This window comes from Rosa rugosa, chromosome 5, assembly GCF_958449725.1.
Source record: "Rosa rugosa chromosome 5, drRosRugo1.1, whole genome shotgun sequence".
In the NCBI taxonomy this organism is placed as follows: domain Eukaryota; kingdom Viridiplantae; phylum Streptophyta; class Magnoliopsida; order Rosales; family Rosaceae; genus Rosa; species Rosa rugosa.
The window spans coordinates 22,697,901-22,764,409 of NC_084824.1; the positions used below are offsets into that span (position 1 = coordinate 22,697,901).

Genomic DNA, 66,509 nt, shown 5'->3' on the forward strand with positions numbered 1-66,509 from the left:
GTGTACAACTTAGTATGGAAAAGTCCACCTAATTGCAATTCTCTTTAATTAAATTCGATCTTTGTACAAAACCTTTACTACTTTGATTCAAGTTTACACAAAACGAAAAGTCGATTTCATGTTCTTAAACCTAGCACCAATTATATCGAAACCCTAAGTGTTTGCAACCACATAAGATTAAAATACAAAAGTTATCCATAATGCAAATTTAATTAAACAAACCCACATAAGCAACTCTCGAATCACAATATATGAATTTGAAAATTCTCAATTAATCATAAAATTCCAGAAATTAACAATTGTTCAAACATATATGTCAACTAAGGCAAAACCAACGAAATACAAAGCAAAGGTTACAAAGTAGAGGTCGAATTACACCGTGGATGGAAGATGAAGATGGGTGAATAACGTTGAATCCTTTGAGACTCGAAAGCAAGCTTCAAAGGTGGAGGATGGATGATGATGCTCACGGCTTGGTTCTTCTCTTCCTTGGCCTTGCTTGAACTTCGTGGCTTGCCCTAGAGGATGTTGGAAAGGAAAATGGAAAGGAAATGGAGAGACAAAGAAGATGGAATGGATGAAGGAATGTCGTTAGAGTGAGAGGAGAAGGTGTTTATATAGGGAAGAAAAAGAAGAGTGAAATGATAAATGGAAGAAAAATAATGAAAGTGGTTTGTAAAATATGGAAAAGATGGAGTAATGATGAAATGAAAGCAAGGCATGAAGGTGCAGAAGTATGGAAGTGATGATGATCTATTGGAGCAGAAAAATATATCCAAGGAAAAAGAGAAAAGCATCTAGCTTTCTTCATGTGGGTAGGAAACTTGAACATGTGGTGTTGAGCTGTTTTTAGATCAGTTTCTGCCCCTTTATTCCTTCAATTATTTCTCCAACAGGACTTCAGATTTGGCTCGTGACTTCTTCATATGAAATGATCTACCATGAGTGTAGATCATTTTGGTAAAATTTCAGAATTTATTTCCATGCCTTTGGGCCAGAATCTCTGCTGGACTCCTTACGGGTCCAGTTTTCCAGTTTTGCTTCTGCAGGAAATTGGGCTGACTGTTTGAAGGCCTTCCACTCAAAAATAGCTCTGGCACTCTTCATAAGAAATGATCCTTAGGATGTCTAGAATGGATCTGGAAAGTTTCAGCTCATTTAGAGTTCATTTGTTCAGGCGGCCGCTCCTTCTTCCTTGCTTGGCTTGGTTTCTCCTAGCCGGAGTAGGAAAATGTGTAAAATTGACATTTTAGTACATTTCCATTTTTCTCCACCATTTATAGGTAAGTGTGGACCTAATGCTCATTTCACCATCATTTACTCCAATGTACCTAAGAAAATAGAAATTGAGTTAAAAATCGATTCGTTAAGGAATTAACTAAGCAAAATGTGAGGAATTAACTATTAAAATACCACTTTAAAATGCTCCTATCATTCTGCTATTAACACGTCTTCGTCATCATCCCTGGGACGAAACGGATCCCTTTTAGGGCCAAGACTACGGACGACCATGTGAGTGCATCTTTGACTTTATCAAAATGCCTAAGCATCTATTGACGCGGTATACAAAACCGTGTTCTCCCAAGGTCCTTCCTCTCAAACTCGGATTTCAGGTGTTCAGCGGTTTTCCTTAACTCACAAGGGTTCCAATTATGTTTATCAACATAAACCGCGACAATTGCAAATCCGGAACTTGTCATGGAAACGCGTGGGCATAGTTCATCATATCCCTTCCCAATCAAGTAGTCACTTTAGTGAGCGTTTCAACCTCGTTGCAAACGTGCTCCGTGGTCTAGAGCCACTTGACTTGGGTAAATGAAGTTCACAAGAACCTTCATTATATTCTGTATCTAGATCCCCACAAAGATACGTACGTAGTGACCACATTTGTAAGCTGCATTTTCAGTTATTTGGAAACTACCAAACTGACAAGGTAGTGGAGTGCAATGACATCCATTACGAGAGAATATGTCTTCTCGTATTCGATTCCAGGGCGTTGTGAGAAACCTTGCGCCATAAGGTGAGATTACCATCTCTTTTTCTCGTCACGCTATCTAACGAAGACCTATTAATGTCAACAAGTTTTATGTTAGGAGGTGTTGGCATCTCAGACCCGAAATCTTTCATCTTCGTTAGTGAATCCAATTCAACCTGGATCGCATCTTTCAATTTAGGCCAATTTTCTCTACGTTGGCATTCTTCAACGGAGTAAGGTTCGATGTCATTGGTCTCAATAATTCCACGTCCTCATGTACACTAGTGTAGTTCGTAGAGATCTCTATATTCTCAGGAATTGGTTCTAACATTGAGGCGTCCCCCAACGATGTCTCTTGGACATAACCACAATCCAAAATATTCTCATGAGACGGATTTTGAGTATCAATGATCAATGGATCAAGTTGTGCCAAACTCGCTCTCTTCTTAGGGCGAGAATCCATCGAACCTATAGGTCTCCTACGCTCTCTAGCGGAACCCATGGCCTATGACGCCATTATGCCACCTTGTGGCGTCACCATCCCACCATCCATGGTGGTGGTGCCATACCCATCTTCTCTGGGTGGCACCATGTCCTCTTATGGGGACATCAATCCTTGAAAGCATGTTTGCAGCAGGTATATGTGATCTCGTCACTTTTAGGGGATCAAGATGAGACATAGTGGGGACAGACCACGACAATTCCTGTCGTTCCTGTTGAACATTGACGTTCTAATATCCCTCTAACGATGGGAAGACTGTCTCATCAAAGTGACAATTCGCAAGTCCAGCGAAATAGAGATCGCCTATCAAGGGTTCTACGTAGCGGACTTATAGTTGGAGGCCTATGTCCAACACAAATATATATATGCATTCGTTGCAATGACTCATGTTGATGCGCTGTGGCGGCGCAATTGGCACATAAACCGCACACTCAAATATGCATAAGTACGAGATATTAGACTCGAACCCAGTCACTAGCTGTAACGCAAATAAACGTTGAGTGACTGCTATGAGTCGTAGACGAATTAACATAACTGCATGCGATATTGCATAACCCAAGCGAAAATATTGGTGCGCATTACCAAAGTCCGGGCTACCATCGTAGTCTTTTAATGGTGGCTTTTCCGCCAGACCAATTGGGTGTGTACATGGGAATATGATACTTGATATCAATACCCAATGATATGCAATAGTCATCGAAAATTTTCGATGTAAACTCTCTAGCATTATCAAGTCAAATTGACTGAATGGGATGATCTGGGTAGTGAGCCCGTAGCCATATGTTATGTGCTAGGAGTGTAGTATAAGCAGCATTACGAGTGGATAATGGCACAACACGTGACCAGCGTGTTTGCGTATCAACCAACGCCATAAAACATCTATACGGTCCTCAAGTTGGTTGATCCAATCCGCAGAATTCTCTTAGATTCTTTGTAAGAATGAAATTATTTCCTCAATCTCCTTTGCATAGGATGGTCTCAATCCTAAAGAACAGGCTTTACATAACGAAACATGGGCCTTATAATCAACCAATGAAGGTTTTGGTTAAGCCACAATGTCAAAATGGACTTGAGAAGTAGAGAGATGAGTTTATGGCGTCAATGCCATGTATTTGCCGCAGGGGGTAGGCGGCGCCGGCCATGTGTGGCCGGTCTTGCACAATCATGGCGCCATGAGGCGCATGTGCAGCTCCTCGAACCAATTCTTGGTTCTTACTTTTCTTCGTTCTAAAAATGGATGTCCGTGTGAAGTCTTTTAATACACGGATCATCATGTCACGACTTAGGTGTCCCAAACGGTCATGCCAAAGCCTATATGTGTCAGAATCCCATACGTCGTCTCTCATGACATTGTTGGATTCAATAACTCGAATAGTGGTTGCATACAACCCACTAGAGCGACACGTAAGTTTCTCTAATACTCGTTTATGTCCGTAGTCATTAGAGGTGATGCAAAGGAACTCTTGTCCATTCTCACAATGTGTTTCCACATGAAAACCATTGGCTCTTATATCTTTCAAATAAAGTTCGAATTAAGGTATGTCCAAGACATTAAGTAAAAGAATCGACACTTTATTAATAGCCAATGATTATATCAAAGTTTCTTAACCAAAGTCTAATCCAAAAATAAAAGTCAAACTTAGATAGATTGTAGTCACTCAATCCGTTCGGTGACTCCAATCAAATATGACCAGGAAAGTAGGAAGAGATGTCGGTGGAGCGAGGCTCTCTTAAGTACCACTAATCTCAATTACTTTCCTAGACATCATACTTAATTAGGTGAGCCAAGTGAGAAAGAGTTAAAACAAAATGTCATTTATTGATTTAAGGCATAATTGTCATTACATATTTCTTGGAAAATAAAAGACTATTCGAAATAAAAATCTGCGGCATTTTGTCTTCATCGCCAGATTTAAAGTCTTTTTGAACTCGATGTCTTGATCACCATGACGCGGCTACCTTCTTAGGTACATTGCAAATTCGGGTCCATTGATCAGACGTTCCATATCAGAAATAGACACCATAAAAAGGATTCTCCCTTGATTGAGGCGCATTGGCGCAATTTGCATGGTTCCTAGGACCAGTGGCGTTGGAAAGTGATGACCATGGCCAACGTTGGCTCCATGGTTTCCAACCCTTCTTCCCTCAAAATCATGGCTCTTACGGTCGCGTGATTGTCGCCTTGGGCGATTACCTTCTCGAGCATTTCGATCGTATGGATCATGACGTCGATGACAACTTTCTCTAGCCATGGGACGATGCTCTTGATGGCCATCTTGAGGCCTATCAATATCTTTGTTCATAGCTTCAATAAGCTGTTGAAAACTTGTGATCCGTCTTGCATTTATATATGTCCGAAATAAATCACAGGATCTCATAGCATAGACAGGGAAGGTATTGAGGGTTTTCTCAATCAATTGTTCTTCTATGATCGTCTTGCCATAGAAGTGCATCATTGCTCTGATGCAGAGGGCTTCCGAATAAAATTGCATGACTATGTCAAATTCAGAGAAGCGAAGATCTTTCCATGCATTCTGCTTCTGTATTCGGAAGGATGGAGTCACGAACATTGCCATATCGTTCGCGAAGCGCTTGCCAAAGCTTTATAGCGCTATCCTCATTTATGAACTCAAACTGGAGATCACTATCCATGTGACGTTTCATGAAGGCAAGTGCCCTGGAAATATCTTTCTCAGTTTGAGGGTCTGGAGCTGTTTCTATAGGACAAAGCTCTTGGATTGTATGCAATAAGTCACGGGCAATAAGGTGGAGCTCAACATCCTGAGCCCACGTTAGGTATCTTTTGTCTGCATAATCCAATGAAACAAAATCGAGTATGTTCGAGTTTGATATCCTGAAAAAGGGGTGAAACAAGAACGAATTAGTTTCGGATCTAAACTTCCACGAAAACTAACAATAATAAGATTTCCAAGCTATGCTACCAAGAAATCGATTTCCAAGAATCTCTTTTGGATTAGACCAAACAATGATGTTTTTAATATGGTCACAATTTGATGCTTTATGGACGCTCTTAGTCCAAGCATTATGAACACTCTTAGTTCATACAAACGCTCTTAGTTCGTTTAATTATGAACACTCTTAGTTCATACGAACACTCTTAGTTCGTTAAGCGCGAATCCCCACAATTCCGCTTTGTTAAATACTCAAAACCATTTGGCAACATATATTCCAATATTCTGCAGAAAATAAAAGAATTTAAAATACATGAAAGCAGGAACTTTGATCGTAAAAGCTTACTCGGTAATTTGAAGCTTTGCTTCACGATTCTTTATACACGTGCGTGTTGATGCAGGCGTGTAGCTAAATTAGGATTGCCAGAATCTGATCGGAAATTGGCAATTGGTGGGCTGCCCTTCTCCCTTCTTTTTTTCTTTCTTTCCTTTTCTGGGCACGTGGTCATGAGCCTGTTTTTTTTCTTTCTTCTTTTCTTCTTCTGGGTCCACTCCTTCTCCCTCCTTCTTCTACGTTCAGGTCTGCTAGAGGGTGCGGGGATGAGTGGGCTGCTACGTCGTCGCCGATGTGGGTGCTGCGACAATGGAGAGACCAGATGGGTGCTGCCACGGTGGACTGACGAGGACGCGGTGGAGGAAAGCGAACTGGAGAGGGAGGCCGATCGTGGAGGATTTAGTGGCCGGAAGAAGGACTGGGCTGCGCTGTAGGTCAGGGCGGATGGGGCGCAGCAGTGCGCTGGGATCGATCGGCAGGATCGGGGTCAGGCTGAGGGGAGCTGGCTGAGAAGATGGCCTGGAGAAGACGGCGCCGATCCTTGGGGCTGGACGAGGCCGGTCTGTGCGGCCGGAAGAGAAGAATTTTTTTTAATTTTTAATTTTTTTTGTTTAGGGCGGCAGAAGAGAAAGAACAATTTTTTTTTTCTTCTAGGGTTTGGTTTTTTTCTTTTCGAAGCTAGGGCTAGAGACTCGTGCTGATAACGTGTTGCAGGAGAATTGTAATTGTGTTTATTATTGATAATAGGAGCCCTTTATATAGGGAGTTACAAGGTACACAATAGGTAATAGAATCTGAATACAATTGAATACCGAGAACACTTTCCTATTACAACTCTAAACCCTAGTTTGTAGAGGCACACATTATGTCGACATCCTTCAACATTTTTGGCTTTTTTCTAAGAAAAGTTTTATGATCAAAAGAGAATATATTCCAGAATTTTGAGCTTTAGTTACGGTTAACATAGTGTGGGTTCCAGACCTTAATTATTGTAAAGCTCCTGCTTTTTAGCTAAGGAAAATGCTTAAGACACCGAATATTTATACCAAAATTGATTACCAAATGATGTGACACACACCACCTCATCAATATCATTCTAGAAAATTCAATGACATGGATTTATTTCTTTTCAATTTCAAAACACAATGTTTTTGAGAAAATATTATTTTTGTATATATCAAAACCCTAATGTTTTACAAAAATCAAAACAATTCCAAATCCAGTACTGTAACAGAGAAATTGTGATGGAGGTATCCAAGTTTTCGTCTCAGGGGCCGACACTTTCGTTTTTCCTTGGGGAGAAGCAACAATTATCTCTCTTGAAGAATTTATAGTTCTTGGTTGATGTTCAGCTCTTAGAAAACCTGCAATAAGTTGGCTTATTAATGAACTTTGGAGGAAACAGAGGAAGAGATGGAGAAGAAGAGGACAGAGATGTGACTTACAACCAAGGCGAAGAAAGCTTGGCATCTAAATCAGTGAAGCATTTCATGGAGAAAAATATAGCATTCTTTTTAGCACTCCTCAATGGCACCAGAAATGGGATCTTGAACACTATTCAACAATTGGGATCAGCAAACAATCAGAGATCAGTTAAACCAGATCGAAGGACGACAACTCTGTGAGTCTCGATGTCCCTAAGAAAGGAACCTGGTAGCACTTGTATTATATAAGTAAAGCATTACATTAGTGTCGGACTACTGCTGCAACTTGCTTTACAACTCATCTGCCTCTCTCATGTAATTTCTCTTGCTCTATTGGTCTAGACTCAGTCTCACATATTTCAAAACCTTTTGATCTTTCACAAAACTCAAAAGTAATTCATCCATGAAAATAACAAATAAACTTGCTGTATTTAGGAAAGAAGGTTGAGAGTTTTCCATGTTGTTATTCTTAAATCATAATCTTATGAAGAGAAACAAAACCAATACACTAATCATGGATCAATCTGCTTGTTTCATAAAACTCAAACATCAAAGATCCATTTATAATCTTTCATGCGGCTCTCATTATTATTCATTGCTTTTGTTCTAATATTTTGATCTAGACATCAAGGTTGCAGAGAGCCAGAACGCCAGAACAACTGCATCTATTTCTAATCTAGATTAATTTGGTATTTTGTTTAATTGTGATTTTTATCAATATATAAGTTTTTTTTACTTCCTGAAAAACATGAAATTTATTTTATATCCAACAAGGAAATCCATGTCAACAGAAATTTTTAAAAAACTGATGATATGGCATGTGCCATGTCATTTGGTAAGTAATTTTGGTACAAAGTTTTGGGATCCCTAGCACTGCTCTTTATGAAAGCTTATATTTAATTTCACAAAATTTTTGGAATTCAATAAAATTTTTATGAAAGCTCATATTCAATCCGGTTAAATTCTATGTCTCTTGCATTCGCTCTCGCGAACCCAAGCCGCGCCGTCACCAGTGTCAAGCACGTTGCGCACAATCTCAGTCGCGCTTCTACTGTTCGTGATCACCCAAAACGATCGCGTGTGTTGACCTATCTTTTCTGGTGCATTCTTGATGTGTACAAATCTGCCATGGCAGATCTCTTTTGGCTTTCTATTGGCTGGCGTGGGCAGCCACAAAGAGGGCGGCTGAAGGGTGGCCTTCGGGTTCTATATGGTGGATCTCGGAAGGACTGGTCGAGATGGATAGCGGCACTTGTTTGGATTGTGAGATCATTGGCGGCCATTGGCTGGTTTCTTCTTTGGTGGGTGGCCTTGACGCGGTCGTCATCGGGGATCTATCTATTCTGGTCTTGGTCCCTTGAATTCTGGGTTTGGCCGCTCGAACTCCGGGCTGTGATGCTGATGGTGGTGCTTCAGGGAGGCTGAAGGTGCATGAAGTGGTGGTCAGTCGGGGCACAGGCGACGACTGCTTTCAACGGCAATAGGTTGTAGCATAAGGGTGCCTGAGTTTGGGTGTCCATATCAGATCACCCTTTCAAGATTTTGGGCTGCTTCTGGGCCCAATTCGGCCTTCTGTTGGGCCAGACCTCTCCATGGGTTTGGATTTGGGACCCAGGTGGTTTTGGGCCTGAGTTTATGTTCTTTTATGCTATTTTTATATTTCGGGTCTGCTGATTTTAATTTAGGTGGATTGAGCCTTTCTAGATTCTATAAAAAATCTCGGTATAGTTACGCTGTGAGTACCACAATTGCGTGCATTGGCGAGCAGTGTCCCTTATGCTGGGTCGAGTCTAGTTTTGTTTCGTCTGCTAATCTTTTGTATACCAGGATCGCAAGTTTTGATTGCTGCGTCTTCAATTCTCAAGATCATGACAATGGTTCCGTTGTTGGTAATTATCTTGTGGATGATGAAGATTTACCTTCAAAATTTGTTAGTGTTTCAAAAAAAAGTTTCAGAACTAAGCTTTATTGTACAAGAACAAGTGGTTGATGTAGTATTCTTCTAGTTTGTTCTACTTTAGTTTTAAGACCTAGACATTTCTGGCCTTTGTATGCTCCCCATTGGGATGCCCTCTTAAGCGATTTCAATCGCTAATCAATGAACTTTTCTTTTCAAAGAAAAAATCCGGTTAAATTCTGAGTGCCAAAAGAATTGTTAACAGTTTGATTAAATATCTGGAGCACAAAAAAGAACATTTGTTTGGGCCTCATATAATGATAATTTGAATTTTATTTGCAGAAATCACATAAATTGTTTTTGAGTTAATTACAGTTTACCCCCTGAGGTTTGGGGGTGTCATCATTTCACCCCCTCTACTTTTAATTTTGACTTTTTACCCCCTAAACTTTCCAATTTCAATCAGCCGTGTTCAATTTCTCCTATTCCGTTCAAATTGGACATTAAGTCTGACCCTTGAGGCCTAAAATAGTCATTTCAACATAAAAAAATAAAAAAAAAATAAAAATATAATAAATTTTTTTTTTTTTCTGTTTTTTTGTTTTGTTTTGTTTTTTTTTTTTTTTTTTTTTCTGTTTCTTCGCTTTTTTTTTTAAAGAGTATTTTTTTTTTTTTTTTGTCTTCAACCTATACACCACAAGTTATAAAGGTTTATAAAATGATTAATTTCAGTTTACTTACCTGAACTTTTACCCATTCTTCATTTTAGTCCCTAAACTTCCAATTTGATCAAGACTACCCCTGAACTCTCAATTTCCATCACCCATGTCCAACTTTCCTAACGCCGTCCAAAAATTCTGTTTACTGCTGACGTGGGGCGAGTCAGCAAGCAAATTTTTAAGCCGTCGGACCCACAGAGAGGGCTAAAATAGACAATTTGCATTTATTTTTTTTAACAAATCAGCTGCGTTTTTGTAAAGCCTCGATCATTTTGGTGAACAACTTCAAACCTCTCACAGATAGGGAAATCGGGAAATCTTTATAACTCCAACAAACAACACAACTCAATCAATTCATGAGCTTATGACTCGAAACAACAACTCATTCAACTCGGCCATGAGTCCAACTCAGACTCTTGACTCACCTGCAATGCACAAGAACCTGCACATTGACGCCCTTCTCTTTCCCATGCCTGTTCATCGAAATCTCTCACAGATGAAGGAGCACCACTATGCCGCCAATTGGAAACTCCTTCTACTACTCCTCATCCTCGGCTCCGCAACCCCAAATTCCACCAATTCAAAGCTACATCACACACACAGTAAGACCCAGATTCCACAAACCAAGCTAGCATTTCAAAGATCCAAAAAAACGAAATCACTAACCACAAAACCACACACTCACAATTCACTCACCCTCAGAATTCTCGAAGCTTCAGAGAGCAGCAGATGATGAATTGCTGGCATGGTGCGAGCAGGCCACCAACGAAGCCAGACAATCTGCCACCGTCTACCGTAGCGGCTCTGCCATTAACGAAGATCTCATCCTTAAAACTGCTCCCACTCCTCCTCCTCAGCCAGCCACCTGAAGCCTCGAACTCCCGGGTCGTCGAGCTCCAATACATTGTCATCTGATCCGAACCGGTTGACCCTTCAAATCAGCCCATCCAGAGCGAAATTGACCCGGTCGACTTGCTCCATCATCTCCTCGATCTCTTGTGCCTCCATCAACGTCGCTGTCGCCAGCACCGCCGCGGCTTTTGCGAGTCTTCTTGGCCTTCTTCGATCTCCGAACATCGGCGTTTTGCGAATTGGGCCTCTTCAACGAATAGGGCTCTAAATCAAACTGTTGCGACCACTGCGAGGACGAGTCTTGTGATGAAGAGAAATTGAAATTGAAATTGAATTGTGGGTGTCTTGGGAGAGAGAATTCTAAACGGGTCGATGCTGAGATCGTCATCGTCGCTGTCGTGAAATCATAAGAATGAGCAGAGCCCAGATGAGATAGATATGAGGTAGAATTTGATAACCAAATCAAATTTGAGGCTTTTGTGAAGAAATTAGAAGAACCCAGATAAGGAATTAGGTAGATTTCACTACCTAAATCAGAGTTTGAGGTTCTTCTGAGGAAACCCAGATGAAATTTTGTGCTTGGAGTTTTTGTGGTTTCTTCTTATTGAAATTGGCTTGTCTGAGTTTGGGATCGGAGGGGAGGGAGAGGGAGGGAGAGAGAGAGAGAGAGAGGGCGATGGAAACAAAGCTCTTTTTTTTTTTTTTTTTTACGAGGATGTAAACAAAGTGGAAAATTTTGACAAGGGTATTATAGGAATTTAACCATATGTCTCTTGCCACGTCATCAATTGACGGATAATTTGGATGGAGTGTGAAGGATTGGGCACGGTTGATTAAAATTGAGAGTTCAGGGGTAGTCTTGATCAAATTGGAAGTTTAGGGACTAAAATGAAGAATGGGTAAAAGTTCAGGTAGGTAAACTGAAACTAATCCTTTATAAAAACAAAAAAATTACTCTAGGTGGTTGAAAGCTGCTCGCTGGTCTACGATATTTGTGATATATCTCCGATAAAATGAAGAATTTAGGATATATCCCTAATAAAGTGAAAAAATATCTGTAAAAAATAATTTTACACTTTATCTGTAAATAAATATCTGTAAAAAATGATTTTACACAGATATTTCTTCACTTTATTGGGGATGTACAAATATTTCTTCACTTTATTGGGGATATATCCTAAAATTCTTCAATTTATTGGAGATATATCACAAATATGTAGACCAAAAATGATTTTACACAGATATTTCTTCACTTTATTGGGGATATACAGATATTTATTTACAGATAAAGTGTAAAATTATTTTTTACAAATATTTCTTCACTTTATTAGGGATATATCCTAAAATTCTTCACTTTATCGGAGATATATCACAAATATCGTAGACCAACGAGCGGCTTTCACCCACCTAGAGTATTTTTTTTGTTTTTATAAACCTATTATAACTTGTGGTGTATAGGTTGAAGACCAAAAAAATAAAAAAAATACACTTTAAAAAAAAAAAAAAAAGGAGCTTCTATTCATACCTCCAAAGTTGGCATTTGGACCTCCTAACTTAATAGACCTCCAACTTACTTTTATAGATAATTAATTTGCTATCTAGACCTCCCTAATTTTCCCACAACGCCCATCATCCAATACAATCAATAAAAACTTCTTCTATTACGTTCTATTCATACCTCCAAAATCAGTAGTCGAACCTCATTCAATTTTTGAAGATTTCACAATCCTATTTTACCCTTCATACAATTAAGCAGTTTGTAGTCAATGCAGTATTTTTCATTAAATCAATTGAATATAGAAGCACGTTGGTATACTGATATCTGAGATGTTTAGATATTACTCCCAATTCTCAAAATTTTTAATTAAATTGAGTTTTTGGATACAAAGTTTTCATCACTTAATTATGATTTACGTACAGTCGGTACAGATGCCCGTACTGAAAGTAGTCATGGTGTTCCAAAGCCGGTCCAACATAATGCTCCTTAGCTTGGAGAGAGACACATATTTACTAATTGCTTCGAGTTGGAAAAAAAGCGCACGCAGCAATATAATAGGCAATGCACAGCTTAGAATTTTGCGAATTGCCTCATCGAAACATACTGTTTGTAAATGTAAGAGACTTTTTTTTTTTTGTCTGTGAGCTGTGACCTATTGGTTATCTAGGATAACCGATATCGTGGATGTCACAGTTTCAAACCTCACTGACATGGGAGGGGTGGGGTGGGGTTATAAAAAATTATATAAAAAAAAGTTTTATTTTTTTTCCCTCTTTTGTGTCCTTATTGGTAATTTGGCATGAGTTGACAAAGTCAACTATAATTTGGAAAAAGAGAGAGGTACGAATACCAATTTTGGAGGTATGAATAGAAGCTAAAAAAAAAAAACTAAAAAACAGAAAGAAAAAAAAAATTTATTTTTTTATTTTTTATGTTGAAATGACCATTTTAGCCCTCAAAGGTCAGACTAAACGTCCAATTTGGACGGAATAGGAGAAATTGGACACGGCTGATTGAAATTGGAGAGTTTAGAGGGTAAAAAGTCAAAATTAAAAGTAGAATGGGTGAAATGATGACACCCCCAAACCTCAGGGGGATAAACTGTAATTAACCCATTGTTTTTTTATGTGACCCGTACACGACGGTTGACATGATTCATGAAAATACATACTAGTAGAAACCGACATATGAAACTCCATGTTTTTTTTTTTTTTTTATGACACTGTTTGATACCCCTAATGTTCAAATCCTTGTATTGGGTGATGCATTGAATATACAGACTTGATGCCACAACTGTCGAACAAACTGTATCATCAGATATGATCTGGTCCGATTTAGAATAGAAGGTAAAAAATGGGATGATACTGAGAGCGAAACTAAACCCGGGATTTGAAGTTCAATGTATAATGATCATATACCTTCCTAACAGATATTTCGTTTAGCTCCAGCAATATAAAAACAATAAATGTAGAAATCACAGGTGAGAGGCAGACAATTATGCCATCACAAACATCCATTGATGGCTATTTCTACTCATTCACACCCGCAATGTAGAGTCCTGAACCACAGAGACTTCAGGCTTTCAATATCTGAGCTGTGGGTGCCCCATTCTTGTGCCCCATTCAGAAGAATGACTCACAAGCTAAGATGAAATGAAATTCTCGGACAGCAAATAGAATAACCCTGCTCAAGAAATAGTTTTTTGTAGACTAAGAGTATCAGAAAGAGAAACCAACATCTATTTTTTTCTTTTACTGTCAAACACTCGAAACCTACCTTCAATTTTTCTCCATAGCCCTTCGTCAAAAATGAAGCTTATTTACAGCCAGTGTAAGAGTACATGGGGAAATATCCCAAGCCAACACAATTCAGCCACTTGCCCATTATTAATGAACTCTTCAAGTTTTTGGCTTCTTCGGCGTGCCTGAACTTTCAGTTTCATCTTTGCGCTTTATCCCCAGAAAATGTTCGACCTGTTAAATTAACAGAAAGTTAATTCTATTTATTAAAAATGAAAAGTCCCGCGAAACAGATTTCTTAAGAGAGAATGAAGCACAGGACATAACTGCATATAAAACGTTTCAGGATGATTAGAAGATGAAAATGCTAGATATAGCCTGAACTAATATGCTCAAGCTCTCAGAAAGTAAAGTTTCTATATTCATCTCCAAACACTGTTGAAAGGGTTATCTATACATATATTATCATGAAATTATGGCAAAGAAATGTGACAGTGGACTCACCTTTCTGTCACCAAGCATAGGCGTCAAGCCCCCTGGGAGATCCTTCTCCACAGTAGCAAAACCACTTCTGGGATCGCTAGTTTGCCTGACAACATGAGAATAAATGAGGGAGATAAGACAGTATATAGTTGAGAATATGTCAGATAAAGTGTACAAAATGTAAGATAAAGTGTACAAAAGTTATGAAAGGAAAGCCTATAGCACACCTCATGTTTCTTCATTCCATTTTAAATCAAGACATTTGAAAGTCTTAAATACATTTGATATTATTATCAGTATTAATAATTTATTATTTTTATAAAAACTAACATTTCAATTATCATTCACTTTTATCATTCACTTTTTATTATAAAATTTTCCACCATCATCAGTATACAATTTGGCTAACAGTGACCCTGCAAATGATATCCAAATCAAGTTAAGCAATGCTGTAGAGAACTGCACGTCAAAGTCAGTAACTCAGTATATGTTCTGCAGCCTTTAACAATAATTATATCCGAAGTAAAAATATAGAACCATCAGAATTCAGAACCCATAGACTATTCCATATGTTGTCAAGTGAGAATGCAAATATACCATGCAATGCCCTTACGCACCCCTCCCCTTATTACCTTCAGTCATCATAAAAAGGTCCATAACAGTAGCTCCAAACGTCAAATGAAACAGTTAAAAGAAATAAATTGAATAATGCATACCCTGGTTTAACATGGCCGCTGAGAACAAGATAGGGTGTCTGTAACCGAGCTTGAGTTTCCCTCATCCTCTCCACAGACAGGGATGGTGTATCTGAACTCTTCATCTGCTTCAACTTGAGTTCTTCGTGGTATTGCTTCATGCGCTTTTCTTGCTTCATTTTTCCAGGCCCCTTCCCATGAAATTTATGTGAAAGTACCCGAAAGGCCTCCTTTGGTGTCAACTGGTGAAAAGAAGGAAAGGAATCAGCAGAGCCGAGATAATACAAGATGAGTGATGAGGCAAACATATATATATATATATATATATATATATATATATATATATATATATATATATATATTATTTTGTGCCCCACAGCTTTAAGAAAATAAACTGTGAAACCTAAAACTTCACTCTGAAATAGCACAGGAAAATTTAATTGACCATGGCTAATATAAGTCGCTGATAAAGCATAAAAAATTATTATGAGACCCATAAACACCCCAAACCCACTTTACAGACCCTGACTCGAAACTCAGGGCCTCTTGCTATACATTCCTACAAAGCTTTCGAAGAATCTACACTTCCAGCCAAAATTTAGCCCATGGAACAAACATAGAACACATACAATCTGACTCTGGGTACAATTATGACCACATGCACTTACAGTGTAACAATGTTAAATGATGTAAACATGGCAATATTGTATAAGGAATCAGACACGAGTACTTACAGTTCGACCAAATTCGTCAGTTCTCTCAATGTGAATATCCTTTTCCTGATAGACTTTAGGAGGACGCATCTCCTTTTGATGGCCTGACGAACGAGTATCCTTTTGTTCATCCTTTCTCCGACGCACTGTATGGGTCTCCTTTGGCTCCTCGTCATCATCTACGATGCCTAAAAGTTTGCTTTTCTTCTTGTCCATGTTCCTACCACCCCATTCAATACCTTCTTTGAGATTACCTCGCTCTTTAAGCAGTTTTAGCACACCTGATAAACCTTTCCCAACTGCAACTTCATGGATAGTTTCATCTGGAACTATTTCCTCATTATCATCAGCAGCAGATTGTGCTTTGTTCTCTTCAATTTCATTAACTTCAGTCCATCCACTAGGCTCGCCCATTTCTACGTCTACAGAAGCTTTTGGTTCTTCATCTTCTTGCATAAACACATCTTCACTTTCAGGCTTGTGGGATTCTGAACAGAAAAGAGAACGTGTCATTTTTTAAACTACACATGCCTCCAAGACCTTGACAAACCTCAACAAACTAAACATGCAGTTGTGATCTAGCAGCAAGATATCTAGAATTTACAAGGGTTTAAAAGGCATAATTATAGCTTGCAGAAGATCCACGCACTAGTTGTACGTGAAAGAGAAAGTACAGAAAAGTAAATATCAAATTGGCATGCGAAAAACAGCAAAAGCAACATGACAGCCCTCCATGGGAAAATGGTGACCACTAATCCTGAATCAAGTGAAACAGGAAAATGGCCACCAGCTAACAACAAGATACTAGTAATAGTAACACATCATGCCTAAACTGGTAGGGAGGACTCACACGCACAGCCAACTGAGTAACTAACTCACATTAGTCTAAGGAAGCTCATAAAACAAAACAATAACATCAAAAGAATATACCTTCTTCAAGCTGTAGGCCCAAGACAAATTCTTCCATCTCTGTGAACACAACCTTGTTTTCCTGTGACTGTCCAGTTGACGAGAATTGATCATCTGCAGTTGTGCTGCTTGCAGCTGCTGTGGCAAGGCGAGCAATTGCCTTCGGACCGGAGACTTTCTCCTCCTGTTTCTTTTGTAGAGCTATTTTCCTTGATCTCTCCAAGGCTTTATCAATTTCATCATAATCATCAGCAAAGTAAGGAGTTTCATCTTCCTCTGCCTTAACAGATTGAGTGTCCTGTCGCAATGCTTTAGATGCCTCATTTGCTTTAGCTTTAGCTAACTGGTATGCACTATTTCTCTTCTCAGCTTCTAATCTTTCTTGCTCCTCTCTAGTGGCCTGCCTCTTTCCATCCTTCCTGGAACCGAGGTCCGCAGCACCCAGCCCTGCAGATACGGCTTCTGCTTCAAGGGCATCTAGATCTAGCTTCTCCTTCTTCCTGAAGGTTTTCTTTTTCTTGGGCTTTTTAAATTGCAGCATTTCTTCATTTGTATAGTAGTCAGATGTGATCTTTCCAGACATGTTGAGATCTTCAGAGCAGTTTTTCGTGGAACCACCCTGTAGCCTCATACGTAGCTAGCAAAAATAAATACCATTATGATTATTCGTTTGGCTATAAGATCACATAATAAACATTAAAAGTATAACTCCTGCAAATTGGAGTATAAAACTAAACAAACCCATGCACCAAGGAAACAAAAAGCAATGAAAGAAACGCTTGGGAGAATACCATCTAAATCACTTAACAAAGTGCTCTTTAATCATAATCTAATTTGGCACTCGTATTAGCATGAGAAATAAAATTATACCTCTTCAAGTTTCTTCTCTGCTTCACCAGTAAAGCGTCCTCCTGCATCTAGTGTTAGCCCCTGAAAAGAAACATAAATTCACATATTACAACCAATTGCAGTGCCAAACAACCAACATTTCAACATAAGTGTATATGATGGGGAGTGAACACGCCCACGGGAGGGGGGGAGGCCTTTTTTACAAACCACACCCCCCTCCATGCACATGTCGATAGTAAAAATACTCACAGAAGGGGAGTGGTTTGTAAAACAGGGAAGCCAATTTCAATCCCTTATATGAAAATGAATGAGTGAAAACTCGGCTGCAGAAACTAAAAAAGTGGGGGAAACAAACAAGAAATACTGACCTCATCTGCAGCAGGATCATCATATTGTGGAAGAATTTTCTTCTCTAAAGTAGGATCATCGTTAAACCTGATATACACAATAATACATACAAACAATTAATAAACCCCAGAGCATGGTAATAAGATATTTGAGCAAATGCGGTAGTAGATTAATTCAGCATAGACAATGTCACACAGTAAATAAGTTGCCATCTGCATATTTATGTAAGAATTGCAGGATACGGCCAACATACTTATCAGCATAAATCCCTGTTTTTTTCTTCGCTGCCTTGTAAGCGTCATCTCGCTGCTTCTGCTCACCAAGTTCCACATTCTCAAGCATATCAACATCTGTTACATTAAAACGAAGACCTCTAATAAATAAAAACATGTGATGCTTATAAGTGGCACCCTGCCCTTAAAATACAAAGTGATGCCAGGCTACTTTACCTTCATTAATGTCACCATCAGCTAGAATGTTCTGATCCTTGAGTGTTAAAACAACTGCGCCACCGTCCATCACTTTATCAATGCCATGAAGAACTTTAACCCCAGCTAGATTATCTGCAAACACATATTGAGCAACTTGAGAAATCAAGAAACCCAAAATAAACTTGAAGATCATAACAATTATTCAGCGTCCAAGACATCATTGAATGTCAATTACTCAGCGTCTAGTTCCCTACTTTGGGTTTCAAGGATGGTATTTTGTGAGTTTTGGCCTCTTTAAGTAACTCGATAGAGGTAGACTTGATTATGATAAAAAAAAAAAAAAAGTTCTCTTAAAGCCTCTATTGCTGTCTTCCTCTTTTATTCTCCTCTTCTTACGCCCTAATTTGCCTTCTCTTTAAATCTCCACCTAATTCTTTAAATTCATTCTAGTACTACATCAATATACTACCAACATTGGGTCCCACAACTTGAACTAATGGTTAGACACACGCACAAGTACTTAAATATGAAGTAATTCCATATGGCTGGTGATCAGACATGCAAATAAATAATAAATAAAAAACAAAACACTGTAAGACTACATTCTACATGTTCATTATGTCTTCAATATAGCCCTGCATGTATGCTCAAACATTATAAAACGCTAAAGGACTGTTAACCAATCAGCCTTCAATCAACTAGCTGCTATTAAGCAAATTTAAAGTATCTTTAAGTAAGAAGGAATCTTACGAGTCATATCCTGAGCTGCCTCCTCATCTTCACTTTCTTCTTCGGCAACATTGTCCTGAGAAAATGCACAATATGAATGGTAATCTTAAAATCAACAGACTTTTGAAACATAATGATGTAAAGAAAACAGTATCCAATTAACCTGTTCCTCAAAGATCTTTGAAAGCTGCAAAGCTTTCTCTTTTTCAGCATTCCTTTTCTCTTCGAGCTTACGACTCCTATTAACCCAAGCTAAAACCTCAGGAATGTCTTCAGTTTTCTTCTTTAACCTCTCTTCCTTTGTTCTGAACAAAAAGCAAAACCGAAAGAAAAAGTCATGTAATGCATCCATTGTCCTGAAAAGAGATGTTCCATACAGCTATGTATACACAAGAACATTAGGTAATAACATCCACCTTTAACATGCATTTGTTGGGTGTTCAAACCCAATAAAAAAATTATATTCAGCTAAATTAAAAATAAAAGACACTAATCCAGACAAAGATTAGAAGAATGAACAACTATAGTTGCATCAACCACAGGCCAATTTGCAACTAGAATACCAACATGATATTTTCAATCAAAAATTATAAGATGGCATCATGTAAAGTTACATTTCCCAGTAAAAGAATGCTCAAATGCTGCAATTATCTTTCTCCTCAACTAAAGTAAATCTTAAACTATCCAAATTATGCAATTCATTTGAAAACAAGAAACCAACTGGAAAACAATGGATAGCTATATGAAAAGTGTTACACAACTAGTGCATCTTTTTTCTTCATAATTTACCTTTCAACGACTTCATGTAAGGCATATTATTAATATACTATTTCAACTACAAGTTCAGAGTGTCCGTAGATTCAGTTTAGACAACATGATATAAAATCCCACATTTCAGATTAGCAGAACCAAAGACAGATTATATATATTTCTTTAGTGTCTCACAAAGAACATAAGGTAATAAATATGGAAATCAATAAGATACATGTACTTACTTCAGGATGCGTTCCTCAAGCTCGGATGCTGATAGATGTGCTCCACCTGACAAACCCTCGGCATTTTGTTCATAAGCAGCATTATGGGACATCTTACCTTGCTTAATAATGTCCTTATCCCTGTTATCGTCATCATTAAGCTTAGCACTCTCATCCCTTTCCCCAATCTTGCTCGACTCATAAGCATCCACGCTTCTCCTGCTCTGTCTATCTCTTGATTTCTCCTTATCTTGATCTGCCTCCCTCTCCTTTTCCCTATATTTATCTTTCCCCTTCTCCCTATCTGTATCCTTCAAGCTTTCCCTCCCCTTCTCTCGATCTTTATGCTTTTCTCTCTCCTTTTCTCTTTCTTTTTCTTTAGCCCTGTCTCTTTCCCTTTCCTTTTCCCTATCCCTAATCTTCTCTTTCGCCCTCTCTTTGTCTCGTCCTTTATCAACATCCTTCTCTCCCTCTCTATCCTTCCCTCGATCCTTTCTGTCTTTCCCCCTCTCATGCTCCTTCTCTCGATCATAATCTCTCTCCCTCACCTTGTTATCTCTACTCCTATCCTTATATCGCTCATCCCTATCATCCTTCCTCCTTTCCTTAGACACACGATCCTTTTCCAAATCTTTAGATTCTTTCTCTCTTTCCTTGACAACATCATCACCACCACTTCTCCTCGACCTATCCCGGTCTTTACTTCTACTATCCTTCTCTTCCCCTCGGCTACTCTTCTTCCTATCCTTGCTCCTATGCCTGCTCCCATTCTCTTCTAAATCATCAGAATTCCCATCCTCCCGCTGCTCTCTCACCGGAGAGTCAACCCGATCATATCTCTCCTCACGCTGTTCATACCTCTCCACATCCATTCGGAACACACCAAACTACAAAACTCCAACCCTGAAATTAACATACAGTAAAACAAATCAAACCAAAATATACAGCATTAACTTCCCCAACCACAAGTTTGCCCCCATCAACACTAAAAATTTCCGTCAATCACTTTGCATAACATCAAATTGTGTCTGCTTTACTTAAATTATCGAGGAGAACAAACCAGAAATAGATCATATATAACACGCATTGAAGGATTGAAAAACCCTAATCAGCTATGAACACAAAGAAAAATCAAACAAGAAACTGACAGGGTGATACATACCTCACGTAAGGTTTCGGTGTCACTGTAAGCGATGCTTCAATACGATTGTTGCAGGTCCGACCCGACTGGAATTGGTTTGGTTTGGGGATTGATTCAGGGACGAAGAAAGCAAGAAGAAGAAGAAGAAGAAGAAGAAGAGGAGAGTGTAGAGCTAGATTTCGGAGGTAAATTGAGTGCCCTAATTTGGGAACGAAACGAATTGAGAATAGATGATGAGGGGAAGAAATAGTTTGGTTTTGGGTTCGAAAACGGGCAAGTACGACGAATAGTTTTTTTTTTTTTTTTTGAAACAGCGACGATGAGTTAAACAAAGAAGGTTTTGGGGTTCTGCCAGTTTTTCACTTTTTAACCAAGCCTCTACCCTTCTACTCATTTTTCTTTTTCTTTTTTCTTTTTTACGTTGGTTTTACTTTTTTCTTGGACTCTTTTTTTTTTTATCACATCAACAACTAGTCTTTTTATGAGTCGAACTCATAACCTCCCACTTACAAATGGGAGACTTATGCCACTAGACCAAATGGTACTGAGCTTTCTTGGACTCTTTTTAATCGAGAGCTCACGGTCATATTATAGCAGATTAAAAAATAATAATACAAATAAATATGGGGAAATTACTGGTCACTCCCTCAACTTTTGGGGCGTCGACAGTTCAGTCCCTCATATCATAATTTTAACAAATAACTCCCTGAACATTCAAATTTCACACAATTTAGTCCAAAATCACCATTTTACCCCTCACTTCCTTTTTTTTTTTTTAATTCTTCTCTCTTTGTTTTTTTTTTGGTTATTTTTTCTGCTTCTCTCTCTCTCTCTCTGTCTCTCTCTCGGCAACCATCTTACCAAAATGCATTCCAGCATGCCCCTCATGATACCTCACCAATGTACCCATCAACCTAATGCATTCCTTTCGAACAGCACTCTTTTGTTCCAAATCTGTATCTAAAATACATGACAGAAATGGATGGGTTCAAGCACTCCGCAATTTTCTCAAGCTCCTCGACACCTATTTGGGAAGTATCCCAATCAACAACCACCTTTTGTTTGAGCTCGAAAACCACCTGTTGCACAGTGAGTCTCCCATTTCCTCTCCCCTTAGCATGCGTCTTCATCTTGATCATCGAATCCTTACTCAATAGCCCCAAATTCCACCTATTCCCTCCACAATCAAGAACCCCACTTCCTAACTATAGGAATCAAATCACTAAAATCCTGCAAAATTGAAAGCAAAACAAGATTAATTTCAACAACCCAAACCAACATTATTGATTCCCACACCATAATGAACCTAACATAACCTATACTAAATAAAGATCAAAACTTTCTTTCTCTAACTCTATAGAAACTTGCCCAGATGAACAGGAAGCTTCAGCGTGGTGGAATCAGAGCGAAGTATGGGAGCTTCGTCCTGTTCTTCCGCCATTTTCTCAAGCTCCATGACTGAAAGGGTGTCGAAATCGAGCTCGGCAGCGGCTAATCGGATCACGGGGACTCCGGCCTGGCTAATCGGCTAATCGCATCCTCTGAATCTTCCGGTGCAGTCAATCTGAGCCCAGAGAGAGAGAGAGAGACCTAATGTTCAACAATGAGTCTAGTCGAAGAAGAGGATGCGGGGCGATGATGAGGCTTTCTAATTTGTTTGAAGATTCCGACGATGAAGGGCAATGGTGGCTGCCTGGCTACAGAGCAGGCAAGCAAGATCGGAGTCATCCTATGCTCGACTGGGTCACAAACGGCCCCGTGATTGGTTTGAGTTGGTGTGGCAAGATCGGGCGGTAGCTTCGCTGGGATCTTCTGGCATCAAGTTGGCAGCGGAACGACGAGGGAGGCTTAGGCGAGTTGGCGAGAGAGAGAGAGAGAGAGAGAGAGAGAGGAAAAACGGCATTGTCTTTCTGAGCTGAGAAGGGGGGGGAGAAGCAGAAAAAATAACCACAAAAAAAAAAGAGAGAGAAGAATTTAAAAAAAAAAAAAAAAAAAAGGAAGTGAGGGGTAAAATTGTTATTTTGGACTAAATTATGTGAAATTTGAATGTTCAGGGAGTTATTTGTTAAAATTATGATACGAGGGACTGAACTGTCGACGCCCCAAAAGTTGAGGGAGTGACCAGTAATTTCCCCAATAAATATTGACAAAAAAAAAATTAATTGGATTGCTGTAATGCAAACTGCGTGACCTATCAAAAGAAGCATTGAAAATTGAGTTGGAATTTATTTCAAATGATTCTACTGATTTCAACCTAATGACTCACTATGGGGTTTATCGTTGTCTATCGAGTCCTTCACTTGGATTTAATACCAACCATTCTTGATCAACCTTCAAGGCAAATGTCATGTATCACCATTTGGGTAAGTTGACTCATTTATAGTATTCTCACTCTGTCAAAATTACCGCGCGACTAGCTTGAACACCATAGGGTCATCAGTCGATACACACTAACTGCTCTCTTGACCATTTTTCCTGTCTTGCATGTAGTGATATTAGACTAGGTTAAGGTGGCTCCTGGCATTGAGTCGTCAAGTCAAGTCGAATTGTGATCGGTACAACCAACCTGATTAGACCCTTTACATTGGTTCGGTCTGAGGTTCGATACCGTGAGTGACGCTCGATCTTTCTTCCTAGCGTGGTTTCTGGTTTGTTTCTACACTTACCGGGTTGCATTAACTTACTCAGCGGTAGAGATCCAACTTTGCTCATGATGGGATGTCTATACCAAGCCATCCGGACATGATAGTAATATCAGGTGATTTATTCCCTCCAATGTAACATAACAAATTAAAACAGTTTACTTGCTTACTTGTAGATCAAAACGCTAATTATTAATAAAATTCTTTTTTAGACTCTAAGGGGTAAATATGTACGTCCTACTATATTTGAGGCACGAAGATAAAGACATCACCAACTTCACATATTCTTCGCTCATCGACGAAGTGAAATTGCTTTAGTAAGTAATCATTTTGGATGGGTCATTATGTGTAGCTTTACTTATTTGGTGGTGTGGGAGTAGTTGTGAGAAATGATCGGTTTGGGTCAATTTATTGCAGCCATGGCTAGGCCCTTCAATGCTACTCAATATGCATTGCATATGGAGGCAAAGGTTGTCCGAGCAGGCTTGTTAATTGCTATTCACCAAGGTTGGGCAGGGATTGAGGTGGAGAGTGATTGTACATTTGCATTACACTGATCGAGGTCATCACAAGTGGTGAGGATGACCACTCTTCAATTGATCGGAATGTGGAGGATTATAAGAGGTATGGTAATAGCTTTTCTTTTTGGAGAGTGAAATTCATACTCCCTATTTTACAATCCAGACTTAATGTTTTTTTTAGTAACTTAATCTTTGTCTTCAGTGACTTAAGTTTTATTTTTATAAATCCTTCAACCAAAAAAAGAAAGGAGTGTAGATTGTAAAATAGGGAGTGTGAATTTCACTCCCCTTCTTTTTTTAATATTCAACATGTCTTTTTTTTTTTTTAAAAAAAAAAAACCCCACCCCATTCCCACCCTTGATGGGGCTCGAACTCCTGACCTCTTGAAAATACAAGGACAGAATATGATTTTCTGGAAAACGAGGATTGCAGCGCACTGATCAATCCTTACTGGGCAGCAGAAACCAAAATAACAAACTAAACACCAGATTTTGGTTACGCAGTGAAATCCTCAAGTATGAGATTAAAAACACTGCGGGGCTCTTACTCTTGAGAACCCAAAATAAAGATCATCATATTGAAAAGGATATGTTCTTTTACAAACTTTGAATAGCACTAGCTCGGCTATAAGATTCACACAAAATCTAATACAAAGTTTGTCTTCCTTTTAGAACTCATTCACTTGAACGATCTTCAAATCTTGTTCTTCTTTCTTCACAGTCTCCCTACTGATCTCGAGAGAGTATTATGCATATGAAACTATGATCACAAACACTTATACATGGACCAAGTGTTTTGACTCTTTGTGAAGACACAAACTCAAACAAACATGCAAGACTCTATCAAAATTCTTGCCTCTATGGATGTGTGTGCAGACCGTGTATATTTTCTGCTCATATAATAGACCTGCGGCAACTACTCAAAGATGATGCAAAGATTCTACCCTAATTACCAATTAATTTGGAAAGAAACTTCCCATATATGAACTCCAACAAATCTTGAGGGAAATCAATTAGGAATAGACAAGTCCTAAAAACCCTAGGGCATCAACACCACGATTTTAATACTCAGAAAAATCTTTTAAAGACATAAATACAAAAAACCTAAAACCTACTTTCCAAAATCGGACTCCACATAAAACTGATGCAATTACCTGTGACTCTCCGAGATCAGTAAAGGGCTTTGTCATAGTTTTGTATGGGAATGCCAATACGATATGTACAAGAATTGTACCTACACCTCTTATATATGAGACCAAAGCCTTACCACCCCACCAAACACACACACCCCAACATGTCTACCATAAAGCAAACGATATGGCTCATAGATATGCAGACCTTGCTACTTATGATTATGTTGATGATTTATGTTTAAATGAGCTTCCCGCTTTTATTCGAGACGTGCTTTATGAGGATCATTGTATTTTTTCATGGGGCTTAGGTCTTATGTCCTCCCCATTGTATTATGTTTCATTAATATGCATGAGTGTAAGGCTGAGTTCCAAACTCCTTATTTTCAATAAAAAAAAAAAGGCCAAAAAACAAAAAAGGAAAAAATGGGCTTTATAGTACAAAGAGTGAGAAGACCAGTTCGCTGAGAGCACCTTCCGTTATACAAATAGAGGCTCGTTCGCTTCCATCTTCGCCGCGACGCTATACACCCACCGTCTCCCGTACTCTCGTCTCCCAACAACAATCAATCAAGTATGATTTCTCTTTCTTCGATGTTTTCGTAATCTTCTCCTTCGAACTTTTAGACCAAATTTTATTCGAAGTAAGATCATAGGGTTTTCAAGTCGTTTGCTTTCTTAGTAATTTCAGTGGGCTGGAGTTCAGCCAAACATAAGTTGATTATGGTGAAGGTTCGAGTTTCTAGTGAACCCTTGTTCTTAAATTTATTTTTATGCGGCATCTGCAGAAATAGGTCTTTTAAGGTTTTCTAACTGTAGTGAATTGGAACTCCGATTCAGGATTTGGCTTCCTGAAACTGCATAAAGCAGAACGAAGAAAATACTAATTACTGTCATTTACCATAGGTATATGAGAATCTGAATACTGAGATTTTGGTCTAGGCAAGTTATCATTTGGTTTTATCATGTACATAAATTTCTTTAGCATAGTGTTTCTGTTAATCAAATTAATAGAATCTGTTCAAGTTCTAGAAACACAGATTTGGGTCCTGTTCAAGATAGGTAACGAATATAAATTGCACATGTACTCATCATCTAGATTGACATTTGGGTTCGGTTTAAGATACTTGGTGATCGCGGACTTGAGATTAACAATGGGGAAAAACAGTATTGCGACGGAGTTACTATTCTTTGGATGTTCAAGGATGTTGTACATAGATGAGTCAACAAAATGAATTGCCCCGCTCTGCAGGGATGCCTTTTGATTAAGAATCCATCCTTAGTTGTGTGTAGTTGTACCCATTAGTTGTAAGAAAGCTTTTATTCATCTTATGAAGCTAATAAAACTCATTGTATACACTTTCTTTTCTGGTATTTTTTATTGCAAATAGGTTCTGTAGTTGCAACATTCGCGAGGTGAAGTTTATTTAAAGGTTTTGTGGTTTACTTTGATATACATAAGGAGCAGATTCATGAATTTAGTATCAGTAAGGTTAGATAAGGCTGTAAGATTTGTTTTCTCTTAAGAAGATGATTTACATAAGAGAAGTGGAGGCTATAGTTTCTGTGTTTCTACAAAATGCAATGTACTGTAGACGTTTTGTTATTGTTGCTTCTGTTGTTGTTGTTGTTGTGACGATGTGATACTATTGGTACAACTGAAATTATGTTTATGAGGATGCTTCCTGCTCCTGAATGCTGTTGTTATATCTTTTTTAGAGAGTCATGTCTAGTAGTAAAGCTGAAGAACCTGTAAATGAGCAAGCTGTTGCAAATAAGTTTGCTGCCATGAGGTCTGAACTCAACCAAATTTACTCTAAAATCACTGAGCTAGAGATGGACGTGAGCGAGCACTCATTGGTGATCAATGCCATCCAGCCACTCGACCCATCCAGGCGGTGTTTCAGAATGATTGGAGGTGTACTGGTGGAGAGAACCATCAAGGAGGTCCTGCCTGCTGTGCAGCGTAACAAAGAAGGGATTGAGGAGGTTATTACTCGGTTGAATGAGGCTTTGGAAAGGAAGAAAAAAGAAATTTCTGACTTTGAGGCTAAGTACAAGATCCAGATAAGAAAGAACGACAATGAGGAGAAGGATGGTGGTGCTCGCAAAGAAGGAACTGCTCAAGGAGTCCTGGTCGGCCCTGCTGGTGGAAGCGAATGAATGATAAAGCTCTTCCACCACACTCATCTTGTTTTCTGAAACCTGTTAAATGTAGTGTGCTTTCAAGTGTACTAGGTGTGCTAGGGATTTGGGGTTTATGGTCCAGACTAGTAGAATATTACAACTCTTGCACTGAATCAATGACTTTGTATTTGTAACCTTTAATTATGCGGTTCTTTCTTTTAGGAAGGATTAAGGAAAAACAAGAACAATCTTTTCAAAATTATGCTTCAAAATTTTTGATATACAATGCTATTGAGTAGTGAGTTGAGCCAAAATATTCTATTATTCAACATAAAGAAACGAGTCAAATGACCCAAAATATACATTTTCTGTCTTGATATCCTCAGTAGAAAAGCTCCTTAACCCCTCTGCCGGTGAAAACCCAGTCGGACAACTCCGCCAAAACGGCAAGGGTGACATTATCGGGACCTGGGCGAATTTGTGAAGCGCCATGGTCACAGACTCGGTTGTGGTACTACTAAGACCGAATTTGGATGGTGTTGGATTTTGGGGGGATAAAGGTTGGGACTCATTGGGCCTATTTTTGAGCCCAAACTTGAGACCTCTCCTCCATTAGCCCAGACATGGAAGATAGAAAATGTAAGGATTAAATACTTGTTACTCCTCATACTTTTCCCTGAAAAACAGTTTGGTCCCTCGCCTTTTAAATTAAACTGAATAGTCCTTATTTTCTCTAATTCTCATATAAAAAGTCCAAAATGATCCGAAAGGACTATTATGGCCCTCATTTTCTATTATTATTTTTATTTTTATTTTTTTCTCCCCTTTTTTTTATACTCTCTCTCTCTCCCTCGACCTCTCTTCTTCTTCTCTTCCTCTACCATCACCGGAGACCACCACTTCCGGCCACCATCCATTCTCCAATCCATATCCAAAACAAAGTCTCAAGTTTCTTACCAGAAAAGAAAGAAGGGAACTTCAATGGAAGAAGCAGACGCATTACAGCTAAAATGCGCAGCAGAAGCCAAATACAAAGAGTCCAACTTCAAATCAGCCCTCAAATACGCCAAGCGAGCGCATCGCCTGAGCCCGAACCTGGACGGCGTCTCCTCCATGGTCACCGCCTTCGAGATCCTCCGCACCGCCCACAAGAACGCCCTGATAAGAACCCCCATTTGGGCTCCGACGAGGCCTTCAAGCTTGTAGGGGAGGCCTTTCGGTTCCTTTCGGATAGGATTAGGAGGAAGGAGTATGATATGAAGCTTAGGATTGGAGAATGGATGGTGGCCGGAAGTGGTGGTCTCCGGTTATCGGATTTCGCAACAGGGGTTAGGTCGACCGCCGTTGTGTATTCAGTCAAGGACGAAGATGAGCATCTCAGATTGTGATTTCTATTCATAAATTCAGGTATGGCCATATGATCTTGTGGATTCATATGGATTTTGGTAAATTTGATTGGGTTTTTATATCAAAAGTGAACCGGGTTTGTCTAAAATTTAGGATTTGTAGCTGGGTATTTGGTTTATCTGAGATGGGCTTCTCTGCTTGATATGTAATATCTGAAACTTTTGGTTTGATTGAGTGTATTGAATTGGTTTGATTGATGCGGCAGAGTTTCTGATTTGGTGGATGACTCGGTTAAAGCAAATCAAAGTCTTATGCACGATTGTGATGAGTTTTTGGAGCACTATGACAAGATAGATGCATTGATACGTTCCTCTGAATTTTTGACTATGAGTGGGACTGTATGTGAGTTGTTACTTGCTTTGACCAAGTCTTCTAGATGCCTTTGTTACTGCAGCAGTCTGGTAAGAAACTCGAGACTTTGTTTTGGATATGGATTGGAGAATGGATGGTGGCCGGAAGTGGTGGTCTCCGGTGATGGCAGAGGAAGAGAAGAAGAAGAGAGGTCAAGGGAGAGAGAGAGAGAGTATAAAAAAAGGGGAGAAAAATTAAAAAAATAGAGAAAAAAAAAAAATGAGGGGCATAATAGTCCTTTCGGATCATTTGGACGTGTTATATGAGAATTAGAGAGAATAATGACTATTCAGTTTAATTTAAAAGGCGAGGGACCAAACTGTTTTTCAGGGACAATTATGAGGAGTAACAAGTATTTAATCCAAAATGTAATAGTAAAAGCAATACAAGTTGATTTAACAACTTAATCTATGTAATGGATCAAGGCAGCTGTTATTTATACCCCATTCTAAATATACGAAAGCTAAACTACACTTTTACTGTTCATTTGAGAAAAGACAAAATGAATGAATAGTGGAAAGACGTTTTTACCCTTATGTGTTTAAAGAAATTGCCCCCTGCAGCTATCTAGGCCCTTTGGCGCCACGCAGTGCTGTCGTGTCTTTCGTTATTTACTCCACAGAAACAGACGGAGAGAGAAGATGAAAGAGTATTGAGAGAGAGAGAGAGATGGTGTCTGATTCCGGCTTCCCTGCTGCGCCCTTCCTTTCTCCTCCGCTTTATCAGCTGTGTTCCTCTGATTAGCTAGCCGCTGTTGTAACCGAGAATCTTTTTTTGGATTGGGTTGGGCTTGCGGTGCTTGATGGTGGTGAGTATCAGATTTCATTATGGTTTGTTGATTGTCCGATTGTTTGCTTAATGATTTGCATGTTCTTCTTTGGCTAGGATTGCGGCTGGATACCTGCATCTAAGGATTCTAGGCAACAGCAGCTCCGCAAGTTCGTTTCGTTGTTATGGGCAACATCAAAGACGGAGACTTTGCTTTCAGCTGGAAAGCAACCATTCTCATTAAGGTTTTTCTATCCTCACCATTTGGATTATTACTTCAATTCTTTTCGGTGAGACGTTTGATTTTGTTTTGGTTACTGAGAGAAATCAATGCTTTATTGCTTCCTGTGTTGACCTTCACAGTACTTCTATTATGGGAATCAACCCTGAAACCGACAATTTCTGTAGCCATGTTGTAAGAATCATCTGCCTCATAACTTTTATGAATAGTCAATAAAACGTATTAAGAAATTAATTTTGGGATTCCATAGAGAAAAATGACTATTTTCCTGTACAAGGTTCATTAGATGTTTCCAAGCAGGTATTAGCAGGCTCATATTATATTCACTTTCCGTTATAACGTATGAAGATTTTTCTTGCCTTAGTCTTTTTTTATATGTGAAACCCTACAGCTAAGGTTTTGTTTGTAATTCGTGTTGAGGGGTAAGTGATTTTAGGATCAAATTAATGATTGAACTTTGGGAAGAGTGAGAAAGGATAGAGCTTTATATAGAATGGTAGAACATAATCAAGGAACAAGTATAGATTCATGAGGCTAAGCTTGGCAATAGGGTTATTATGATTATTGAAAGCTCTTACCTTAGGGTTATTATTATTAATATTTCTATGACAATTGGACCGACTATCCAATTTAAAAATGAGTCTTTCTGGTCAGTTCATTGATTTTAAAATCTATCACACTTTTACATTCTCTCAAAACAATATCAGCAGAATGTAATGTTATGATAAATAGAATTACATTTCCCATGTTCTTATATGCAGTCATTTTATGGGGGCAGACCTCCAATCCCTTAAGTATGAAAGAGCTTCAGATTTGGAGCAGCAACTTAACTCTGAAGCACATAAGATCCAGAAAGGTACAAAAGTATGTTTAGATTGATTTTGTTATGCAGTTTTTGAATGCTTCCACATTGTTGTACGAAATGTTGATGTTTGCTGATTTCTTTCTGACAAATTCTTATGTGTAAATGTAGGGGACTAGAATAATGGGATTGGGTTTATGCTTTCAGCCAGGGTGAGAGCATTCTATCATGGATTGGAGATGATTATGTTGTTATAGATTATAAGACTGCTGCACATCTTGAGGTAATGCACTATTGATGTCATTATTATTAATATGAAGTTAAGCTAATGGGAGAGAAATTATTAGAGGCAGAGTATCTGCTGTGCGTCTTGGTAATTTATATCTGATGGTAAAGATTGAGAAGCAAATTCATATTGAAAGACGGTATTAGACAATCAATATTAGTCGGTGAATGCACACACACAAATAGGACTTATATCATGCTCATTAGTCAGAGCTCAGTCAATATATACCAACTTTTACATCAAAATCGGATAGTCGGTGTATGCACATACACACAAATAAGGGGAGCTGAGGTTTGACGTCAGGCTGATAGAATGGTGCAGCTTGGAAAAAATGGTTCACTCGCTGCAGCAAGGAGTTATGTAGAAAATAGGAAGAAAATCTTGGTTTCATTTAAATATGTATCTGCATTTTTGTTTTTGCTATTGTTTAATTTTTGTCATAAAAGGTTTGATCTTCTTCTTCCATATTGTAATTTTACATCAAAGATATTCCTCAAGCATGTTTGAATGGAAAATAATGAGTCCATGACTTCTTTTTCTTTTTGGTCACGAAATTTTCAGAATCATTTGATCAATTTGGATGAAAAGAAGTTTTGTATCAACCCCTAACAAAAATCGAAAGAGTTAACTTTCTATACTTACTGCTTTTACATACAAGTTGTATATTTCCTACCTGGTATTGTGGATTACATTCAAAATCAACTCTTTTGTTTTGATTCTGTATGTGTGTCAATGAAAAAGACTGATTTACATGTTTTAGTTCGAAAACAAAAAATGCAATGACATGGTCTCTACGTTTCCCTTCTTTGCTTAGTGAGCTTTTGTTTTTCCAGCTAAATTCCCTTCATAGTTGAGTGAACTTTTGTTTCGGTGATTTGTCTTTCCTGTCACTATGCCAAAAAATGCTTCAGACGACAGACCATATCTGTCGTCTGATGAAGTAAAAATCTGTTGTCTAAGTGGCTGCCGTCTCTTAGCCACTCAGACGACAGATATATATTCTCCGTCGTTGATAATGCACTCAGACGACAGATTCAGTTTAAGGTACTGTCGTCTGAAGTACCTAATATTGAAGAATCGGGGTCTTTCTGTCGTCTGAAACACCATACCACTACATATTTATGTTGTTTCTGTCGTCTGATTTAAAGTACAATGACAGTTATATGTCGACTGATTTCGTATGCAACAACATTTATATCGTAAGTTATGTTGTTTGAGATTTGTTTGGACTACAAATAATTGTGATTTTGTTGTCTGAGAGCTCTTTGAACTCCACTTTTCTGTTGTTTGAAGTAGGTAGAAATAACATATCAACCACCTACTTCTGTTGTCTGAGAGCTCTTTGAACTCTACTTTTATGTTGTTTGAAGTAGGTAGAAATAACATATCAACCACTTACGTCTGTTGTCTGAGAGCTCTTTGAACTCTACTTTTATGTTGTTTGAACTTGGTAGAAACAACAGATGATCATTTGTTTATGTTGTTTCTATTTTCTTGATACAACATAAATTGTGAAACCTGCATATATATATTTGTTGCCTTTCAACAATTTCAACATCATTCATCTACAATCATCAAAACCATAAAATTGGACTAAAATCAGCATTCAAAATGATGCCTATGTTTCATTGCATCAACATCATCCAAAATACAATTCATAGTTCCAACTCTAAACCTAGCCAACAGTTACATAATGATTGAGCCAATAGTTGAACTATTCAGACATTGTGGACAAGGCAAAACTTGAATCTTAGGAGATAGAAGATACTAGTTACGACTTTGACCAGACTAGACTTTAACAAGCTTCAAACCTTTATCTGCAGCGATCTTTCCTCCTATGTAGCCCTTACTCCACATAATACCTGCAACCAAAAGCAGAAGCAGAAGTGCTGCTGTTAATATTCCGATTGATGTTATGGCTTTCTTCTTTTTGCCATCATCTAAAGGAACTTCAAAGTCTGCAAAGATGTACATTAATTCCAATCAAATTAATCAAACAAAAAATAAGCTCAACTTAGCTGGAACAAACCCAATTTCAATTTGTTCTATCCCATAATCAAAATAGCTGGAACAAACAGAAAAAGAAACATGAACTCAAACAACCAACCAAAACAAATTTATTACTTCAACAGAGGTAGACCCAATATCTCCTCCTCAATCCTGTAATTCATAATCTCAACCTAAACTATCAATCTCTTCAATTACCCACTAAAAAAATATCCCAGAAATTAGAAAACCCACTTGACCAAATAAGCTTTCCTTACCATTGCCAGACAATTTGGTGTTCCAATCGTTTCCTTAATCGTATTCTTCATCTGCCTGAAACGAATCCGATGAGAAAGAGACTCACCTCTCTCTTACTTTTAGTCCAATTGCAAAATCAATCGAAGTTACACAAAATGCTATCCCATTGAATCAAGTCTTTTGCATTTTCACAACAGTATGATGAATGAGAATCTAAATGCATGCAGACATACCTTGATATCACCAGAACCAGGTTCAGAAAGAGATGGAGAGTTAGAGTCAGGGCCAGGGCTATCTTTGGAAGGTGCTTTTACCTGCCATTATCAAACAAAGTAAATCATCATCCATGGAAGCTGCTTGATAGTAATGTAGTAATTAATAGTGAAACTGCACATATATTTCATCTTCTTAAAGACAATGACACAAAACAGTAGAAGTCCAAAACTGGTCGGGAAGCAGGATCCAAAACAGTGAAACTGCACATATATTTTTCTGAATAACAGAAAGTCACCTTAAGTATCTCCACAGTTACTTTCATGACAAAAAATTGGATTTAATTTCCGTTGACTCCCATCCACATCAGTATAATTTATTAAGATACTTACAAATGGAATTTCTTCCTGTTTTTTGTCCAAAAGAACTTCACGTACTAGCATGTGTAAGGAATGAGAAGAGCTCTGAAAATTAGAAGACAAAACAATTAAACTCTATTATCTGATGAATGTAAAAGAAAATTTAAGAAACAAAAAATCTCACTAACTGCTTCATTGGGATCTTCACTGGAGAAACTATCTTGCGATCTTTCACTACATGATAAGGTCCTTGTAAAAGAACTCATGAATGGTTCAGAATTTTTTCGCAGAAAGGGTTTCCCAGAGATAGGTGGTTTCAAGTTTCCAACAAATCATGAAAAATGAACAATACACAATCCAGAATGCAGGAGACTAAAGAAATTTAAATCTAACATCAGAACACCCAAAATGGGGGCAGGTTGTTCAAACCCTACCTTAGCACATGATTTACAAAGGAATTGCCCTCCAGAAGTTGAAACCTTCATTTTCTTTGGCATTCTAAGATCCGAGCCGCAGCCTTCACAGACTCTTGCATCCTTCTTCTTTCGATAGATGTCCTGCTGGGAGATAAATAAAAAATTCAATGACCAATGAACCTTAAAAAGTAGATATATTTTTCATGATTATATAACAGAGAAAACCAATGTTGTTTGTACATGTAACTTTTGGATTCCTTGGCAAAAGGACCAGTTCCTCTACATTCTTAATAACAAAGCAAAGAATACGCAAAGGTCCATTAAACCCAGTTCTGCATTTCATTCAAATTCATTTTTTCGAGAATGTTTGTGCAACTCTGCTCATACTATGTCCTAGCAGTTACAAAACACTAAGATAAACAAAAAAGTGCTCTTAGGAGAACTTGCCTGGTCCACAAACTGATAGTCGAGATCATGATTTGAACCAGTAGCCTCTTGAACTCCTCTAAGTACGGATTCATCATACACTGGGTTCCAAGCTGCCATGTTTTTATCGTCCCACATTCCCACACAAGAAACACAAAAATCATTACATTAGACATTAAGTCATTAACTAATTGTCTAATTTAACTCATTATAATTTAACAGTTAACATTATATGATTATAGCACGGATTAGCACCTACTGCCTACTGCGGTACTGCCTACAACAGAAACATCCTGCAACAAATGACCAAATCAACAAGCCCACTGCCTACAACTGAAACATCCAGATTATCAATTTCCAAAACAAATGCATTATCAATTTCCACTTTTCCAGCAACAAGAAGAAGATTATCAATTTCGGATTTCCACCAACAAGAACAAGATTACAGGAAGTGAAGAAGATTATCAATTTCAGAATTTCCACTTTCCAGCAACAACTCAACAAGATGATTATCACTTTCCACTTTCCAGCAACAACTTAACTCAACAACAATTCCAGCAACAAGAACAATAAGATCATCAATTTCGGAATTTCCATTTTCCAGCAACAAGCCATCAACTCAACAAGAACAAACATTATCAATTTCCAGATTATGATTATCAATTCAAGGCTTCAAGCAAAGATTATCACTTACCGTGGAGAAGCAGAGGGGAGGAGCTGTGGAGAGGAGGGGGGAAGAAGCTTCCGGTTGAATCTGGTGGAGGAAGAGTCGACTCCAGTACGGAGGGGCGAAGAAGCTTCTAATCTGCTTAAGAGTACAGCCGCGCGCGCAGAGAGACAGACCTAGAGCGACGAAGAAGCTTCCGATCCGATGCTTCAGAGTTTCGATCTGCTTCAGAGTTCCAGAGTTCAGCCGCGCAGAGAGAAAGACCCAGAGCGACGAAGAAGCTTTTCCGATCCGATTTGCTTCAGAGTTCCGATCTTGTTCCGGACTTCCAAAGTTCAGCCGCGCAGAGAGAAATAGAGAGCGACAGAGAGATAGAGCGACAACAACGATGGAAAAGAAGGTCGAGCAAGAGAGAGAGGCTCACCAGTCACCAACGACTGAGCTGAGGAGAGACTGAGCTTTAGGACGGCGTTTTGGCCTTTAGGACGAAGTGACCCGATGAAGTGCAAATATGTCTGGAAAAAAAGAAGTGGGAAGTTTAACTTTTGACTAAAAAAATAGGCGGGGCAGCAGTATTTTGCTCTTGTTTTTTCAAGTCTGTCCTCATATGTTTTTTCATTTACTCAGACAACAGATTCTGTTGTCTGAATTTTCTAAATTATAACAAACTTAAAAAAGTTGAATTGGTGTTGATTTTGATACCATTTAGACGACATAAATAGTTAAATCTGTTGTCTGAAGACGTTCAAAAAAATCAGACAACAGAAAAAACGTCTTCTGTCGTCTGAGGGGTATGGTATGAAGCATTTTTTGACATAGTGTGTTGATTTTTTAAAAACCAATAACCATGTATTGAGAGACTGCAAGAAATAGTAACAGTAAGATTAGAATCTATAAAGGACAACATAGAATGACATAAACGACAAAAACAATACAGAGAGGGAAGTAAAAAGTAAACACTAACCTCAATTTGATTAACAATTAAGTTGAGAGATGTCAGCGCATCAAAAAAATTTATTGTTGACCATTTTCTATCATGAATTATAATCAAGTCTATTGAGAGTATGTTCATGGCAGTATCACAAATTATTTTTACCATGAAATCATGATTAGCTTGCTATTCTACGTATTTAAGAGTGAAGGCATACAAACGATCCCAGAGAACATGACTGAGGTAGTGGAAGACCATTTTATAAGCTACTACCTCATAATGTTGTGTGACTACCTCCACACAAGCTGCAGGAGAGTGCTCAAACTTCTTCCCCAATCCATTCAAAAAGTCTGTCCCAAATTTGTTTCTCCAAAACTTCTAACTCACTCCGGATTCCTTGCAATGTGTTTATGCGACAAAGCAACTGTGGTATTCCAACAGAATTATCCCCATTGACTCTTGCAACCTGAGATTTCCTCTTCTCAGAAGTTGGCGATTTTCTTTGTTTTTGCCAAAGCCTTGGAACTTTGATTCCATAGTGCATATGGTTAATGCAGGCATAGTGGGAACAAATGTATTACGTGATCCTGCATATCAGAGGAAAATACTGGTTAATGAACATACCTGAATTGATATACAAAGGATCCCGAGTGCTACAAGATCTTTAGCAACATCTTTAGCAATCTACTTTATTTAGATTGTTGCCATTTCCATAGCATTTTTGATTTGGGAGCACATGCATTATGTGTTTAGCAAGATTATTTTTCTGTTGGTCTTAATTTATTTGCTTTGATGTTTTTGACAACAGTGATTACACACTATGCCAAAAACATTATCAGACGACAGATGGAAACCGTTGTGGGATATGGAGAGCCACCGTTGTAGACCGAGCCGCTGTCTGATGAAAATTCAGACAACGGTGAAACACAGTTGTCTGAGAAACATACAGACAACGTGTATGTGTTAAACGTGTTGTGTGATACTCGACAGATGGCTCGGCAGGTGCCATGCGCAGCTGCGGTGCTATCTTCAGACAACAGAACTTGTTTAAGTCCGTTGTTTGTTAAGCTTTTCAGACAACGGAGCTCTAGTGTTTTCTGTTGTGTGAGAGTTAATTAGAAGACTTTACTTTTTCAAAGAACCATTGTCTGATGTATGAGAAATCTGTTGTATGATCAATTAAACATCTATTTACCTAATGAACAATAGTGATCAAATGGAAATAAAATTTGATGCAAACCATCAAATGAACTAGCAGTACTTTAACGCATACTTTAAACTTCAAAATACATTGGATCCACCAAGATATATACATTCGTATTAGTCATTGTTCCACAAAGTCATGAATCAGTGACAATTTATTGTCTTACATTGCATCAGAGACAAAAACATAAGTGTGCTAGAAATGGATACAGTGATTATTGGACTATTTATGATTGCTTGCCCACTTCACCCACTACTAATGCTTGCTCCTGCTGCCCCTCTTTTCTTTCTTCTACTTCTGCCACCACTGATGTAATATGCCTGCTCCTGCTGCTCCTCTCTTCTTTCTTCTACTTCTGCCACCACTGATGTAATGTTACTTAACAAGCCAAGGGAAGGAAACCTTTAAAAAATTGACTTGAGAGAATAAATTGACTTCTTTGCAATTGAATAATCTACAACCACAAACAAAAAACAACAACTTATTTCAAGAGGCAGCATGCAATATTCCCACATCAAAAGCCACACTACACATGAGTTGCTACAAGCAAGAAGTTGCAGAAAAAGAAAAAAGAAAAAGACTTGCATCTACATCTCTTAATGCAAGCCCCACTTTGGAAGGCAGGTGATCTTTCAAAACACAAACTGTGAGAGAATCAGTTCAGTAGCTTTAACATTTGAATATTCACATTGCTGCACAATATTCCTGAAACAATAATTTAAAGAGGCTAAGAGTACATGACTACAATATTTGCAAAATAGTATGAAAGAAATTACAAGCTAATAACCAATGTAGAATATATTAGACTTCAAACTCTGAACAGACATATCAAGAAGGACGCAAGTACGCAACCAAACTCAGGAAATTTAAAAAGAGAAGTGAATCTCACGTGAACTAGAAGAGGAATAAAAATTTCTGTAAAATTCAGTTAGAAACTTGTTTACTAGAATAAGTTACGTAAACTGGGTTACATATAGCATCCAAAGTTTCCCATATGCTAGTAATAAGTCAGTAAAAAGAGGGGTAAAAAGTTCGTCAGGCTTAACCTGAAATGACAGAAATGCAAAGTCTTAAATTCGTTTGGGTAAAAACTACTCATCACATGATGATAAACATCTATATTTCAAACATAACTTTATGTGTATTAATAGTAACCTCTGCAAATGTTCCACCAGCATGACTTCAAGAAGATCAACACATGCCATGCAGTCCTCAGTCAACAATTTTGAAGCCTGTGGTGTAAATGTTGCTGCTGGTGCTGGAAGAAGAAGAGGTGGAAGAAGAAGAGAGAAAATAAAAAAATTTGGCAGCTCTGAGTTTGATGGCAGCTCTGAGTTTGGCCTCTGAGTTTGGCATATCATATAACAAAACTCTTTTAAAAAAAGACATAAGAAAGAAGAAGCGGGGAAGGTTGCAGAGGAGATGGAGGGAGGTTTCTGGATAAGAGATCCCCACAGACCTATGGCCATATTTATTCTTCGGCAATATGCCCCTTGATATATAAGCTTGGTACATGTATCACAGGATGAGAGCAAGTAAGCAGTGACGTCCTAGGACAAAAGGTTTATGGAAAAGTTTGGACAAAAACTAACATACACCCTAACAACTTCCTGTTTTCATAGATATGGGTTGTTCATCTCTATGACTAAAGTCAGGTAGCTCAATAAACATTCCACAAATGCTAAAAATTAAAAAGTAAGTAAGTGTCCAACCAATCTATTATTTGTAGTTATAAATTCATAATATGGGTTAATCAAGAGCTGTGGATCATGACAGTCAAAGTTTCTATTAGAATCAGCATCCATATTGAGTCGTACATTAAACATAACAGATAAAGGGATTTAACCAAATTCCAACTTCTTCTTTATCTAAATAAAATTATCATTGTTGCCATCGAAGATTGAAGAACCAAAATCTGGAGGAAATGCTAATTGCTTATAATTGAGAATCACTAGGATTTGTAACTATAAATAGACATGAGAGAGAGTTCATTATTAAAGGAATAAGAATGGTACCCTTCCAATATCCACCATCAGTGCCCATCCTGGCTCCCTGAAGACTTGATTCCAATGCTAATAGATTTCCCCAAAGTATTTTCTCTCCTATTGAACAAGGACACAGAATATAATCAGGACCATGAAAGATATATACAACTAAATGCAAAGAGTATTATTACTAATACCCTCATCATGTCTCAATAGGTAATGCATTAGAACTTGTATCTAGGCTTTCAAGTTTCAAATCCAATAGCAAAAAGGAGAAAACAGGAAGCAGATTATTTAACTAGATCACACAGAGCTTTCAATTTCATTAAGTGAGACTACTAAAACATGACCATTATTCCCAATTTCATTTCATTTAGTCTTCATTACAAAAAATCCCTCATAATCAAGCATATGACCAAGTCAAAATCGTTATCCAGCAAAATACTCAAACCTATTCCTTCCTTTCAATATTATCAATTCCCAGTTGCAAACCAAACCAATCAAAACAGGGTCAAAAAGTCAAGACCTCCATAAAAAATTGACAAAAACAAACAAATAATTCCACAATATAACCAAATTTCACATACATCGTCAATAAAGATTCTCACGCTAACACCATACCGCCAGATCCGTAATCACATCCAAAAATTAAATACCATAATAATGCAGAACGCTAGAAGAGAAAACACTGTTTGGATTCCCAGAAAAATTCCAAAATGCAGCAAAAGAAAAAATAGGTGGGTCAAACTAACGAAAGGTGCAAGCTTAACTCCAATATATACCAATTCAGCCAATTTCAATTCTTTCTTCACCAATATATACCGAGCTTCCCCTCTCATACTATTCACTAGCTTCTCCAAACGTTCCAACTCCCCACATTCATTCCGGGGAACATATAGGAAAATAAAACGTGAAAATTCAGAACTAAGGCCAAATGGTTTCAGAGAACTATAAACGCAAAAAGATAACTCTCAATTGCTTAAACTAAGAAGCTCAAAAGACCTTTACCTCTCTCTGGTTTTGCTTTCGCTTTTCGTTTTGCTTCTCTTAGATTTCACTCTAGATTTGGGGATCAAATGGCGCTTTAGTTGTGCCCCATCTTTGATTCCGAGTTCGGTCAGCATTCAATCTTTTCCATCAGGTGACCTGCAGTTGACAAAAAAAAAAAAAAACAGTAAAATTTAAGAAAGATCATGGCAGATGTATCAAGTACGAGTCTGGACCAAACCTAAATCACATTGCTCAAGCATATACAGAACACCCATCAAAAATGCCTCTCTTCCCTCTGCTGGTAAAGCTTGTGTTTATACATAAGCCTCTGAAACCTTCACCAAAATTACCCAAACAAAAAATTACACCAATCGAAATCAACGCTTAAAAACCATAACAAAATTACACCAATCGAAATCAACGCTTAAAAACCATAACCCCTAAGTGAAGAACAAGCAATTCCAACTTACAGAGTATGAGCATAGGTGGTGAGGCCGGAGAGGCAGAGGAAGAGCCTATCGCTGACTCTGTAAATCTTCGAATTAAGGGACACAGTCAGAGCATTTGGCCTTCTTCTCTCCTTCAGCACCGCCGAACTCATCACTACCGCTTCTTCTTCCTAGTCTCGACTAGTGTGAATAGAATCGAAAGTCCGGAAATTTCGGAGCCGGCAACGTCTATTCAGGGTGCAACTGAGCCGTCATCATCGTGGTTGTGTTAGGTTAATCGACAAAGCTGGAAGCAGCGAACATAAGCCGGTTGATCTCCATCGGAGGCGGCTAAAGGTGGAGAGGGAGCTCGAGTTTGTCGTCGAAAGGATTCAGAGCTTCATCAATTTCTTCAACTTTGTTGGGGTCTAGGTTTCTTCGGCTCTCTCGGAGCTTCAGATTCCGCCGGAGAATGGAGGAGGAAGGATTGTGATGGTGAAGAGGAGGAGGAGCGAGTTTGGGGAGGAGGAGGTCGATGGGTTAAGAATGAAAATTAGGGTTTGAGCACGCTTTCTCTCGGGATCGGGTCTAATTGTTTTTCGGAGTGTGAAAGTTTCGTTCCCCGCTCTTATCGAATCTTCTTGCTTGAGCGCCACCGTCTTGGATGCACCAGCGACTAACTCGTGAGATCTATTAGTGGTTTCGAAGACCCAGCCTTCACATTCCTTGATGAGCTTCTTTTTCCCAGTATGCAGAATCAGCAGATCGAAGAACCTCCTAATTTTTTTAGTATGAAGAACCCTAATCTCAAGTCGAGATAGCAAAGAGAGGAGAATTACACGCCTCTTCAAATTCGAAAATCGGAAATCGAAGAAAAGAGGGGTTAGGGTTTGCGACTCAAAGAACCGCAGAGAGGGGAGTGAAATCAGAGAGAGAGGAAGTGTGGAAGTTTCTTTTGCTGAAATATATGTATCTAGAAGAAGATGGGTTTCAAGAAGAAGATGGGTTTGATTCTTTTAAGAGAAGAAGACGGGTTCCGCTTTCAGAAGCTAGAAGAACATGGGTTTTACGGCTTTTCGCAAAGACTAGCTAAGTGGGAGACAGTGTGGGAGACATAAATGAATTTTGGTTTGTATAATCAAGTCAGACAACACATAAATGAATTTTGGTTGTCTGATGGTCTATACTTGAAACTTAGGGACGACCTAACAAGCAAATCTCCCGCCTAGTGCGAATCACATACAAACGCACTTCTCCCGCCTAGGATTGCCATCTCGCATTCACACAACAAAAATAGGTCATTATGTTGTAGGAGCTTACATTCATGTACAAGCATTTCACCCAAAAATTAGTCTTTTTGGGGCTAATCACTCTCATTTTGGAGTACATCTGATTTTCTTCCAAACTTGCACAACGGAAACAAAAAAATGTGTTGTATGTTATTTTGCAACTTACTCTCATACAACATATACAACAATACTGTTGTGCAAGGTGAGTCAAAATTTCGACCAAAATTTGAGCAAGGTGAGGGGGAATTTTTTTTTTACATTCAGACAACAGACAAATCCTTAAAACTGTTGTACAATAATCTTGGACCCAAAAAAATTGATGTACGACCTCCTTATACAACGCCAATCTCATTAAACCTGTTGTGTGAAGCAGTTTCAGTTATCACACAACGGAAATTTTTTTTTCGTTGTCTAAAAAGTGTAGTGTGATGCAGTTTTTAGCATAGTGACAGCAGGCTAATATGCGAATAATATAGGTCACCTTCGCTTGAATTATTTCGATGCTTGACTCTCACGGTTTGTGTGGTTGTGTATATCAGAGAATGACGAAGTTAAGGAAGCTGAACCGAACTGCGGCTCATCGCAAATCTATGCTGAGGACGATGGTATCGCAATTCGTGAAGCACGGGTGCATTGAAACCACTGTTGCCAAGGCAAAAGAGGTTCGACATCAGGCTAATAGAGTGGGGCAGCGTGGAAAAGATGGTTCACTCGCTGCAGCGAGGAGTTATGTAGAAAATAGGAAGAAACTCTTGGTTTCATTTAAATATGTATCTACATTTTTGTTTGTGCTATTGTTTAATGTTTGTCATAGAAGGTTTGATCTTCTTCTTCCATACCGTAATTTTACATCAATGATAGTCCTCGAGCATGTTTGAATGGAAAATAATGAGTCCATGACTTTTTTTTTCTTTTTGGTTACGAAATTTTCAAAATCATTTGATCAGTTTGGATGAAGAGAAGTTTGGTGTCAAAGTTTGATTCATAGAATTGACTCCATAAGCAAGCAGCTGTTCTAATAAACTCCTAACAAAAATCCAAAGAGGTAACTTTTTATACTTATAGCTTTTACATACAAGTTGTATATTTCCTATCTGGTTTTGTGGATTTACATTGAAAATCAACTCTTTTGTTTTGATTCTGTATGTGTGTCAATCGAAAACAAAAAATGCAATCACATAGTTTCTACGTTTCCCTTCATTGCTTAGTGAACTTCGTTTTTCCAGCTAATTTGTAGTTAAACCTCAGCTCCAAATCAGTATGAAAAGTGCTCCTGAGATTGTACCACCAATAGTGGATTACATATCTTTAATATATCTATTTAGAACTAAAATAATGCCTTCTCTTCTTCGTTTTGCACAGGCTGATGTTGATGGGAATGGATTTCTGGATTATGGAGAGTTTGCATCAGTCACAATTCACTTGCAAAAGTGGAGAATGATGAACATCTCATTACAGCATTTATATTTTTTAACAAGGATTGAAGTGTATTAATAACAAAAAGACCCGCAGCAAAGCGCGGGCTATTCTGCTAGTTATTATACATACATACATCTAAAGCAGAAAGCCAGAAAGCCCTGTTCATAAGGTCTGTTCATTTTAGTGAACAGTAAAATGACGCTTTTGGCCTTTGTTTTGTTCTCAATTACAGTTTGCCATTGCTTTTTGCACTCTGATCGGTTTGGTTTGTTTCCACGTGGCTCTGTTTGCTTGCTCCACGAATTGAGAGATCAAGAAGGATCGAGAGAGCCAGAAAGGATCGAGAAGGATCGTCAGTGTGCAGGTGTGTTTCTTTGCTTTCCGAAGAGAGAGAGAGAGAGAGGAGTTATTCAGGATCGAGAGAGTGCAGGTTTGTTTCTTTGATTGGAATTTAATTGGTTCTGATTTTGCATGTCTTCAGATTGTCAGATACTGTAATCAGTTTCCCAGGTTTCACGCTTTGTGCAGGTATTCTGTTTATTTTTTATTTTTTCCGGCAGTTTGTGTTTAATCTGGATTTTGTGCATATTGAAGGGGGAGAGGTTTGGACTGGAAACAAAGAAAACGACGTATCTTGGTATTATTGCTGTGGTGTGGCTGCTCTGGTTTTTGGATTCAAGAAGTTACCTGAAGTGGGTTGGAGGGCGAAGAGGGTCTCATCACTGAACGGTACTGTTAATCTCAGGTTGAAGGTAAGGTTATGATTTTCAATTGTTAACTGTATGTATTATTGAAAATAATGATAAAATTGATAGCAACATAGAGCGATTGGTTGTTATGGATATGAGTAAGGATTGAAGGTTTTGAAGGTCGTGTTTTTGTTTTTGTTTCTGCTGGGTTACACATATAATCAGTGCCCTTTTTTTTTGTTCAATATTGCTGTAATTTTTTCATTCAATTGATGTTGTTGTGCTTCATTATTTTCATATAACTAAGATTCTGAATAAAGCCAAGGATCTATATTGTTGGTTATTGATTGTTTGTATTGTTTTTTGAAATTGGGTTGCAGAAAACAGAAGAAGTGTTGCTGGGTTTGGGATTTCAGTGGTTGAAGGTAAGTTTTTAATTTTTGGTCTGTACCAGAGTGATTGACATCAAAGAAGTGTTTGAATTGCTTTATTCAGAATGTTAGATGGTAGAATCTGCTTTTTGGTTCTTCTTCTTCTTCTTTTCTGTTACTATAAGTAGTTGGATATTGGATTTGTTAAACAAGACTCAATTAGATTGTACAGTTGACAAGAAGGTCGTGTTTTTGTTTTTGTTTCTGCTGGGTTACACATATAATCAGTGCCTTTTTTTTTTCAATATTCCTGTAATATTTTCATTCAATTGATGTTGTTGTGCTTCATTATTTTCATGTAAGTAAAATCTGCTCTTTTCATCATAAACCAAAGATCTATATTGTTGGTTATTGATTGTTTGTATTGTTTTTGAAATTGGGTTGCAGAAAACAGAAGAAGCATTGCTGGGTTTGGGATTTCAATGATTGATTGGGAGAGGTTGAAGATAAGGTTTTGATTTTCGGTCTGCACCAGAATGATTGACATCAAAGAAGAAAGGTTTTGACTGTGCTTCATCATTTTAATATAAGTAAAATGTCCTTTTTCCATTGTAAACCAAAGAACTATAATCATCTTGAGATGTAATGCATTTGTAGGTAGATGAGAAGTATATTATCTTTTTGGTTAGGTGTCTGTTTTCTGTTTCTGAATTGGTTTTTTTTTTAGTATTAACGTTTTGTTCAACCTTTAAAGCAAGAGAAAATTAATATAGACAAACGAGAAATTTCGGTCGTCTAGAAACTTTGTTTTGTTGTCTATGTGTGTTATTTAATTGATGGTCTACGTGCGTTTTGTGAAACATAGATATCTTTTTCTTACATTGGAATTTTCGTCATTTGTTTTTGTTGGTTTTATTTATTTATTTATTAACTTGGATCTATTTAGGGTGCTGATTAGATAGTTTTCTAAATTGTCAGTGGGCAAGCATACACTCAATAATATATATGAATAATCAGTGGGTTCTCTAAATGATCTATTTTTGTATTCTAACTGGACTTGACGTTAGATTTTGAGTATACGTTTGATATCTTCAGTATTTCTTCTATTTTTGGGTATTAACATTCTTATGCCTTAGTTTTTCATTAAAGCCAATCTAACTATGTGTTTAATTTCCACAGAATTTTATCATTAAATACTTGCCAAGGCTGTAGCGCATTTCTTTCGATTGAAGTTTCTGGTCATAACTTGGTCAGAGTAGGTAAGGTTCTCTGCTATTTTTTATTTGTTATGAGAATGTTGACCTTGATGATGAGAAGCATGACATAGTTTTGGTGCACATGAATATGCCAAGCATTTAGGAAACATTCTTGATTTCATTCTTGAAAATTACAACTACTTTAATGCCTACAAGTTTGAAACCCTTCCTCTCAAATCGACCTATGATTTCTGAAATCTGGAATAAAAAATTAGGGTATTGTGCAGAGCCTACTTCCTTACTTTCTGATGCAGCAAGTAAAATTGAAAGAGAAGCTGTTGGACTTAGTTGTGGTACTTGAATCAGATGAAGTAGTTTTGATCATTGATGTAGTATGATTCTTGAGATAAAGGCAAATAGCAAGTAGTGTACTATGAAAGTCATCTAAAATTTTCAATTTACAAATAAAGTTTGTTTATGTGTTCTATGTGATATATGGAATATATAATACCAGAAATGATTTTGATAGTAGCTTTGTTCCAATTTTTGTGTAATGGTGCCATATCTTGCCATACTTATATCAAGTGGTATTATGGATGGGATCGGTACATTGTATTCAAGCTTGCATTCTGATTTAGGTGAGCCATCCAAATCATTATATGAGATGGTAAATACCCTACCAAAAGTTTAGTTTAAGTAACAAAGCAAAGAAGTGTAAATTTACACAATAATTACTGTTACAGTTCTGATATCTATTTGTTCTTCCTGTTTCAGAAGTTCTATGTATACTTATTGTATCTCCTCTGATGTGAGTTTGAATGTTGGTCATGAAGTCTTTATTTTGTTTGATTTATTGATTGCTGTACATTTATCTATGGATAGAGATTTTGAATGCAATAGTTACTCAAGGAATACTTTGAGTTACTGGAATTGATGTGTATTTGTCATTCAGCTTATAATGATAACTTAACTAATATATCAACTTGGTTCAACTTTTGAAGGTTCAAGTAGGAGAATCAGGCTTCTTTTTTTTCAAAACTTCATTTGCTTTTGTAGTGATCGAATGATGTAATTGAGCTGAATAGGATCATAGTGCTACCGCATTAAGGACTGTAGCTCACTCATTGTTCTCGATGTATCATAGCCTCATTTGCATTTTCATTCATAAAATCCTCTTTCTCTCTAAATATCTGTTCTTCATACAAATCTTTTACTCAGTGGCATAAGTTGTCCATGAGTTCTCTTTATTTCTCGGATAGAATCCCAAATATCACGGGTAATACAATCAGCTAGGTAATCCCAAAACCATGTCTAACCATGATCGTTTGATTATATCTGCAAATAAATGAAAATGATAAACCTTATTATCATAGATTTTCTACTTTTAAGCTTTGTATCAATTTTATGTCCCATATAAAGAATGGAAGTGTAAAATCAACTATTGTATCTGTGCATTAGCTTACTGTGGTTTAAACATGACTTTATTAGTCAGAATATTGTTAATTGTAAGATCAACTATCATATCTGTGCATTAGCTTACTATGGTTTGCAATCTTTTCAGCTTTTATGAAAAGATTGGATGTATTAGAGCTGCAATTTGATAATTTGTAATAGAGCTGCAATTTGTAATAGAACTGCAATCTGTAGATTGTAATCTTTTCAGCTCTATTTCTTCATTTTGTAATAGAGCTGCAATTTGATTATTTTTTTGAAAACAATTTTTCAGTTTTCAATATTTATTAAAAAGATTCTTGATTGTACCGGTAAGAGCTCTTAGCCTATTATTTCTATATAAGTGCATATTCTATTCGCGTGTGTGTGTGTGTGTGTCTGTATGTATATGTTCTCCTTTCCTTTAATTGACAGCGATTTTCCTATCCTTCGGTTTCGGATCATGTGTGTATCATATCTACTCAGTTTAGATTGTGAGTTGCTAACTATTTTTGTATGAATATCCTAGCTCCTAGAGACAGCACTTGAAGAATGCAGTCATGATTTGGATTCGGCTATCAGAAGTTTGAATAAGCTACGCTTAAGTTCTGTTGCAAATAAATCTGGTACAGCCTCAGAAACAAGTGTTTAACCCCATGCACAAGGTATGAATAGTTTTTAATTTTTTATTTATTTTAATTTTATTTTTTTGGACATCCTGAACTTGGGCCTTACTGATGGAGGTAACCATATTGTTTTTAATTTTTTATGTGTCTTTGGTTTAGTACAATGTTTTTTTTTTTTCTAAGTGCAACTTTCATAAAGAGAGTTAATTTGTTGTCTTGCTTATGTAACATTTGTTTTCATCTTGCATAAAGAACCAGTGTGATTTTCTTTTTGATAGTGAGTCTACAAGATTGTGCTCATCTTGATACCAGTTGTCACACTAAATGAGTCTTATTACTTTGTTTCAGGTGCGCTAGCAGCAAATGGAGAAGCTTCTGGTAATGATGATCTATCAGGTCAAAAGAACCTGCTCACGCAAGAAGTTTCCTACCTTCATATGTAAGAAACTTTCTTGGTAGCAGATCTGATCCATGGTATAGCTGCATGTAAAATTATTGCAAATAGGTACAATCCATGATCAAGTGAATTGAAATTCTGTATGTACAGTCCATGGATCTGCAGATGAGTCCACTTCAGTTGAAGATGCATTTGAGTCTGCCAATGAATTAGATCAGTGCTAAACCCCCATTGTAGAAACTTGATACCACCTTGGTTAAAATACCAGGTATTGCCTGAATCTCTCTTTACGATTGAAATATCAGTTTTGTAATATGTAAAATTATAATTGTATTATATTATGTAGATCAAGATTTGAGGGGCAAAAAAAAAAAAAGAAATTATACCCGCAGCATCGCGCGGGAGAATTTTCTAGTTATTACTATAATCTAAAGCCGAATTACTGTTCCTAGCACTGTTCATTTTGAATTGGCGGTTTTGCCCTCGCTTGAAATTTTTTTGCAGCTGTGCCACTGCTTTCTCTTTGGCTTTTTACCTGATTGCCCAGACAGGTGTACGTACGAAGAACGATCGAGACTTCGAGAGAGTTCAAGTGAGTTTCTTTGCTTTGCCCGAAGAGAGAGAGAGAGAGAGAGTGAGAGTGAGAGGTGCACAAAGAAAGAAGTTCCCAAATTTCCAATTGTTTTTTTTTTGGTTTTTGTGAACCTTGATTTTGTTGATTCAATTTTGAATTGTTCTCTCATTCTGATGTGAGATATGTATTGGATTTGAATTGGAAAGTTTTGATTTGGGGGTTTATACGCATATTACTTTGTTGTGTTTGCCTTGATATTTAGAACAACCAGACAAACAATTTCTGAACATCATCTTCAAATTTTACAGGTATATATGACAAATCTGCTCTGGCTTTTCTTCAAGAAAGGTCTGCCCATAAAGATTTACTTTGTTCTTTTCTTAAAGCCTTAGTCTTTTTCATGTTGGTCATTGCGATTTTGACTTCTATACATCAATTTGGAACCACTGCTTACCAAGAAAGGTAATCCTTCTAATTCTTGGTTTGAATTCAATTCGTTACTGGGTTAAATTAAAACTAAAGTGGAAATCTGATATTAAGGAAGAATTGTCGTTGGAGTGGTGTATATACAACGAGCTTGCTTCACAGAGGATTTATGAGATAGCCAGGTGAGCTAGAATCCACCATCATATATTAATTATGATGATTCTGTAAAAGTGGGGAAACTGTGCTCCTCTTTTTCTCTTTTACCAATTTGTATTTTCGGTTTATTATTTTGGTGCTTTGTCCTTTATTATCTGGTTGCCTTTATTTTCTGGGTACAGGATTAGACAAACTTCACTTGCGGGAAGCTCAACTTCAAGTTCGGCACTTGGATGTAATGTAAATGGGTAAGAGCTTTTCTTTATTATGTAACCTTTCTGCTGACGATGGTGATCAGCCTTAAATGGTTTCCATCTTCTATGATCTTCTTTTTGATTCAATTGTTCATAAGTTGAATCCATTTTTTTATGTTTGTTGTTTGTTTTTAATTTGCAGATTATACATGTTGAAGGAGCCAACATCTCCACTGTTTTTCCACTCCGAGAAGCCTCTCCATCAACATCACGATCACTCAAAAGCTTGGTAAGATTTTACGTTGATAGAATTAGCATAACATCATAACCATTGATCTTATCATGAAACGCTTATGATTTATCTCCACCTAAAATTCTACTCTATTTCTAATCATTGGAAACCGTCTGATTCAAATTCTTTGATTCAAGCTTTTGATTCTTTTTTTGCTGGATTTGTGGATTATTCAGTTGGTTTCGCTACATTATTAATTCATGCTTTTAGTCTGTTTCGCAACAATGAGGATTCCAGTTTTGGAAGTTTTTGTCTTCTATTGTTTTTGTTACTTCTTATATGCTTTGGTTTTTACTTGGTTTTGTTGTTGTTATTGATTTTCAATTGATATGGATTTTTATGTTTTAGCAATTTTGTTTATCTTCCACTTTGGAATTTGGCTGATTAATTGGAAACATGTCAAGCTATGTTTCTAATGTTTAACAATTTGAAGCTCACTTTGATTCTCCTGTGATTTTATTTTGTGGGTGTTGTTTGATATATTTTTTTGTTTTCTTTGGAGTTTTGTTGTGGGTGTGGGTTTGATTCTTTGATTGATTTGGTATTGATTTTGAGCCCTTTACTGGGATTGTCTACTATTTTGTGTTGAATCAGCTTATTTATCTTCTGGTATAAGTGTAAGGTTTGTTTTTGAATGGTGGATAGGTCTTTGATTTACTCAAGGATTAGTGTTTTAGTTGTTTGCTGTCGATATAGAGCCATAAAAGTAAATGTCTGGATCAAAGTTTTGACATTTGTTCGTAACAGTTTGTTTGTTTTGTTTAGAGCGTGCATGATGATTTGAACTGTTTGCGTGTTACTGAATTAGTCTACTCTATTTATAACTTGAGGACTGAAAATTTAGTTGACAAGATGTTGATGGTAGTGGTGAGATTAAGTGGTGGCTTATGCTTTACTAGAGCCTTGAATGTGAAAACTGTACATAAAATTGGTTTGCTTCAATTTTTGAAGAAGTTTCTGCTATGCCTTTTGTTAATTGAATTATGTGTACTCATGCAGAGGTTCAAAAATTTGGTGAGATCGCAAAACAACCTATGTCAGAAGGTGATAATTCTGCAAAGTCTGTTGACCCCAAATTATCATATCGATTGTTTTACCTCAATGCAATTTTTTCGTAGACTGAGTTCAACTGAATGATATCGTTAATGACATATCAGACAAGGTATGTTGCTGCATTCCCTTGGTCATCGGATTTCTTAATAAATATTAACGCTTACTCTATCATTTTTGATTTACCTGAATAAATACTTTTCAATGTATTTGGTGTACGATTATATCACAGAGCTCAACTCATATATATCATATGAGCAATTGAAGAGTGAACGAGGAAGCCATGGATTGGAGAGTGATACTATTTACTGGCATTGAACTTTTCCCTCAACGAATGAGCTTTTCTTCTGTAAAGGGTCTGATTCTCAATTTCTAATCTCTATTTATGGCGTCATTGTTATTGTTAATAATGGAATATGCAATAGTTTATATGAATAATATATGAATCTGTAGTGTTTTTTTTTTTTTTTTTCAGATGACTGCATTAATCTTAGTCATATCATGACCGCATGCATTCTATGATTTCGATCTTCTATATATTAGTTTCAAGAAATTTATGATAGCACCTGAAATTAGGGTAGTGCTTTTTTTCGATGTGTTTATTCGGTTTTGTTTATTATGTCTGTGTCCTGTGTCCGTTAGGTGTGTAACAATTAGAGACTGCATGTAAGTAAGCTTACATCTTACTGATCAGTATAACATATGCTTATCTTCTTATAATTTTTCATTATCTGCTGTAAGGTTTATTTGCATTTGGAGTCTCAAGTTAGGCAAAAGATAGTGTGATCAGAATACTGTGTGATGGGCATGATCAAACATTCTTATAAATTTTCATTATCTGCTGTAAGGTTTATTTGCATAATTTGGAGTCTCAAGTTAGGCAAAAGATAGTGTGATCAGAATACTGTGTGATGGGCATGATCAAACATTCTTATAAATTTTCATTATCTGCTGTAAGGTTTATTTGCATTTGGAGTCTCAAGTTAGGCAAAAGATAGTGTGATCAGAATACTGTGTGATGGGCATGATCAAACACCAGATATTAGGAGAGAATAACTATAAGCCTGAGTGATGATAATAAATTTAAAAAATAGGAGCAGGCAAGTGGAGGGAGGAAAGAGGGAAAGAATCCAACATTTTCAAATAAGAAGAGTTACTTTAACCATTTTGTATTGAACATTAAAGGAGAAGATAAGCAAATTTTATAAAAGATTTGGAGTATTTCTTCTCCTTTATGTTCAAATTTTTTTGTTTTTGCACAGGCAGAAGCAATAATCAAAAACGAATATACATCACTACTTGGAGATGAGGCAAAGGGTTGGTTGGATACCACATATCTGTCCCAATCTGGCAATTTTCGTATCTCAAGAAGAAATAAGGTGATAGTGACTTGAATATCTAGCACGCTCTATATTCTAACTGTTGACTGCTTTATTTTATCCGACCATGTAGTGATGTATAGTTACTTAAAACTAAAATTCAGTTGCTCCTAGCTAAAAATATCGACAAATAACTTTGTAGTGCAGGGAACAACATTTGTTCTGCAAGAGAGAGCTGAACTTAGGCAAAGACTATTGTCAATCATGTCCACTGGTACAAGAGTTAAAGAGGTAATATTTGTGAATCCAAATGTGTACTTTGTATGTCAAAACAACTTTTCTTGCTGATATGGTTTCTGGCTACCATATTAATAGTTTAATACTGCAGGTAATCGAGGAGTTTATTTCCTTATATCAAAGTATAGGTGAATTGGAACTCCAAGAAGGGGAATGGGAAATGGTTTGAGTTGACAGGTAATAAGAGTCATGTTCAAGTGAAGATTTACATAAATGTGATTACAAAAAGGTTATTTGTTTGTACTGGATTATCTAAAATCCTAAATGAAATGAAATAAAATAAAATAAAGAATGATGAAATATGTAAAATAGGTTGGTTTATAACTGCTTATAATTGATCTCAGCCCTAAGAGTTATGAGGAAAGTGCATGCAGGCATGATGTCCTATCTGAGTTTAAGTCTTTAATATGATTTGAGTAATCGGAGTATTAACTGAGAGACTAGACAAAGTAGAGAAATAGGGAGTTTGAAAAAGTAATCGGAGTATTGACAAAGAAGTTTGGCAATGCTTATTCCTGCCTCAAAGAAAGTTAAGCTTCAAATTTTTTTTTTTTTTTGGGTCAGTTTTGCTAAGGTGGAAGCTGTCGTTTTTGTCAATGCTTTTGTTAGTTCATTTACGATTGATCAATAATTCATTTATGGTGTAGAAAACATATCTTACTTTCATTGGGTATCTGGCTATAGAAAGTTACGTAGTAACTCCCAAAGCATTCTGATGTCTGAAAATTAGAAGCCTTGCCTCAGGTGGATGAAGTAATTGTATTAAATTTGTAGAACTAAGCCTCACCTTGGTTAGATTAAGCTGCTGTTTGTTCTCATCAGTTGAATGGGATATTAGGCAGTATTTGCTTTATCGTTTACTTCTCCGTTCATTTGGCTAAGCAGATAAGATACAATTGGTAGTAGATATCAGCATAACTATATGTGTCTCTCCATTCATTTGGCTAATCATATATGGTATGATTCATCAGCTGCTTTTTGTTCTCATCAATTGATGCACTTTCTGTTGTGATGTTATTTTATATTACTCATATTTTTAGAATTAGCAATCCATACATAATAACATCTACCTTTGGATTTCATAAAAGCTGAAAATTGCTCTGGTTTTCATCTTTTGATTTTAATGGTTTTCACACTTTACCGATATTGTATGCTTTTGAGATGAACTTTCAACCTCCCACTTTATTCTTTTCCCATGTTTGTAAAAAGTTTTTTTTTTTGGTTGTGAAAAGGAGAATTTGTATATTACTGCATTCAATGTTAAGGATGAGCAAATGGGACGCAGCCACTGAGGTCAACATTCTGTCGGGAATGCCTCCGTTTGGGGTGTAACGTCGGAGCATTCATTTAGTTGTTTAGTTTCAAAGCCTTAGCTGAAAGATAACCAAATTAGGATAATAATAAAAAATTGTGTAACATTACTCTTCTCTTCAGCTCTATGTTTTGTGCTGCTGTTCTTTCATTCTAGGCTTTGAAGTAACTTAGCTTCTCAGGTATATATCTTTTCATAGGTTTCTGTCTCTTTCTGTGAATATGATTTTTTATTCTTACTGCCTATATACTTCACTCAAACCTTTTGGTTGCTGATTTCATCTGAACCTTCATTTCAGTTCTTTTGGAAGGTTTGATTTCAGTTGATAATTTTTAAATCAATATGAACATGCTGATATATTTTCCAGCTCTTGGTTAGATTTATAGATAGGCTGTGAATTTCTGATGTCTTGGATGGTCTTTGATATGATCATTTCGTAATATGCAATTATGCATGTCGAATGTACAATCTCTAATGTGCTGCTACTTTTTTGCCTTCAGGTTGTTGCTGGGTTCTGAAGATCTTTGTTAGCAAAACGAATATCAATAGATATGGAAACTTGCTCAAACGCAGTGTCAGGTGGAATTTTCTATCTTATTTATTTTTTCATACAGTTATTTAGCTCTTCACCAAATAGTTATAAAGTTAATATTCAAATTTAAATTAAATGATTATAAATATTGATGTATAAAGTATCGTAAAAGCGCTGTGAAAAGGATTTTTATTGTACTATTGCAGAAACTACAATAATCAAGATTGTTATTATTTTCATAATGGTTATTAATATTGTCATCAACTCAGTTGTTCTCTTCATTTTGTTTCAATTAGCTAGCAGACTAACACAAGATCCGAATTCTGCATTTTCTTCTTCTAAATATTTTTCCCCCTCTCTGTTTGTAGATCCAATGCCTAAGCGGAGAAAAAGTAAGAGAGATTTACTTTTGCAAAATGCTGAAAGTGTTGATAAACGCAAACGAAGAAGGACTACATCTGCTGAAACAAGCTGCAATTCTGGTCCGAGTATGTCCAACATTCAAGAAGTTGAAAATGTCGTTTCACATGAACACAGCATTGGACAAGCGTCATATGAAAGAAACAGGCACGGTATGGGTCTTAACATTTTGTTAATCCTACACTTATCTTCGAACATAATAATTTCATTCCCTATTTGATGTCTTGATTGACCTAAAGCCAAAAAAGACAGTACCTCAATTTGTATCCCTTCCAGCTTGCCACTGCTCTCTTTCTGAGTTATTAACTACTTTATTCTACTTTTTATCTTAACAAAAACAGTTTCCAAAATTAACTTTACTACCTGCCAGAACCAAAATTCCTTGCAAAGTTGTTGAATTGCTCCTCTAATTTCTGCTTCTGCCAAACACTTCAATCAAATCTGTATACAGACAACCTGTATATATATTCCCATTTTTTCCACAACATTTTTCCTCATGTGTATTTCCACCTTTCTTTACTCTTCTATAATTTCTTTTGACAGCTTCTAACACATAACAATCTCTTAATCAACGTTCCTTTCACTCACAAACAATCAACAATCAGTTCCCGCGGCAACGCGCGGGCCTAACTTCCTAGTAACTATACTAAAACGCAAACGGCAAAACGACAAACGAAATGAATAGTGACGCGGCCATTCTGCCCCTCTCTTGCCTGGTTTTTTACGAAACTGTCCCTCCAGCTGTTCAATTTTTGTGGCACCGATTGCTTTCGGCGTGGTAGTCTGGCACTGTGTCTTTGCTCCACAGACGATGTAGGGTGTGTGCAGAGAGGAGTAGCACTCTTTCATGCAGAAAGAGAGTGAGAGACACAAAGGCTTAAGGGAGTAAAGGAAAAAGTTCCAATTTTCTTTCATATTGCAAGAACAGCAAGATCCAATATGAAATTTTCCGTTGGATATCTCTGTTAATTCCCTTTATGCCCGGATCGACTATCCGCCAGAGTTCTGTTCTTGGTCCTCAATTTTTATTTTATTAGTTCTGATATTCATGATGTATCTCAATTGATTGGTTTCTGCATGGGAAAGGATGAGTTTTTATTGGGATTTTCGATGAGCAAAGCATATGTTTCTCTCTGAACTTTGGTTTTTCAGTCATTTTAGCGGTAGTTCTGTGTATTTGCAGTTGTTTCCGGTTTGATTTGTGGTTTGGGTCAGTGGTTTTTGTGATTGGTGTGTTGTTTTTCTGTTTTTGTTTTTGGTGGCGTTCGATCTATTGTTGAAATTATGATCAGTGTTCGATCTATGGTTGGTCACCATTTGTCCTCAACTAATTACATTTCTGATTTAATAAATGAACTTAATGTGCTTTTACTGGTGGATATAGGGCTGCTTGGATATCTCTGCGAGGTAGGCTTGGGTTTGTTTTGGAAGAGGTGTGCTGAGATTGTGATCGAGTTTAGGAGACGGGCTTCGGGAGCAAAAGAGGTATGTGTTTTGTTGCTTTCTCCAGTTCTGTCAAGTCAGGGTTAGTTTTTTTTTTTTTTTTCTTTTCTATTTGCAGATTTATTAGAAGAAAAAGGAAGAGTTATGAATAAAAGAAAATTTATAATGAGCTTATTGTTTAGAACAGGTGTGTCAATAGTGAAAAGAAGTGTTACTGTTTTTGGGTAATCAGGTTGTACTTCAAATAGAAGAATGTTGTTCTGTTTTGTTTGAGCTGAAGTAGTTTGTTTTGTAGTCTAAGTTTAGAGGGAAGCAGTGAAATGCTAGAGAATTGGATTTGGACATTGGTTTTTATTGACAAGTAATCAGCTTCAATATTAGTAGTTAAAAGGTGATATTAAGAGAGTCATTAATCCTTCAGTTTGTGATTTAAGCAAACTTTATAACCCGTGTTAAAATTGGCTTTCTAGACTTTGGAGTAATCAGCTTATTGTTTTCTACTGAAACTGTTGAGTTGTAATGATATTCCTAATCTTTGAGCTTTGATTTAGGACCTTGACCTTAGATCTATGTAAATTCAACATCTTTAATCAGGAACTGAAACTTTCAACCTGCATTGAAGAGTAACTGATGTTGATAATTATTAATAGACATTGTCTTGGTATTATTCGGTTTATAAAGCCTTAGCTACTGCAGTGAAAGAGAGAAGAGGGCAAATCAGTTTGTGTTTCCTTTGTAAAGGTACTTACCAAGATTAGATCAAGTTGAACATCTTTATTTTCACAGCATAATATGCTTTTACATACAAGTTGTATATTAATTCTTGTTTTGATTCTGTATGTATGTCAATGAAAAGGACTGATTTACATGTTTTAGTTCGAAAACAAAAAATGCAATGACGTAGTGTATACGTTTCCCTTCATTGCTTGGTTGCTAATGACCTATACGGTTGATTTGCTGCTGTTTTTTTTTTTTTTGGGTTATTTATTTGTTTATTGTATTTTCTATTTGTAATGGTGTTTCAATTTTATACTAGGATATGTTTGCTGGAACAAGGGACAACGTTGAAAACCAATCTTGGTCTGAAGACCAAGATAGTGGCAGCATCCATTCATTTTATGATATTACTGCTAATCCACTTGATAAACAAGCATCCGGATCAAAATCTGATAAGAGGAGGCGATTAATGTTAGAGAGTTCCGTTGATAGCAGTATTCAAGGTCATTGCTTTATGTTTTGTGTTCTAATACTATTTTTTGAGTTTATCATTCATATGAAATTCTTATTGTCAAATGGTTTGTTGTTTGTAGTGAGAGCATCGCTACTAAAATCAGACAAGAGGAAGCAGTTAATATCACAAGGTGGAGTTAATAATGAGTGCATGAACAATTTACTTGGATGTGAGTTGCAAGCTGGGACAAGTAAAATTGGCCAAGCCTCATATCAAAAAAGTATTCAAGGTTCAAATTTATCAGATACTCATGCTTATCACAGTCTACATAGCAACTACATTTTTATATGTTTATCAAAGTATCAATCACATGTTTATATGTTTATCATTTCAATGTAATATATCTATAACGTAGAACAATGTGTTTCAATGTAATATATCTATATATCTGGAACGTAGTTTTGATGTAAAATTCAACCATATCAATAGTATACCCGCAGCACCGCGCGGGCCTTCTGCCTAGTTTATACTATAATTTGTACATTGTTACTTCTGAGAGGTAGAAAAGTAGTTAATTTGGTATAGAAGATTTTTGACTAGTTTGACTAATTGTAGAGATGATGGTGATAAGAATCGTGGGAAAGGCATGTTAAGCTTGAAGGAGAAGATGAGTGTGCTTGTTCTACAGCTGTAGAATGAGGCCAATAAAACAGTTGAATTTCTTTTCTGTAAAATTTTAGGGTACAGATAATCTTTGTACAGATAATTTTACCCTAAACCCTAAACTCATTGTGCTTGAGGTCTTGCATTGGAAGTTTCAAGTGTTTTTCACTTTTTGGTGTAAAAACCTGTACAACTAGAGTGCATCACAATTCTTAAGTGAAACCACACTATGGTAGGAGATCATACAAGTGATACAACTGGATATGAGGTTTCATTTTAGATCATATAACACTACGTCGAAAAATAAAACTAGACTTGCAGGAAATACAACATTGAAGTTCATAATTTTCTATGATCCTTTGAACCATTTTTACCAAGCATCCGTGTCTCCTCTCTTAAGCTTTTGTTCATGTTGGAATTGACAATGGATAAAGACAACCAACATAAGATTTAAAATTGCAGCATGCAATGTGAATTGTCTTTATGCGTATGAACAACAGCAGAGGGCTTCAAAGCCTACAGGAAATTAAAGAAGGATTGGCTTTTCAAAATTTCAAATGCATGCGCAGACTACAATTCCCGAGGCGAGAAAACTAATTCAAAGCAGTGTAACTGGAGCTGTTTGACAGAAGAAGTACTGTAACCTCCCCTTTTTGATACATGATGAGAGTACAAATACTATCTTTGACAAAACTGTTTCCAGTTTTTGATCCAAAGAAGCAAAGTTTTGACAGAACTGTTTCCATTCTTTGGAAGCAAAACTTTGACAGATTCTTTGAACTATTTGAATGATCTTGAATTGACATGCTTTTTTAACTTCAACCATGCACCAAGACCCCTCTGTCTATTTCTGTTTTGAATAATTGAATTGCAGCTACTATTCTAGTAAATAAGGGTATGTTTGTATTGGTGGGTTTAACTCTTACTGATGAAATATTTATATCTAGACAGGTAATATTGCATGTATGGAATTGGACTTTGTAGATCAAATTTTTAAATATCTCTATCTCCAGGACAATCAATATGTACTTGATTGAGATGGAACCTGACAACTTTCCCAACATGAATATATGCTTCTTCTCCGCAACTGCATTATTTTCAATTATTTGGCTCAAGATCATGTCATGTCTTGTTCTATGTTTGGTTGTTTCTCTGAGCTGTTGTCATCCTGTTTACCCCCTTCTTTACTAATAATGAAGATTCTATGACATGATCAGTATGACATCAAATCAATTTGGACCGGCTCGAGGGAGCTATTTGGATTAATGGATTTTTCTTTTATTAGTATATACTAGTTTTACCGTTAAATTTGGTCTATATGATATTGTGACTAAGATGATTAAAAGAACTCGAGAACTTGTTTAGTAGAGACTCCATGATTTAGACCGACTCGAGAACTTGTTTTAACTTGGTGATTGATTGAATATTTGATTATCCATATTTCTATCTTCTAACTGTAATGATCAATCTTCAATGCACTCCCACATAGAATTTAGGTGCTTTCACTAGCCTATATCACGGTAATTGACCACATGTTTACATCATTATCTACAATGAATATCACTTTTTGAAACATGCACATTTTGATTCTAAAGTTGGGGTTTGTGTGAGCATGTTGTTTTTATCATATCTATGCACACAATATCTACCAATATCATATGCACTAATCTACAAATTAAACACAAATACAAACGCAAACGCAAACACAAACCTACTTACCTACATATGTGTGCCCATATTCCGGCTTTTTCCTTGGCCAATATTGTGCCCATATCCCCTAATTGTAATAAATTATATAAATCACTCTTAAAATAGTCATTGAGAATCTATGTTCCACTTTTTGTTTTTTTGTCCAAAATAAACAGCCTTTAATTTGTTGAAAAGTAAAAGATCACCATAGGCATTAGGCAATGCATGCCAAGATTCTCCTACATGATTTTATATAATTGGCTTACTCGTTTATGGCTATCTCCAACTTGTGCATTTGGAATCATACTCATCCATCATTCACCCACAACCTAATTTGTAAATGTTAGAGATCCCTAAATAGCTTTAGCTCAAATTATATGAAGCAGAGAAAATGAGACAGTCAAGGACAACTGGTCTGGTATTAACCTTACCTAAACCAACTTTTAGCATAAAATATGAAGGCATTTCCTTCTTTTCCTGTAGTTGTTGGTAAACTCTCTTTGGATCCTCTTTGTTGTCTCCCCATTTCAGTCGATGTATAAAAGAAATAGAGGGCAAATACTCAAATCCCACGGAAGAAAACCTTGTTTAGTTTGTCACCTGAATAACTTTGGGTTTCTCAATGCTTTTGTTGTGTAATTTGTACACGAATTACAGAGTGGGCTTTAGTTTTGTGTAGTCTTGGTTTGGCTGATCTCTATATCATGCATGGTTGATGCTTCTTAGTTGCACCCATTTCCCTTCAAAGCATGCAATATCCACATCGTTCACTAGAGAAAAGACAGAAATGTCTTGTTTACTGTGGGATGATTTGTTTTAATTTTATTTTTTTGGTTATAAGGGTCACAATCGAGTGTGTTGTGGGAATTAGATTCATGTCGATTATAGGTCAAACTTTATTGAACTTATATAACAAATCATGTCAGATTTGACTTCGTTTTTACTTTAATTTTTACAAAAGATTGATTGATTAAACCCTAATCCCATCGTAGCCAACTCCATCTTACTATTGTACCTAATTGCCATAACTATATACGTCGCAGAACTACTGTGAGCTTGACCTTGACACGCTCGCGAAGTTCGTTTCTTCTCGAAAGTGTCATGTGAACTAGGATGATTGATTCTTTGTCATGTAAACCAGAACATCACAATAGATCTTTATATTTGTGCCTTAAATTAGTGACCAAAGTAGTTTAGAAAAAATTAATATCATTGATTAGTATATTGTCGCTCCTTTATTAAAAATGAGCCTGAAAAAACAAAACGCCTCTAATAATCTAAACAAATAATTAAACATTCCATAGCGAATGAACTCAATTGTGATACGGTTGAAACATAATCAGTGCTTCACCACTGCCATGAGATTTGATAGCACCATCAGACTGTCATCATTAGAAACTTAGGCCTCGTTTGGTTCATGGAAAGGAAATCAATTTCTTAAGAAATCCTATGGGAAAGGAAAACAAATTTCCCATTAACTTTCCTTTCTGCTGCTTGGAAATGTTGGGAAAGTAAGGAGAAAATATATGTTTTGTTTCTATTCTAGTGTTTGGTTTGTGTAAGGAAATGAAACAAAATCATACTAATATTCCATTTATATCCTCATATATAGACACAAATCTCATAAACTTTTTAAATAAAATTGTTAATAATAATATTTAACAAGGATATAAATGTACTTATACTATATAATTAATGCAGGGAAAGTGGAAGAGAAAATGAATCATTTGGAGGATGAGAGGATTCAATTTCCCCATATTTTCCCTTCTTAGGCCCCGTTTGTTAGCCAAGAAATCAAATCTGGAATGTGAAATAGTTTCCCATTCCATTAAATTCTGTGTTTGGTTAAGTCATAAGTTTGGAAAGGAAAGTAAAATAAATGAGTTGACCGGAGTTCAATTCCATAAAAGAGGCGGAATAGAAATACCATCTAGGATGTGGTATTTTAATTCCTTCACTCAATGAAATTGAAAATTTACTTGTTTAGCCACTCATAAAATTTGGTCAATTAATAATTCCTATCTCCACTCATTCATTTTTAATCTTCCATATTTAATTCGATTGAGCATTATTGGAAAATCATTAACAAATTAATTCTCTCAAACCATTTTCTAATCCCAAGTCTTGAATCCTTCCAAACACCACAAATGGAAATGCTAAATCAATTCCATTCCATTCTTAAAAGAAAAATTAGTACAATTCATTTTCCCACCGTAACATTCCGGTCAACCAAACGGGGCCTTAAAGAAAAATTGTTCATTTCTTTATGCACACCAAACATAAAAAATGAATGAATTTCCTTTTCGAAGCCCTCAATTCAGTGAAATAAACGAGTCCTTAAAAAATCGTCCATAATTGGTGCATCACCGCCACCATGAGATTTATTAGCACCAACAGATCGGCGTCATTGGCAACCTAAAGAAGAGTGACTGTGATAACATTAACCAACATAAGCACGCAGTCAGAGGGCAGATCTGCCACCGCATAAAGTCATCCAATACGTAGTGATACTGCCAAAGCAACCTTGTAGAGCCAAGCCTTTGGAGGACCCCTAATGATTTTTCAATCGATGGAGCAAGCCCTCGCTTCCTAGCTCAACATTGCCCCAAACATACTTGTTGTCGTCGTCTATAGATGGAGTCGTCGACCATAGTCAACTATGAGATCCTAGCCAATGGCAGTTACGGTTGGGTGAGAGAGAGGCTCTCATACTCAATATACTACTCTAGCTTAAGGCTAGTTATTATTAGTATATATGATTACTCTTTCTCGCAACAAAAAAGATTGACAGGTTATCATTCTCCTTCGACAATGATGTTCCAATTTATGTCATTCATGACTCGTGCATATTTTATGCAATGCTAGCTAACTTGTAAAAAACCAGCTTCCAAGTTTTAGGATATGATGTCTTTTTCATTAATTCTCATAACATTAGTATATGTATGATAACTCTTTAAGTATCTTTGGGAACCACTATCTTATCCTATATATTAACACACCACTAGCTTCGTTTAATAATTAAGAATTAAGTTCTTCGTCGTTGTTAATTGTGCAGAACTCCCCGGACCACATAAATATAGGTCCAATAATAGTAGAAAACCATATTACTAATTAGCTTGTCCCAAATTACCATTGCCAATTAACCCTGAGACAAGTTTAACAACAAAAAATATTACATTTCCTTGACCAACAAAAGAACATTACATTACACAACTATTAACCAATATTAACATGCATCGAGACCTCAACATTTCCCATGCTTTCCTCGGTTTTGTGATGCATCAAAGTACATTTTTCCTTGTCTTCATGGATGAAACATCCCTCCCTCTTCACCAAGGCCAATGAAACCCACAAAACAAAGCCAAAGACAAAAAAAAAAAAAAAAAAAAATCCAATTAGTTTCTTTCTTTGTCTTCACTCTTTTCCTTTTCCTCAGCACGACCGTTACACCAATTAACTGCCGCATAAAAAGAATAGTTACGACGGACGTTGCCGCGGAATCTCCTCCTCCTCTTCTAGCCGGTGATCGTCATCGGCCGACGTTGATGTTGAAGCTGCCGGATTAGCAGACAATATGCAAATGACAAGGTCGGTGAAGGCACTGATAATGTCCTTGTGGGCGTCTTCGGGATTTAACTGAAGGTAGCACAACAGCAGCTCGTGTAGGTAATCCAAGTCGCTTTTCAACACATCCACCACATTATGATCTCTATCTTTATTGTCTATATGATCTCTATCTCTAGCTTCGAGCATTTCCTCCATGGAATTTCGGAAATCCAAGTAAGGATTTGAGGAGTACTTGGAAACAGTAAGACCTCTGGTAACGAAGGAATCGTTGTTGTTGGGTTTGGGGTCCGGCGACTCGACGATGGAGTTGGAGCGGCCGGGTGAGGAGAAGAAGAAGCGTTGGGAGGCGAAGACGGTGGCGAAGTCAGGCGGGGAGTCAGGGGCGGCTTCGGAATCGGAGGAGGAAGAGTAGAAGAAGTCATCGGAGGCGGTGAGGGATTTGGAGGTGGATTGATCTGAAGAGTTGGAGTCGTGATAGAGGGTGTTGAAGTTGTTGATGATCATGAGTTGTGGGTGTGGGTGAGGGTGGTCTTGGTCGGAGGGTTGAGGTGGGGTTTGGGTGATTAGGGGTAGGCATTTGAAATTGGGGAGCCAGAGGTGAAGATTCTTCTTCCATGGGAGTTTGGACATCTTGTAGTACTAGTACTTGGAGAAGAGATAGATGGAGAGGGAGGAAGAGGATGTTTATGGTGAAAGGTAGGAGAGTGGGAGAAAGAAAGGGTGAGAAGTTCGCTTTTATTTGGGACAAAAAGTGGGATTTCCTTATCTTATTATTTTTATTTTTATTTTCTTATTTGGATATGTAATCTTCATTTTTGTTCTATATACAGATATACAGTTGGTAAGTATCTGTTCTCAATAGTTAAGGAAAAATATTTACCAATAGCCAATGTTAATACAAACTTCATAACTAATGAAATTTATAACATATTTTTTTTGAATCAAACCCAAATCGGGCATATATCATTCATCTAAAGCCAGAATTGGTCATTACATATCATTCCTCTACCTTCATGGGGTAGATAAAAAGTTTGTGGTGGTGCCACAGTGATACATAGACTAGGTCCATTCATTTAACAATTCCATGCTCACTGAAAAAAGTAAGCCTATAAACTATGTTAACACCACAACATAGTAAATAGGTGAAGTAACTAAGACTCCTTGACGCTTACTAAAACTAACAAGCATGGATCTCGAAACAAAAGGGAATTATTAGAAATAAAATAACTAAATATTGACCCAACATGCCCAAAAGAGCAAACGGGCCCTCATGTAGTATTCTGGCCCAATAGACCAAGCTAACATGTGGGCCGTTTCCAGCCTCTAGGCCCAATTCTGCAGCTGCATCGCTCCACCTTCAAACCTACATCGGGCCACCAGCACTTCCGGTCGCCAACGAACCAATGGTGGCTGACTCCTACCGTCCTGGTACACCCAACACCAGCATGCAAAGGATCTCTGCACAAGGATCTGAGGCAAAACGTCCAAACGTGAAGAGCCAAGCCATCAAGCCATTGAACCAACCAACCGGTCTTCGGTCTACTCTAACCAGCCACCAGATCCGGCTCACTAACCCCTGACCTCCACCAGACGCCACTCTATCCCAACAAAGACCCCAGTCCGCCGCCGCGACTCAGCTCCACCCTTCAACCGAGAGGAAGGAAGACACACCCCATCCGATCCCAGTCACCGAGCCTGGGATACGCCTTAGAAGAAAACTACCCTTCCGGTCGCACCGATCGTGCGCCGGATAGGCCAACGCTGAGGCGAAGTCGGATAGGCACCGGCCAAGATGACGGCGTCCTCTAGGGTGTTGTTTTGTAACTAGAACCAATCCACTATTTATTTGTTTAGCACTGTATAGAAAAGATCTAATTTATAACATTGATCTATACAAAGGACCCAATAATTTTTACAATTTATTTTAAAGACTCGACAATAAGGTTTACGTTCACAAATACTATTGCAAATTTTCTCCTATATTAGAAGTTTCTTAAAAAAAAAAAAATTACTTACAATCACTCACAAGATTATAAGTTATTGACCTGCTTTTTCCACTTTTACAAATTTATGGTGAGTTAAAGCGTTACCACAATCACTTTTATAACAAAGCTAGGAACTGACTAACTCTAGATATTAGTACGCAAGAATTTTCTACTTGATTTAGTATTACAGAATTGATTTGAAATATACATCTATTTGCAAATGTTAGAAGTATATGAAATTCCCAACATATATAACATTATAATGTCACGTCATGTAAAGAATTCACATACATCTATTGCATATGTGGGAGTGTTAGTTTTCATTGAATCTTATTTGGCATCGTATTAGGCGTAAGTTTAAACAGTTTTAAGAAATACCATTAGGAGACAATTAGCTACTATGTGCTTTGTCTAGGATGTACTTGTGCCAAATCTGATTAAGTTTAAAATACCAAGCAAAAGAAATGTAAAATATAGCCCAGAGGTGCAAGTGTAATATTTAATTAACAACTACCGTAAACATTGATCAAATATACAAACGATTTTTAATTCTCAACACAAATTGTTGATCATATATATCTTTATGTGAGAAACTAGAAACTAATTCATAAGAAAAATGGATATGGCAATCGAAGCCCTAGAATTTGAACAATGCATAATAATCATTTGCATGATGGTGACTTAATTGTCAATACTCAAACCGAACATTTTATTAATTAACATTAGAACCGACCTCTAT

At 37.1% G+C, this 66,509-nt stretch overlaps 4 protein-coding genes and 2 long non-coding RNA genes across 23 annotated transcripts; 2 read left to right on the forward strand and 4 right to left on the reverse strand.

Moving 5' to 3' along the window:
* Positions 1-13,478: 13,478 nt before the first annotated feature.
* On the reverse strand, positions 13,479-21,413 carry LOC133708303 (SART-1 family protein DOT2). 2 transcript variants are annotated; one of them, XR_009845742.1, is made up of 14 exons: positions 21,146-21,413; positions 20,005-20,886; positions 19,173-19,314; positions 19,031-19,085; positions 18,299-18,412; positions 18,103-18,199; positions 17,870-17,936; positions 17,523-17,582; positions 16,674-17,289; positions 15,765-16,231; positions 15,052-15,272; positions 14,357-14,441; positions 13,890-14,086; positions 13,479-13,796 (listed from the first exon to the last, which is right to left on the reverse strand). XR_009845742.1 is itself a non-coding variant. In XM_062133774.1 (13 exons), exons 2-13 carry the CDS (start codon positions 20,853-20,855, stop codon positions 14,012-14,014), a joined length of 2,850 nt encoding a protein of 949 aa, XP_061989758.1. In that variant the 5' UTR covers positions 20,856-20,886; positions 21,146-21,413; the 3' UTR covers positions 13,479-14,011. The 2 variants fall into 2 exon arrangements, 1 of the variants encoding a protein (XP_061989758.1); XM_062133774.1 differs by having other exon boundaries at positions 13,479-14,086.
* A 4,445-nt stretch (positions 21,414-25,858) lies between these two features.
* Positions 25,859-27,803, forward strand: LOC133710898 (prefoldin subunit 2). 2 transcript variants are annotated; one of them, XM_062137034.1, is made up of 2 exons: positions 25,859-25,991; positions 27,137-27,803. In XM_062137034.1, the coding sequence occupies exon 2, from the start codon at positions 27,143-27,145 to the stop codon at positions 27,578-27,580; it is 438 nt and encodes a 145-aa protein (XP_061993018.1). In that variant the 5' UTR covers positions 25,859-25,991; positions 27,137-27,142; the 3' UTR covers positions 27,581-27,803. The 2 variants fall into 2 exon arrangements, with proteins under 2 accessions (XP_061993018.1, XP_061993019.1); XM_062137035.1 differs by lacking the exon at positions 25,859-25,991 and adding an exon at positions 26,001-26,323.
* A 10,143-nt stretch (positions 27,804-37,946) lies between these two features.
* Positions 37,947-39,078, reverse strand: LOC133708436 (uncharacterized). Its single transcript, XR_009845836.1, has 2 exons — positions 39,015-39,078; positions 37,947-38,214 (listed from the first exon to the last, which is right to left on the reverse strand). It is a non-coding gene; the product is annotated as an uncharacterized LOC133708436 (long non-coding RNA).
* Positions 39,079-39,436: 358 nt separating this feature from the next.
* Positions 39,437-41,946, reverse strand: LOC133708264 (uncharacterized). The gene is made up of 4 exons (XR_009845696.1): positions 41,305-41,946; positions 41,073-41,169; positions 40,853-40,990; positions 39,437-39,961 (listed from the first exon to the last, which is right to left on the reverse strand). It is a non-coding gene; the product is annotated as an uncharacterized LOC133708264 (long non-coding RNA).
* Positions 41,947-44,150: 2,204 nt separating this feature from the next.
* Positions 44,151-58,393, forward strand: LOC133708172 (uncharacterized). 16 transcript variants are annotated; one of them, XR_009845626.1, is made up of 24 exons: positions 44,261-44,400; positions 44,565-44,722; positions 45,040-45,084; positions 45,478-45,589; positions 46,210-46,289; positions 46,812-46,864; positions 48,187-48,322; positions 48,632-48,722; positions 48,831-48,948; positions 49,185-49,272; positions 49,563-49,716; positions 49,795-49,862; positions 50,019-50,084; positions 50,233-50,319; positions 51,322-51,484; positions 51,605-51,728; positions 52,635-52,751; positions 52,894-52,982; positions 53,080-53,165; positions 54,801-54,879; positions 55,201-55,404; positions 56,637-56,737; positions 57,732-57,915; positions 58,006-58,393. XR_009845626.1 is itself a non-coding variant. In XM_062133629.1 (6 exons), exons 1-4 carry the CDS (start codon positions 44,166-44,168, stop codon positions 45,514-45,516), a joined length of 477 nt encoding a protein of 158 aa, XP_061989613.1. In that variant the 5' UTR covers positions 44,151-44,165; the 3' UTR covers positions 45,517-45,589; positions 46,210-46,289; positions 47,953-48,173. The 16 variants fall into 16 exon arrangements, 2 of the variants coding, with proteins under 2 accessions (XP_061989613.1, XP_061989614.1); XR_009845631.1 differs by lacking the exon at positions 46,812-46,864 and having other exon boundaries at positions 51,322-51,366; positions 51,441-51,484; XR_009845625.1 differs by lacking the exon at positions 46,812-46,864 and adding an exon at positions 44,452-44,480 and having other exon boundaries at positions 44,320-44,334.
* A 4,955-nt stretch (positions 58,394-63,348) lies between these two features.
* On the reverse strand, positions 63,349-64,486 carry LOC133712413 (transcription repressor OFP12-like). Its single transcript, XM_062138517.1, has one exon. The coding sequence runs from the start codon at positions 64,413-64,415 to the stop codon at positions 63,696-63,698; it is 720 nt and encodes a 239-aa protein (XP_061994501.1). The 5' UTR covers positions 64,416-64,486; the 3' UTR covers positions 63,349-63,695.
* Between the last annotated feature and the right edge of the window lie 2,023 nt (positions 64,487-66,509).

What these genes read in the sequence shown, in the direction of transcription:
- LOC133708303 (XM_062133774.1), bottom strand. Translation starts at nt 20,855, where the DNA reads ATGGATGTGGAGAGGTATGAACAGCGTGAGGAGAGATATGATCGGGTT. An exon ending in CAAAGATCTTTGAGGAACAG is followed by an intron (nt 19,086 to 19,172) that starts GTTAATTGGATA and finishes GCATTTTCTCAG; the next exon opens with GACAATGTTGCCGAAGAAGA. An exon ending in CTATGCTTGGTGACAGAAAG is followed by an intron (nt 14,087 to 14,356) that starts GTGAGTCCACTG and finishes TTAATTTAACAG; the next exon opens with GTCGAACATTTTCTGGGGAT.
- LOC133710898 (XM_062137034.1), top strand. Translation starts at nt 27,143, where the DNA reads ATGTCTAGTAGTAAAGCTGAAGAACCTGTAAATGAGCAAGCTGTTGCA.
- LOC133708172 (XM_062133629.1), top strand. Translation starts at nt 44,166, where the DNA reads ATGACGCTTTTGGCCTTTGTTTTGTTCTCAATTACAGTTTGCCATTGC. An exon ending in TCAGGATCGAGAGAGTGCAG is followed by an intron (nt 44,401 to 44,564) that starts GTTTGTTTCTTT and finishes TGCATATTGAAG; the next exon opens with GGGGAGAGGTTTGGACTGGA. An exon ending in TGGGATTTCAGTGGTTGAAG is followed by an intron (nt 45,085 to 45,477) that starts GTAAGTTTTTAA and finishes ATTGGGTTGCAG; the next exon opens with AAAACAGAAGAAGCATTGCT.
- LOC133712413 (XM_062138517.1), bottom strand. Translation starts at nt 64,415, where the DNA reads ATGTCCAAACTCCCATGGAAGAAGAATCTTCACCTCTGGCTCCCCAAT.